At 33.8% G+C, this 72,089-nt stretch overlaps 3 protein-coding genes and 1 non-coding gene across 10 annotated transcripts; 2 read left to right on the plus strand and 2 right to left on the minus strand.

Annotated features, from left to right (window-relative positions):
* Positions 1-20,840: 20,840 nt before the first annotated feature.
* Positions 20,841-22,983, minus strand: LOC127944947 (N-acetyltransferase family 8 member 7). Its single transcript, XM_052541394.1, has 2 exons — positions 22,867-22,983; positions 20,841-21,591 (listed from the first exon to the last, which is right to left on the minus strand). Exons 1-2 carry the CDS (start codon positions 22,883-22,885, stop codon positions 20,900-20,902), a joined length of 711 nt encoding a protein of 236 aa, XP_052397354.1. The 5' UTR covers positions 22,886-22,983; the 3' UTR covers positions 20,841-20,899.
* Positions 22,984-44,590: 21,607 nt separating this feature from the next.
* On the plus strand, positions 44,591-44,663 carry trnat-ugu (transfer RNA threonine (anticodon UGU)). The gene has a single exon. It is a non-coding gene; the product is annotated as a tRNA-Thr (tRNA).
* Positions 44,664-45,344: 681 nt separating this feature from the next.
* pfdn4 (prefoldin subunit 4) lies at positions 45,345-48,092 on the minus strand. The gene is made up of 4 exons (XM_052541398.1): positions 47,946-48,092; positions 47,345-47,452; positions 47,110-47,250; positions 45,345-45,711 (listed from the first exon to the last, which is right to left on the minus strand). The coding sequence occupies exons 1-4, from the start codon at positions 47,970-47,972 to the stop codon at positions 45,580-45,582; spliced, it is 408 nt and encodes a 135-aa protein (XP_052397358.1). The 5' UTR covers positions 47,973-48,092; the 3' UTR covers positions 45,345-45,579.
* A 3,029-nt stretch (positions 48,093-51,121) lies between these two features.
* On the plus strand, positions 51,122-67,863 carry bcas1 (brain enriched myelin associated protein 1). 7 transcript variants are annotated; one of them, XM_052541373.1, is made up of 12 exons: positions 51,122-51,375; positions 51,647-51,704; positions 52,227-52,302; positions 52,919-53,247; positions 54,625-55,545; positions 57,222-57,368; positions 58,085-58,144; positions 59,405-59,440; positions 59,643-59,834; positions 63,016-63,054; positions 64,035-64,157; positions 65,624-67,863. In XM_052541373.1, exons 2-12 carry the CDS (start codon positions 51,666-51,668, stop codon positions 65,822-65,824), a joined length of 2,163 nt encoding a protein of 720 aa, XP_052397333.1. In that variant the 5' UTR covers positions 51,122-51,375; positions 51,647-51,665; the 3' UTR covers positions 65,825-67,863. The 7 variants fall into 7 exon arrangements, with proteins under 7 accessions (XP_052397333.1, XP_052397334.1, XP_052397336.1 ...); XM_052541374.1 differs by having other exon boundaries at positions 59,649-59,834; XM_052541376.1 differs by lacking the exon at positions 63,016-63,054.
* The last annotated feature ends 4,226 nt before the right edge of the window (positions 67,864-72,089 follow it).

Here is a 72,089-nt window from a genome sequence, read left to right on the forward strand (position 1 = left end):
TGTCACCATAAAATGCAAAAATAAAATAAATAAATATATATACAGTATTGTTCAAAATAATAGCAGTACAATGTGACTAACCAGAATAATCAAGGTTTTTCGTATATTTTTTTATTGCTACGTGGCAAACAAGTTACCAGTAGGTTCAGTAGATTCTCAGAAAACAAATGAGACCCAGCATTCATGATATGCACGCTCTTAAGGCTGTGCAATTGGGCAATTAGTTGAATTAGTTGAAAGGGATGTGTTCAAAAAAATAGCAGTGTGGCATTCAATCACTGAGGTCATCAATTTTGTGAAGAAACAGGTGTGAATCAGGTGGCCCCTATTTAAGGATGAAGCCAACACTTGTTGAACATGCATTTGAAAGCTGAGGAAATGGGTCGTTCAAGACATTGTTCAGAAGAACAGCGTACTTTGATTAAAAAGTTGATTAGAGAGGGGAAAACCTATAAAGAGGTGCAAAAAATGATAGGCTGTTCAGCTAAAATGATCTCCAATGCCTTAAAATGGAGAGCAAAACCAGAGAGACGTGGAAGAAAACGGAAGACAACCATCAAAATGGATAGAAGAATAACCAGAATGGCAAAGGCTCAGCCAATGATCACCTCCAGGATGATCAAAGACAGTCTGGAGTTACCTGTAAGTACTGTGACAGTTAGAAGACGTCTGTGTGAAGCTAATCTATTTTCAAGAATCCCCCGCAAAGTCCCTCTGTTAAAAAAAAGGCATGTGCAGAAGAGGTTACAATTTGCCAAAGAACACATCAACTGGCCTAAAGAGAAATGGAGGAACATTTTGTGGACTGATGAGAGTAAAATTGTTCTTTTTGGGTCCAAGGGCCACAGGCAGTTTGTGAGACGACCCCCAAACTCTGAATTCAAGCCACAGTACACAGTGAAGACAGTGAAGCATGGAGGTGCAAGCATCATGATATGGGCATGTTTCTCCTACTATGGTGTTGGGCCTATTTATCGCATACCAGGGATCATGGATCATTTTGCATATGTTAAAATACTTGAAGAGGTCATGTTGCCCTATGCTGAAGAGGACATGCCCTTGAAATGGTTGTTTCAACAAGACAATGACCCAAAACACACTAGTAAACGGGCAAAGTCTTGGTTCCAAACCAACAAAATTAATGTTATGGAGTGGCCAGCCCAATCTCCAGACCTTAATCCAATTGAGAACTTGTGGGGTGATATCAAAAATGCTGTTTCTGAAGCAAAACCAAGAAATGTGAATGAATTGTGGAATGTTGTTAAAGAATCATGGAGTGGAATAACAGCTGAGAGGTGCCACAAGTTGGTTGACTCCATGCCACACAGATGTCAAGCAGTTTTAAAAAACTGTGGTCATACAACTAAATATTAGTTTAGTGATTCACAGGATTGCTAAATCCCAGGAAAAAAAAAATGTTTGTACAAAATAGTTTTGAGTTTGTACAGTCAAAGGTAGACACTGCTATTTTTTTGAACACACCCCTTTCAACTAATTGCCCAATTGCACAGCCTTAAGAGCGTGCATATCATGAATGCTGGGTCTTGTTTGTTTTCTGACAATCTACTGAACCTACTGGTAACTTGTTTGCCACGTAGCAATAAAAAATATACTAAAAACCTTGATTATTCTGGTTAGTCACATTGTACTGCTATTATTTTGAACAATACTGTATATATATATATATATATATATATATATATATATATATATATATATATATATATATATATATATATATATACACACACACACACACACACACACACATTACAATTATAATAATTAAAGGGATACTCCACACCAAAATGAAAATTGTGTCAGTAATCACTTACCCTCATGTTGTTCCAAACCCGTAAAAGCTTAGTTCGTCTTCAAAACACAATTTAAGACATTTTGGATGAAAACCCGGAGGCTTGTGACTGTCCCATAGACTGCCAAGTAAATTACACTGTCAAGGTCCAGAAAAGTATGAAAGACATCGTCAGAATAATCCATCTGCCATTAGTGGTTTAACCATAACGTTATGAAGCGACGAGAATACTTTTTGTACACAAATTAAATTAATATAACGATTTTATTCAACAATTTGTCTCCTCTGTGTCTCTCCCCATCAGCATAGCACCATTTTGGAGAATGATAAACAATGCTTTTCATACCTTTCTGGATCTTGATAGTGTAAGGTTTTTTATTTTTTATTTTATTAGGTTTTATTGTTAGTTTTTTTTTACCTTTAACCTTTAACTCATGCTGTTACTGTGAAAATATATAGTATTATTTTAATTGTAAAATTATTTAAAAATTGGTAGTATTTGTTGTAATGCTTGATTTTTTTTTTTTTTTATCACTGTAAGTGAGAATACGATGAGAATCACAGTCGAGAATAATAGGAATTACAAAAAATAAAGACATTTTCAAAAATCTGGGAACATATATTATTTGGAAATATGGTTAAATAATTTTAATAGTGCAAGAAAATCTAAAAGACACTGAAAAGTGACCTGGGCACATTTTGTTTTAAGATCATCCCTCTAATGAAATGAATTTTATCGAAATAAAGATGCAGCATTGATATGCCTTGAGAATCCAAGCTCCATATCAGTCTGTGTTTACTTTTCACTTTCATGTAGTTACATTTTTAGAGCTGGACCAGGTTAATACAGCTGGGTGCTTGGGAATGACCCCTGCACAGCAGCTAGCAGTTCGAGACTGTTTGTCCCATGCTAGGCTAGGTTTTGCCCTCCAAAAGCCCTCAATTCAATCAGCTCCTCTTCCAGCAGCGGGTCCCTGCAGAGACCCGGAGCTGCGTAGGTGAGGAAGGTTAAGAGCGAGAGAGAGGAACCTCTAATAATATACTGAGGCTTAGATCACCTACGCCGAGGCACTTTTTCCAGCCTGGGCAAATTAGCTTTTCATTTCCCTTTCAGAAATCAGAGCTCGTCACGGCGCAGGGACGCCACCGCCGCCGGTGAACACGCTGCATGCTAAACTGTCTCTCAATCCCTCGCTCTGTCACAGACTGTCACATTCAGAAAAACAGGTCTATAACACATGAAGATGAGAGGATGTTTTAAAACAGAAACGTTCAAGCCAACAAGAAATCCACAATTTCACTTGGATCCACGATTATCTGACGGGCAGGCCACAGTTTCAAGATTTTTTTTATCTGTCACTTTCATGGTTTATGGAGAGCATATGACCAGCAGTGAAATGTTAGTTTGTGAGATTACAGGGTTATTTGTCTGAACATCTGAGAAGTACAACATCAGGGCCCCCCAGGGCAGGGGCGTGTCTAGGGGGAGGCTGGGGGAGGCAGTGCCTCCCCTAGGATAAGCCCTGCCTCCCCGAGAAACGGACTGTCCCTCTGATGATAAATAAACATTTAAAAGTTGATTGTTTTGTGCATATTTTTCCATCAGTAGCAGATGAGTCTGACCCAAAAATCCAGTTTGGCGCTGTTTGACAGTGCGCGCGCGCTTCAGGCTTACAGGCTCAGAAAAAGTGCATCATGTGAGAATAGAACGCCAATGAAATGTTTACCTGGCAGAGCCTTAGAGCAGTGGCGTGTCCACAAGGGTGGCACAAATGAGCTTTGCCACTCCAGTTGCCACCCCAAAACAGCGTATGGGATCGAAGTGCATTGAGAGCGGAACATCGTGATTTTGACTGAAACAGGGTTTTTTGAAAGTCAGAGAAAATTCTGCGACTTGCGACTAAGACTTTGAGGTCCAACGCTAAAGTGCCCTCGCGGTCCGGTCTGCCCCCTGTCCTCAATTTCTGCCGAGGGTAGTATATTAATATTTTTGGTTGTGGACGATAAAAATGTCTCCACGATCTGCTTTTGAAGAAATATTGTTGCATTGTGCCGCAGCGCACATTCTATCAGCTGCAGTTCTGGCGCCACGGAATTAATATAATACATTAACATAAGTGTTATCTCAGCGGTAGAGTTACTCAAACAGGATACTGCACTTATTCACGGTTTTTTTTTTTTTTTTTTTTTTTTGCATATGTTTTAAATGCTTACTGCTTATTTAAAAGTTTCATTCGTGTGCTTTTCTCACGTTCGGTTCTTCTAAGCACAAAGTGAGGCACGAAAACGAAAAAGCCCTTCAAACTGTGCCTGTTCTGTGCTAATACTGTCGAAACACACAAGGTTTATGTATAGACTAAGTTGGATATGTCTAAAATGAAAGTAAACAACTGAAAGAGGATGCATGTCTGTATGCATGCAGGTCTTAAAGGGACAGTAGGATACATGCTGCCGTGTGAATTAAAGGGATAGTTCACCCTAAAATTTAATTTCTGTCATTGTTTGTACACTCACATGTTGTCCAAAACCTATTAACTTCTTTCTTGTGCTGAACACAAAAGAAGATATTTTGTAGAATCTGTGTAACCAAACGGTTTCTGGTTCACATTGCCTTTGATAGTAGTAAACCATACTCTGGAAGTCACTGTGAACCAGCAACTGTTTGGTTTTCTTCAAAATAATGCTTATTTTTAGCAGGAGAAAGAAACTCATTCAGGTTTTTTTCTTCACTATAAAAATTTTTGGGTGAATTATTCCTTTAATGTTAATAAAACACCAAACCCACAGAGAAAAATCACTCATTACTCTTGACTGAAAAAAAAAAAAAAATTAATACAGTTGCTTTAATAGGAATCAGTGTATATAGTGTTTTATTTTTATATTTGTTCATAATTTTTTTTAATGCTCCTGCTAAATACATCTCTTGTACCTGAAAATAAAACACTTTATTTGTATTATATCTGTATTTTTAATGTGTATCTTTGTTCTCATTTTTTAATAACAAAGATAAAATAATTACAAAGATTTTTATCTTCACCCATGCACTTTGGCCTAAATATCCGCCATACTTTTTCATATTTTGTTACCTTAAAATGCTTTATAATAGGGAAATTAGTTTGGCTGTGATGCTCAAACAACTTGCAAAATAGAAAAACCAACATGACAAAGAATCAGGATAAAATCATGATTTCTAAAAAAAAAAAAAAAAAAAAAAACTTATTAGATTTTTATTATATCACCCACCCCCTGAGGGAGAACAAACCAATACAGACTCCACACCCCTGTAAAATAATGATAACATTTGCCTATGTCAAGCACCACTAATAATAAATAAAATTAAATAAGCAAATAAAATAAAAATAAAACCATATTTAAAAACAGTTATGTTGCCTCTGCTAATGAGATCATAAATTAAATTCTTATAGTTTCACAAAAATATATTTTATTTCAACTCTCTAAGTCTCCTTACCCCCTGTTGCCTAATATGTTCCCTTTTATCTAGGCCTACATGTTTACATTTATTCATTTAGCAGACACTTTTATCCAAAGCCACTTACAACCAGAGAATACCATTCAAATACTGTTCTCATACTGTTCAAATGAGCATATGCATTTTTTTTTTTTACCTGGGGCCGCATTCACAAAGAAGAGGCTAACTGGCGAATTTATGGTAGCACCTACGTCTGGAACACCTTAGAAGAAACAAATTAATTTACCTCTTGTCTATACAAACCTGACTTCAGATTCATTTTAAAAAAGCCTACTCGTGTAGCAAGTCTTCTCACAAGCAAACACCTGTCACTCATCATCAGGCAATCACTGTGATCTAAAAAAAAAAAAAAGTGAAGTGACATTCAGCCAAGTATGGTGATCCATACTCAGAATTTGTGCTCTGCATTTAACCCATCCGAAATGCACACACACAGAGCAGTGAACACACACACACACACTGTGAGCACACACCCGGAGCAGTGGGCAGCCATTTATGCTGCGGCGCCCGGGGAGCAGTTGGGGGTTCAATGCCTTGCTCAAGGGCACCTAAGTCGTGGTATTGAAGGTGGAGAGAGAACTGTACATGCACTCCCCCCACCCACAATTCCGTCCGGCCCGAGTCTAGAACTCACAACCCTTCGATTGGGAGTCCTACCCTCTAACCATTAGGCCACGACTTCCCTAATGATCTGTTCTATATATTAATCTGTGAATAATAATAATAATATCATCATCATATTATTAATGTTGACCGGGTTTAACTAACTTTTATGTGACAGCCCTATAGTCTAATAGGGGCCCTGTACCTATCTCTGGGTTCCTGGCGTAGAAAAAGTTATGCACTAAAACAGATTGTGTGTAGTAGACTATAGATTATTTTGCGCCGATTTTTTCAGTTGTTTATGTTGCCCCCCCAAAAAAGCCAAATGCCCCCCCAAACATGACATCCTGGTAACCCCTCTGCCCCAGGGAACTCTTCTATCTCCTTATCTGAATTTGAAGCTCATTATTTAATATTTAAGAAGTTGCATTGAACTTGAAGCTCATTAAACTTATAAATTTTATACTTGTAAAAAAAAAAAAATAATAATAAAAAAATGGACAGAAGTAATTCAGGTAATGGAAGAGAGTAAGAAATCAAATATAATAAGATACAAAATATAGTTTTGGGTATGTGACCTGCTACTTAGTAAAGATGAGTTATTTATTAAGAATACTGAGATATTCATTTAGAATACTGAGATATTCATTTAGAATACTGAGATATTCATTTAGAATACTGAGATATTCATTTAGAATACTGATATATTTATTTATTTAGAATACTGATATATTTATTAAGAATACTGAGATATTCATTTAGAATACTGAGATATTCATTTAGAATACTGAGATATTTATTTATTTAGAATACTGAGATATTTATTAAGAATACTGAGATATTCATTTAGAATACTGAGATATTTATTAAGAATACTGAGATATTCATTTAGAATACTGAGATATTCATTTAGAATACTGAGATATTCATTTAGAATACTGAGATATTAATTTAGAATACTGAGATATTCATTTAGAATACTGAGATATTCATTTAGAATACTGAGATATTTATTTATTTAGAATACTGAGATATTTATTTAGAATACTGAGATATTCATTTAGAATACTGAGATATTTATTTATTTAGAATACTGAGATATTTATTTAGAATACTGAGATATTTATTTATTTAGAATACAGAGATATTTATTTAGAATACTGAGATATTTATTTATTAAGAATACTGAGATATTTATTAAGAATACTGAGATATTTATTTATTTATTTAGAATACTGATATATTTATTAAGAATACTGATATATTTATTTAGAATACTGAGATATTTATTTAGAATACTGAGATATTTATTTAGAATACTGAGATATTTATTTAGAATACTGAGATATTTATTTATTTAGAATACTGAGATATTTATTTATTTAGAATACTGAGATATTTATTAAGAATACTGAGATATTTATTAAGAATACTGAGATATTCATTTAGAATACTGCGATATTTATTAAGAATACTGAGATATTCATTTAGAATACTGAGATATTCATTTAGAATACTGAGATATTCATTTAGAATACTGAGATATTCATTTAGAATACTGAGATATTTATTTATTTAGAATACTGATATATTTATTTATTTAGAATACTGAGATATTCATTTAGAATACTGAGATATTTATTTATTTAGAATACTGAGATATTTATTTATTTAGAATACTGAGATATTTATTAAGAATACGGAGATATTTATTAAGAATACTGAGATATTCATTTAGAATACTGCGATATTTATTAAGAATACTGAGATATTCATTTAGAATACTGAGATATTCATTAAGAATACTGAGATATTCATTTAGAATACTGAGATATTTATTAAGAATACTGAGATATTCATTTAGAATACTGAGATATTCATTTAGAATACTGAGATATTCATTTAGAATACTGAGATATTCATTTAGAATACTGAGATATTCATTTAGAATACTGAGATATTCATTTAGAATACTGAGATATTTATTTATTTAGAATACTGAGATATTTATTTAGAATACTGAGATATTCATTTAGAATACTGAGATATTCATTTAGAATACTGAGATATTCATTTAGAATACTGAGATATTTATTTATTTAGAATACTGAGATATTCATTAAGAATACTGAGATATTCATTAAGAATACTGAGATATTCATTTAGAATACTGAGATATTTATTTATTTAGAATACTGAGATATTTATTTATTTAGAATACTGAGATATTCATTTAGAATACTGAGATATTCATTTAGAATACTGAGATATTTATTTATTTAGAATACTGAGATATTTATTTATTTAGAATACTGATATATATATTTATTTAGAATACTGAGATATTTATTTAGAATACTGAGATATTTATTTAGAATACTGAGATATTTATTTAGAATACTGAGATATTTATTTAGAATACTGAGATATTTATTTATTTAGAATACTGAGATATTTATTTATTTAGAATACTGAGATATTTATTAAGAATACTGAGATATTCATTTAGAATACTGCGATATTTATTAAGAATACTGAGATATTCATTAAGAATACTGAGATATTCATTAAGAATACTGCGATATTTATTAAGAATACTGAGATATTCATTTAGAATACTGAGATATTCATTAAGAATACTGAGATATTCATTAAGAATACTGAGATATTCATTTAGAATACTGAGATATTCATTTAGAATACTGAGATATTCATTTAGAATACTGAGATATTCATTTAGAATACTGAGATATTCATTAAGAATACTGAGATATTCATTTAGAATACTGAGATATTCATTTAGAATACTGAGATATTCATTTAGAATACTGAGATATTTATTTATTTAGAATACTGAGATATTTATTTAGAATACTGAGATATTTATTTATTTAGAATACTGAGATATTTATTTATTTAGAATACTGAGATATTTATTTATTTAGAATACTGAGATATTTATTTATTTAGAATACTGAGATATTTATTTAGAATACTGAGATATTTATTTATTTAGAATACTGAGATATTTATTTATTTAGAATACTGAGATATTTATTTATTTAGAATACTGAGATATTTATTAAGAATACTGAGATATTCATTTAGAATACTGAGATATTCATTTAGAATACTGAGATATTTATTAAGAATACTGAGATATTTATTAAGAATACTGAGATATTTATTTAGAATACGGAGATATTTATTTAGAATACGGAGATATTTATTTAGAATACGGAGATATTTATTTAGAATACTGAGATATTTATTTAGAATACTGAGATATTTATTTAGAATACTGAGATATTTATTCATTTAGAATACTGAGATATTTATTTAGAACACTGAGATATTTATTAAGAATACTGAGATATTTTTTAGAATACTGAGATATTTTTTAGAATACAGAGATATTTATTTATTTAGAATACTGATATATTTATTAAGAATAATGACATATTTATTAAGAATACTGAGATATTTATTAAGAATACTGAGATATTTTTTAGAGAGATATTTATTTCGAATACTGTGATATTTATTAAGAATACAGAGATATTTATTTAGAATACAGAGAATTATTTAGAATACAGAGATATTTATTTAGAATACTGAGATATTTATTTAGAATACAGAGATATTTATTTAGAATACAGAGATATTTATTAAGAATACTGAGATATTTATTAAGAATATTTTATTTTTTTAAAACAATAACACAATTTTGGAGAAGGCAAGAATCCCCAGTTTTACATGATTGGTTAGATTTAGTTTCCAAAGTCCACTCTATGGAGAGGATATCATATGAAATGAAGAGTAAAAGTATACATTTATCAAAGTAGGGCTATATACTATAAAATAAAGGAATACATATCATATTAATGACCTTTTTATATAATTCTGCCTCTCTGTTAATTTATTAATTTATTATTTTATTAATTTAGTATTATAATTGATTGATGTTAAAGATTATTCGAGGAGTTATGTGTCAAGATAAGAGTTTGATATGAATATGTCTTTGCATTTTTCTTTTCATATAATGTTACAAAAGATTTTAAATTAATTCTGTAATTTTGAACGTCCTGTTAATAATCAGAAATATTTCTTGAGCAATCAGCACATTATTATGATTTCTGAAGGAACATGAGATCTGTACTCCCTCGGACAACATGCAAAACCAAATCTTGCTATAAGTTTGATTGCAATATACTGTATAATCATTGGTATTGGTGCTCACCATCTGTTTGATTACATGTCATTAACTAACTGCTTGACTTTTACCATATATTTCTGCCATGTAGACATCAACTTGACCACTGATAAGCTCTTAGTAAATATAATGTAGAAACTTAAATTTTCTGTAAAGCTGCTTTGCATTGATTTGCATCGTGACAAGCACTATACAAATAAACTTGAACTGAACACTAAAGACTGGAGTAATGATGCTGAAAATTCAGCTTTGATCACAGGAATAAATTACATTTTAAAATATATTCAAATAGAAAACCGCTTGTTTAAATTATAATAATATTTCACAATATTACAATCCACCCACCTCTAAACACGGTGAAGTTGTTGTGGGTTGGAAAGGGTTGAAATGCAAAGGGATTAGTGATGCAAACTGGGAAGGAAGGATGGCAAGGTGTTTTGATGAAAGATTATAAAGATGCATGCAGCGATGAATCATTCCCAATGAGACCAGGAACATGCATCACGAAAGAACATAGAGTCAGTTCTAATTTCATGCTGACATTGAGCCTTCATTAATGAGTTGAATAGACTGATTCAATGGCATTGCATGGCTTCTTTGAGATGCATGTAGAACAAGGCAATTCAAGCAGACAGCAACAGTAGAGATCATGAGTTCATGGGCTGCAGCCGGCAAAATGTTTCTGGCACCAAAAGAACGCACAAAGCTATGTAACCAAGGTGACCGTTATCAGATATTATACTAATTTCATCATAAATACCACTGTATTTAGCATATTCAGCCATGCACAGACAGATTTGCTCATCAAAGAAATATTGCAATATTGCAAACCTTAAAGAGACAATTATACTTGAGGTAAATCTCAGCCTTTGCAGAAAAAAAGCTTAATTTTTGTTGCTATAGCTGTTATGCATTATACAGGACAGAACATATAACTGTGAACAAATACAAATAGAAAATGTGATCATTTTCATTTTGACTTATATCTTGTAAACCTGCAATTCTGAAAGAGAGATCTCACAGTCTTAAATCAAGATGCATTTACTTAAAGCATAAAATAGCGAGTATTATTTCCTGTAAAATAAATTAAAAGTGACTTTATGCTTATAACAAGAAAAAATAACTGCCAGTGGGGAATGTTAAATGTTAATCATGTAATACTTTCAAATTTAATTAATTTTTCTGACCCCACTGGCAGGTTTTGTTTTCTTGCCATAAGCACAAAGTCACTTAATTTTGATCTTTTTTTTTCTTTTTCCAGTTTTTTTTTCTTTTTTCAGTAAAATAAGGCTTAAAATATCAAATAACTTTGCTTCACATGTAAATGTCTGTTGATTTCAGAATGTTTAGAAATTTGTAATGGAAAACAAGATAATAATACAGAGGAAGAATCATTTTTGCAGCATCTAAGTGGGTGGTTCTTAGAGGGCCATCCTCAAAAAATACTCCTCTTATATATCTCTAAGCACCTCTGTAGCATAATAATTTGTGCTTCAAAACCCGTATCACCCCGGGTGGCATATCAGCAGTCAACAAGATCCCAGACAAAGATGAAGCCCTGAGCCTCTGCTCAGTAAATAAGCTCAAGTGATTCCATCATGCTAGTGTTATTTGTGCGGGTCTCCACACATGCAAACGCAGAAGAAGAAGAAGCCTGTCTGTGGAAGCACTTCAGTGGCGGCTGCCCGGGTTGAAACCATGGCAACAGCTGTCGGCCGCGGCTCTGAAGGTGCCACACATCCGTGCCGAAACAAGAGCCCTCCTGCCCTGTGAAGTGTTCAGCTCTCTGGGCAGATCGCGCGCTACGTGACTCTAGTTTCAAGTGGATTTTCAAAGAGAATAAAAAGAGGTTGTTTGCTCTTTATGGGCGTAATGACTCACGCTGTGTTCAGAAATGAAAGTTCAGTGTCTGAGTGTTGATCATGTCGCTCAACAGACCGGCTGCTAGAACTGGAGAAGACCGCTGCATCTTTTACTAATTACAAATCATATTGAAAAAGGTAGTTAGTAACTGATTTTCCCCCATTATATATTAAGTAATACATTCAGACTACTTTTCAGTTACTTTTAGATTACTTTTGACTTGGTTATCACAGATAAATAGGATTATTTTATACCATAATCATATTAGAAAACTCTCTCTTTCTCTAATTAATATATATATATATATATATATATATATATATATATATATATATATATATATATATATATTAGAGACAATATTTAATATGAACGTTTTAAAATATTAAATCTAGCATACTGGGAAGGAACTACAGAAAAAAAAACTATACTCTTTAAAAATAAAAATCTATAAAATATAACACATAATCATAAAAAAGTCACTGCAGGGGGTTCATGAGTTGATGAAAAGCTAATAACATTTAATTAACTTTTTTTATATAAACAATCAATATTAAATTACCTGAACACTAAAAAAAGGTGAAATATCGTATTTATTTACATGCATGTCATTAACAGACATCAGATAGTCAATTATTATAAAATGTGTAAAATCATACAAAATTCAGAATAATTTAATCAATAGAAGGCTTACTGTTTGATTATGAGTATTGTAATATTTAATACTTTTTAGGGTCTGTTGCTGCATATAATCATATTTTAAGAAATGTATTCTGACTACTTTTTGATAACTTTTAACTTATCAGATTTGAATAGGGTGTGGGTGTGTGTGTGTGTGTGTGTGTGTGTGTACATGTGTGTGTTTGTGAGCTGATGGAAAGCTAATAATATATAATGAAAATGTAAATTAAATAAATAAATACACAATTTTAAAATAATCAAAATGAAACACATGAACAGTAAGAAAGAGACATTTCATTCGTTTGCCTGCGTGTCATCAGAGAATTATAATTAAAATGAACAAATCAATAAAAAACATGACACATTTATTTCCATTTTGTGAATAATATAATACAAGTGAATCAATAAAAAAGTAAGTGTATTCAAAATATAAGTTATTTAAAATGTAATATAATCTATTTACAAGTACTTAATTTTTGGAATCTAATTACCTAATTAATATTGCATATGAGATAATGCCCAACACTGGTGGGTAAAGGCTTATTTTCAACACCCCACAGAGTTACATCCTACTTAAACGTGACTCTCGCTTTTTAATACCTCTGGAGGCTCAAGCTAAGCTAGGAAAAGAGAGCATTCACACACTGTTCAGCACTACGCCGGTTAAGCCTGTATTCAACACGTTCATCGGATTAATCTCAAGGGCATGTCAAAAATAGTAACTGGGTTATTGTTAATTATGTGGCATTCATTCAATAAAAGGAGGATGGTTTAAGTCTTTAGCACTCGTTGTGTCTACTGTCAAGGGAAGAAGTGTCAAAGTAAAATAAAAAAAGCATTAGCAAATGTCACACAATTACAGGTGACAATTAGACCTCTCTCTTTCACTCCTTCCCAGAAGCATTGATTTGGTAAAATGAGCAATCTACATTTCAACACTGACTTGAAAGTGACGTGACATATTCAAACTCATATAGTTTTGGAACAACTTCAGAGTTGTTAAGTAATGAAGGGATATTTTCTAAAATTTGGATTTAGATATCCTGTTTAATACTGTGAAACTGCTTCAGAACAATCTCTGTTATATAAAGTGGTAGTGTTTTTCTACTTTTTGTCCAGGCACTTGTCATTTCTAGGCTGGACTATTGCAATGCTCTTCTGGCTGGACTTCCATCAAGCTCAATTAAACCTCTACAAATGATTCAGAATGGAGCAGCACAACTGGTCTTCAACGAGCCCAAAAGAGCCTATGTCACACCTCTCATAAGGGCCTTTCACACCGCTTTAGTTCCAGAAATAAATGTACAGTACTAAAGGACTGTTACCCGGTTTACCGGTTACCTGGTATCATTTAAAGGATTGCATATGCACCATCAGTGTGTACTAGGACGTGATGTAAGCCAGTCGACAGCGATGTCATTTGTGCGTGACGTTCAACAATGAAAACAAAGAAGAACAACGTTTATAACAGGTGGATGGAGGATGCTGTGATCGCAGCTGTATTTTTTGGTGTGTCTTGTGGATTACACAATAATGGACATGGAATGTCGGTGTATACATAAAGAGATCGAAAGAACGCAAAGGGGGACTACGAATCTCAAACGACAACTGGCAGTGCTACATCTGCTACAAGTGCCTGTACTTCGGTGTTCGTCCATCTATCGCTGTTCATACTTGCGAAATAAGTTGACACAATGTTTACAGTATGTTTACATGGCATTTTAAATCAATGTGTCTGGCCAATCAATGAATACTTGTGTCACAGGTAATTCCAGTTGGTTACACCCTGCTCTGGAGTATGAGCTAATTTAGTTCTCGAAAAAGGCAGTCCGGTACTAAAATCGCACTCCATTCCAGCAGGTGAAAACGGCAAAATTAGTTCTGGTACTATAAAACGTTTCTCGAGGTGCGAAAGGCCCTTTTATCTCCTTGCACTGTCTACAGGTTGCGGCTCGCATCAAGTTCAAGACATTGATACTTGCATATAGAACAGCCACAGACTCCGCACCCCTCTACTTCCACTCACTATTACAGATCTACATCCCCTCCAGAAGTCTGAAATCCGCTAGTGAGCGACGCCTCATGGTACCATCACAGAAAGGCTCAAGATCACTTTCCAGAACATTCTCATTCACCATTCCTGTCTGGTGGAATGATCTTCCCACCCCTCTCCGGAATGCTGAATCCCTGACAATTTTCAAGCGACAATTGAAAACTCATCTCTTTCGAAGCTACTTGACTTCATAAGATAATCTCTCAAAAATCTCTTAAAAGCTCTTTCTAGCTTGCACTTTTTGAACGATGCCTAAAACTTGGTATTACAAGCACTTTCTTTGTCTGTTTGCCTCTTTAAGAAGAATCACTTCATGTATCCCCCAATTGTAAGTTGCTTTGCATAAAAGCATCTGCAAAATTACTAGATGTAAATGTGAATACTGAGTGGCAAAAAGATCTTGCAGGCTCTTGAGTAAGATTGTATTGGATTCGAGATAATTTGTTGATGGGGCCTGTCAAAACTTCATCAAAGAGGCCTCACTTAGCATAAACTGAACACATAATTGTCTGAATGCAATCAAGCTGCCTACAAATCTGATAAACGGCAAAAAAACAAAAAACAAAAAAAAAAACTAAGATGGATTCTGAATTCATAATCCAACCAACATTAGAGACTCCCTGGCCATTTTGTACATGGTAGAGACATCTGTCATGGGTAAAATGGGAATATGTTTTCTTGATGTAAACCTTGTAATCTTTATCTATAAATTTTAATTATTCATTTTAAGATTTAGAAACTATTTTAATTGATGTTTACTAAACTAAAGTCTGCTTAATTTCTGTATGTGTGAATGTATTTATGTATTTGTTTATTTACTTATTTATGTGTGCATTGTGTCTTGCAGGAAATATACATATCTGTATTGTGGCCAAAGATTTATATAGAACAGTCAATATTAAAACTATAATAGTTTCTGAATGAAACTAAGATAACTCTGATCCTGACATTTTCTTAATTAACTCTATCATTTATTGGCCACATTAAACTTATTTGTTGCTAAAACAAACTAACTAAAACAAAAACAATCTAAAACAAAACAAGAAAACAAATTAAATTGCGGGAACAAATTTTTAATTCATGGCCATAATATAATTTTTTTCTCCCTCATGTCATATTTACTGGCAAACAAGAAAAACAAACTTTTTGTAGTGTAAAACATTTGTTGGCTACTGTATTTAGCAATGATCTTGTGATCAGATCACTAAATCTATACTAAAGTCACATCATTCTCACCTGTTTTCATACTGTTTTTCTTCATGCATGAATCAATTTCAGAGCTTTTCCTGCTGCTAAACAAATGTACAACATAGCAAGAAACAAAAAGTCCCTAGTCACACAAGTTCAGAAATGAAAACAGAATATTTCTTTGCAGTATTTTCTCCTCAACCATGACCGCTAAAGTGGTGTCTAATTCATTTTGAACACTGATCACAGCATCCAGCTTGGGTTTGTCTGGGTCCTATTCTAGAAGTCACATCTGTCTGATACCAATATTTTCAGATCTGACAAGCTTTTGAGGAGAACACGTTCAAAGAAAGTTACAGTCCTGATCTTTCCTTCAAAGAGGGACCTTAAAGTGGCCCTCGTGTGTCTTTGAAGCTGTTTGCTGACTGAGGACATCTTCTATTGTCAAATCACATAATCTAGCGATCCATGTCCTGCTGTCAACCAGTATGCTGGTGAATATTTGTTATCACATAACTGATACAGAAAATCTTCTGTAAATCACTTTTTTCAAGGGAAATGAAGCCGAATAGCATGAGTGCAATAAATAATTGTATGTATTTATTTGTACAATTAATAATAATAATTATTATTATAGTTTTTGTATTTTTACATTACACTAACATTTACATTTAGCAGATGACTTTATCCAAAATTATGAAAATGACTTACAAATGAGGACAACAGAAGCAATCAAAACCATCATAAGGGCAAAATGTAAAACAATTAAAAATGCAAACAATTGTAACTTTTTTTAAACCATAAAATAATAAAAAATAATAATAAAACTGGAACTTAAAAAAAAAAAAATCATTGCTCAAAATAAAATAAATGTTAACTTAAATAAGTATTAAAATAAATGACTACAACTAATTTAGTTGTAATTTTTAATAACCTGAAAAAACCTCTTAAAACAAAACTAAAATATTGTTTATGTATTTCTTCTCTTATAATTAATAATAATAATAATAATAATAATAATAATAATATGTAGAAAATTAACCAGTTCAGCTGAATAGCTCTCCTTAAATTCACATTAAACATGAAAAGGAATTTTAGAATGAATTGCCATTCAACACTAGCCTCTCACAGAACAGTGTGTGTGTGAGTGCACGTGTGTAAGGATTTCTGTGTTCCCTCTTAAACCCAGGGGTGAGTTCATTAAAGGGAATTGTGCTTTTTACATCTCTCATCCCTCCTTTATTTCACCTCTTTAATGTCTGCTAAAAGTAACCGTATGAAATGGGCTTTTTTGTTTAGAGGTGATGTGTATGTGATTTTTTTTTTTTTGATGACTGAATACTTTCTGCAGCTTCATATGCAGAGACAACTATAAATAAGCCATTGCTAATGGATTCCCTGGCAAGTGTAAGATCTGTAACTCGGTGTAAACATTACTTGGCTTGTTTGAGCATCACTATTGACCCAACTCAGTGATACGGACTAAACCTTTTGACTTTGGCCAGCAAGTAACCATACAGTATATCAATTATTTTAGTGCCATGTTAGCATGGAGTATAGAGGAACCTAATCAACTGACTGAATAATATCAAGCATGTCCAAGCTGTAAATGCCTCCAAAATGCAGAGTCACACAGCTGGACGCTTGGCAATTATTCAGCATTGACACTACGGCATTATCCGACCTGACATTACGTGTGTCCCTTATTTATATGTGCATATGCATGCATTAGAGTCATGATGTGCAATTTAGACAATTATTTAAAAAACCTATCCCTATGCACGGTGTGAATAATAATGATGGGAGTCATAATACAGGCTTACTCCCCTCCCGAGCGGCTGAAAGTGGCTCAGCAGTGCTCAGATCATCACAGCGTTTTAATACCGTCTGACAAGACCTGAGTGGGTGATTGATGTCTGCGCTCTGTCTAGTAATGTGACCACAGCATTCATCTGAGAAAGAATACTTTGATGTATATTATGAGGATTTTTTTCTGAATACATACATGTAAACGTCTATAAATGTATTTTTTATATCCAATTGCAAAAATGCAAATACTACACCTAGTGTGCATCCATATATTGTTTTTGAAACTACTATAAATATTATTACAATTTAAGATAAATCTTTTCTATCTTAATATAAATTCAAATGTATTCCTGTTTTGGTTTAATGCACCTGTATTTACTCCAGATAACCTCCAAGTGGAAAATAAACCCCAAAATGTCATAAAAAAAATTAAATAAAATAAAAAAGCAGAATCACAGAGTTGGAAAAAGAATCAACCCCTTGTGCCAGTATTTTGTTGAAGCACCTTTTACTTTAATTACACCCTTTAGTCTGTTGGGATTTGTCTCTACTAACTTTACACATCTAGACATGGCAATATTTGCCTGCTCTTTTTTGCAGAACCGCTCAAGTTCAGTTTAATTTGATGGTGAGTGTTTGTGGACTGCAGTCTTCAAGACTTTCCACAGATTTTCAGTGGGGTTTAAGTCTGGGCTCTGACTATAGGCCATGCAAAGACATTCACCTTTTTCTCCTTTAACCACTATGTGTTCAGTTTTGCTGTGTGCTTTGGGTCATTGTCATGATTGAAGGTAAATCTTCTTCCCATTGCTAACTTCCTGGCTGAGGACAGGTATTTTGCCCCACCCATTTTTCCTTCCAGTCGCTGCTGCAGAGAAACACCCCCAGAACAGGAGATCACCCGCTCCATGCTTTACAGCAGGAATGCTGTTATTTGGTTGGTGAGCTGGATTGGATTTCCACCAGTCATATCGTTTGGTGTTGAGGAGTCATTTGCCTCAAGAGTCTTCAATGTGTGTTTTGGCAAAGCTCAGTCGTGACTGCTGTCCTTTCTTGTGGAGTGGCTTTTTTTCTTGCAACCCTCCCATACAAGCCACATTCGTGGAGAATTTGTGATTTTGTTTTCACATGCACACTATGACCACTCTTTGTTGTGAATTCCTGCAGTTGCTTCAGAGTTGCTTTCGGCCTCTCTGTCGCCTCGCTGAACAGTTTTCTCCTGCTCTTTCCTCCAGTTTGGAGTGACGTCCTGATCCAGGGTGGGTCTGTGCTGTACCAGGTACCTTGCATTTCTTAATAGACTTCACTGTGATTCTAGGCATTGATAAAGCCTTTAGCATGTTTTTGTGCCTGTCCACAACTCTTGACAGTGCCTTGCCTCCTGTAGTTGATTGTTTGCTTCAGTTGCACTACCGAGGACTGAAATGCTCCAGGAAAGACCTTTTCAAGCTGAGCTAGTAAAAATGAGCACAGCTGATCTCAGTTGAGAGTCAAATGATCTGTTGTGCCATTGAGAAGGTGATCAACACCTGATTGAGTTTACAAGTCATTTTTAGGAGGGGGGTGATCGTATTTCCAACTTTTTTTTTTATGTTGGTGTTTGTATATTTACTTGGATGCTATCTGTTGCACTAAAAAATTGTATTCAGTAAATACATTTGGATAAAACCAAAACTGTCCATCTTCATTTCAGGCTGCAAAGCAGCAAAATGTGATTATATGTAACTGTGCATATGCATATACTGGTGCTATATATGTGCACAAACACACACACACATAAGCTAATTTCATATAAATCAATACATACATGTAGGTTCATATGTATCGAAAAAAAAAAATGATGGATAGACCGTTTCAGTGTTTGCAGTGAGCAGGTCCTCTGAAGTTCCTCTGAAAGTCAGCATCTGAAGATAAGTGAACGGCCTTTCATTATTTTTCATCACAAACTGTCTGCACCCTTATGAAACAAAAATATATTGGAAAATATCATGTAATATATTGGGCATATATTCTTATATATATTTATATTTTTGCAATATATTGCAATATATTAAAAGCGGCAATCATTTGTATATTTTGCAATATATTATATAATATATGTATCATCAATATATTATTAAATGTATTCAAATATATTAAATATTAGAAAATAAAAAGGGAAAATAATATATTACCATATATCACAATATATTTTAAGAAATATATTGGCAAATATATTTTCCTTTCGTAAGGGCATACTCTGCATTTGACAGTTCCCAAATAAACCATACACAAGGTTTAAACCTTGTTCAATATTTAACAAATTGTTTGTAAATGCATTTTACACATGCTAGTGTATAGCACGAGAGATGTTATGAAGTATAGATCTGACTCAATATGGATTTTACTCCAAATAAAATGTGTAAACACTAGACCTTTTATTCTAATCTACACAAGGAGCTCACAATGTCATTGTGCCTGCAAGAATGTTAAACCTCCAGCCGCTTTCTCTGGTTTTGCAATTCAGTGGTATTTCCAGATTTTAGTATGGTCTTATGTGTCAGCTGGCACAAATGGCTCTGGAGCAATGAGATCCAGCCTTTTCCTGAAAGCTGCAAGTAGTTTATAGACATTTTTACACCTCCGCTTCTATTTGTAATACATTTCAAATGGATGAAAAGCTAACTATAAAATATGTATTGTTTGTTGCTTGTGAAGTTTGAAGTAACCAGACAAAAATAAGTAAATAAAATAAAAAAAGTACAAAATTTGCATTGCTTTTTGATTATATTCAGAGCATGAAAATCATCTTGATTGCTGAGGGATGGTCACATGTGTGAATATGAGATACAAACATAGACATTTCTGCAAGCCTTTAACTCTTATTATATATTATTAGTAATGCAAAAAAAAAAAAATTGTGGATGTTAAAATCATGAAGTAGATGATGATTAATAAACTGAAGTTTGATCACAATACCAACACTGACCATAAGTACTAGTAACAGTGATATATATAGTTCAGGCATAAAACTATAGTTGTATTGTTTATTGGTTAGATTCCATATAACAATATAAGAAACCAGGCCAAAAAAGCAAACAAATAATATTTCATTTAAACTGTCATTGCGAGTGAGAGTATTGTGTGAAAATGGGAGAAAAAAAAAATCTAAAAAATCTTTATAAGGCTTCAACATACAGTAGCATTTTACAGATGCTTTTCCATTCGTATAACATTGATCCGGGCCAGTTTTGACACCAAATGGTAAGCGTGTGTTTTGCTGTTCCCAGACGTCACAATAAAGCCAAGTTTGCGGAAAAGCGAAAGAGCTGCCGTTTGCGGGGAGCTGATTTCTATGATAACTCGAGAAAGTCCCTGCTCCTTGCAAAACTCCACGGCCGTTTCGACCAGCTGGGTTCCCACACCTTTACATCTCTGGTTGAAGGACACGACCAACTGAAACACCTCTAGAGACGGTCCGTCGCCCGCATCTGCGTCCCATCCGTCTCTCTTCACCGCAGCCAGCAGCCCGACCACCTTTGACTTCCCGTTCACCTCCATCTCCACCACCCAGAATCCATTCGCCTGGCTGTCCATGAAGTTGGCCTGAATGTCAGCCATTTCTGCCTCTAGCTTCCTCCTGAGGAAGGCATCGTAAATCTCGTGGCAGCAATAGTAGACCAAACAAGCCCAGGCTCCTGCGAAGAGCACGGCCAGGAAGTACGAGGATCCTCCGAGCACATATCCAGCCACGGAGACGCTGAGGGTCATGCCGATGTGGTCCGGATGACTCATGGCTTTGAAGAAAGCTGGGTAGACGTGCTCCAGGATCCCAAAGCGGAAGAGAGAGACAATAGCTGACTTATCTGTGGGCTTGTAGGGCCTGATTATACTCTTCACTGCAAGAGAGGTACAAAAAAACAGGGATTCAATGACAACTTCAGTCATGCAGAGTGACAGGCAGGAGGAAGCAAGTACAGAAAGAATGCTTATCATTAAAACCAGGGTTATTATCATTAACTTGGACCATGACAGCAGTTTCATAATTTGACAAAATTTGAAGGAGTTTAAGGTTTGTTTCTGCTATTTGTTATGGCAACATTATACATTTTCATGTAGTTTAAGTAGATGTAGTAAAAAGTTACAGCAATGCAAACTATGTAGATATTTAAAAATGAATAAAAATATATAAATACAAATGACAAAGCACATAAAAAGTGAAAGTGCAAATAAAAAATGTTAAATATTAACAACATCTATCATATATAAATTAACAAAAACTTTAGTAAATGAGATTAAAATATCTTAAAACTAAAACTTAATGGAAACTTTATACATTATATTTAATAAAATAATAATAAAAAAACATAATGACAATCCCACAACACAATAAACAAAAATTTAAATGCAAACAGAAAACATAAAAATATTAATGAAGCTAAAATAACTAAAAACTAAAACTTAATAAAATATGTAAAAAAATAAAATAAAAAAATACAACAAAATCACAAATGTTAAAAAAAATAAAAACGCAAACGGAAAACAAAGTAAATGCTAATTGAAAATATTAACACAAATGATACTAAAATAACATTTAAAAATTAAAACATGAATTATCGGCATCAAAATAATGTTTGGTCATGTGTTTCACAGCTGAGAAGAGCAAATGAAGCTTTAATTTACAAATGTGAAGCATTTCAAAACTAATCTAAATAAATAACTGGTGGTTTGTAAAAAAATGTTAGTATGCGAACTGTGTAAAATTGTATGAGATTTAATTGGAAAAAAATCACATATGAATAAAATCATAATATACTTAATTTAATAAATTAAAAAATAAAATAATTTATTTAAATAAGATTATTTTCAATATATTGATTATTTATTATTTTTTTTCTTTTTTTGAATGTCTGTATGTTTTATACGATCAACAAACTTCAGACATTATAATAAAAGAATGTTTCACAATTAGGAAACATGACATTCAGTGTGAACCCCCTCAACAGCCTTGAATTCACAATCTGAATCTGAAAAATGATGAATTGTGCCGCAGCAAACTGCAGATTTTAATAATACGCCATAGCATAAGCTATTCCAGTCCTAGCATGATAATTGCATTAGCACCTTTGAGACACCTTTCTCAACACATTCAGACAGAGAAAAAGTTGACTTACAGCTGCTTTTCTGTTCCATCGCTGCTGTTCAACGCCGCCTTACCTCCTCGCTCAATCTGTGAACTTTAGCACAGTATGAGACAAATACCCATTTACAGAGCAGCTTAGGGAAAGAAATGGAGCATGTTCAACACACACACACACACACACACACACACACACATAGGACCACTCATACCTGTCCCAAACACTTATTCATTTATTAGATTTCAAACTATCCATCATTTTGATGTTTTGTTTTCTCAAGATCAAAATCCACCTATTATTCATAATTACCAGAAATTGAAACATGATTATGATTTAAAAAAAAAATCACAAATATTTGTAATTGTGAGATTTAAACTCAAAAACATTACCAATAATTTATTGCATTAGAGATTTAAAGCCACAAATATGCCAAATAACTTGCAGTTGTGAGCTATACATTCATATTGTGGAATGTTAAATAATAAAAATGAGAAATAACTTTGCCATGGCGAGATACTGTAAGAGCATATTGTGAGATTTAAACCCCAAAATATACCAGTTAACTTTGCAGTTGTGAGATATAAAGCTTATTGCGAGTAATAAAGCCAAAAATATAACAAACAACGTTGAAATTTAGATATAAAGTCATATTATGAGATACAGTATATCAAATCATAAATACAAGACCAAATGTTCCAAATTGTCAGTTAAAGTGAAATTTGAAAAATCTAACAAATAACTTTGTAATTGAGATATAAAATCATAAATATGAGAAGTAACTTGCAACTGAGATGTGAAATGACGAATATGAAAAATAACTTTGCGATTGTAAGATATAAACTCATATTCTGAAATATAAAGGTAGAATTTAAAGGAAGAGTTACAATTGTGAGATATACTGTAACAAACCTTTTTAAGAGATTACAAAACCATTTTAAGCGGGGATTGTTGACTGCATGGTCCTCACACTGTAGCTGATTGTTACATATGGATCGCCAGCCACACACATACACTCATATTCAGCGTCTCGCTAGTATTTCATCAAATCAGCTCTATAATCTCGGCCCGACTGTGTAATGAGCTCCTCACATGCCTCGCTGGATCAGACATGGAGCTGCATATCTCCGTGACTTTGTAGGGCTGCGAAATGTGACCTGGGTTTTAATCACAAGAGTTCAGATTATCTAACTAGTGACATTTAATAAGAGCTGTTAAAGATGCATCACACCCAATACACTAGACTCAATATATGGCTTCTCGACCGAATTTATGATTTTTTTTTGCTTTTTTTGTGTGTCCTATAGTAAGAATAACAATAAACAGGTTTTCAACAACATGAAGAATATTCATGTTTTTTTGGGTGAACTGTCGCTTTAAGAATAAATGATGAAATTCTGTCATTGAAAACAGTTCAGTCTAAACCCAGATAGATGATTTTTGTGAATGATGTGGCTTCAAGGGCAATGACAATGACTCAGAAAGGACTCTGAGGCTTCTAGGACCTTCGGCACCTTACACGAGATTTAAATTAGAAATCCTTTAGTTCGTTCTGAGGTGCCATGGACCCATAAATTACACCTGATTGCTTGTCGCTCAATCACGCTGCATGCTGCAGAGCAAAGACAGCTTTCCAACCCATGCACTTCATTTAGTAACCGGCTTAGTGTGCATGTTTTACATTACAGGGGAGACCGGGGCTAGTTGTCACATAGGGAAGTTGCACCAGTGGCTGTATCTCAGGATAACTATAGGAGTCAAGTGATTTATGTATTTGGAATGTGCATAACAATTCCATGTATAACAAACTAATAAACGTTATGTGGTGCATGTTTTTCAATGCATAAGATTTCTGTAATAGTACTTATAAACGTAAAGTGTTTTAGATGCACAATAGCCAGGTTTATCATCAGTAAATCCAAATGGTTAAACTGTATATTGCTTATTCCACATGCAGTAACTTTTTTTTAATCACAATTAACAGATTCATGCAGATTATAGGCAATATGAATAAATGCGTTTTAACAAATGCATAGAAAATCAAATAGTTAAGACTATAATAAAACTGATTTTTGAGTGCAGAAATTTATTTCTAACCTGATACATATGAAATTGAAATGTGAAATTTAAAGACATATTATGACACATTGAATCAATGTAACAAAACTTTTTATTTGTGATTTAGTCACAGCTATTACAAATAACTTTGCATTTGTAACATATAAAGTCATATTGTAAAATATAAAGACAAAAATGACGAACAAATGCAAATGTGAAGAAGTCTTATTGTGAACCTGACAAATATGCTTTACATGAGATTTATTAATTTTTGTTAAGCCTTTGTAAACCAAATGGATGTAAGTATATAATGTACAATTCAAATACATAAACCCATGTAGGCCTTTTTGTGTGACAACATGCCCCAATGCACTGTTAGAAATCCCTCATTTTTACTAAACAGTTAATTTTCACTTTTTCTCGTTACATCTCTTCTGTTAATATTAGCTTAGTTTCAATTGTTCGTCAGTCGGGCCTGAGCCTGGCCAGCCCAGTGTTAAAAGATTTAACATTACCTTTCACCTCCATTTATAAGCGCATAAAATGCACTCCGATCTCAAAATCTCACTGGAATAAATACACGCAATTGCTGTTAAGCTATGATGGCATTTCACAAACCCATGTGCTTTCTGAATATGTCCCGATATATTTATGTTCAGAAATCCAGTGACCTATTTAAGAACAACCAATTTCAACAAGAGCATTGCAAATGTATCTCTTTGTGTGTGTGTGTGTGTGTGTGTGTGTGTGTGTGTGTGTGTGTGTGTGTGTGTGTGTGTGTGTGCGTGTGTGTGTGAGTGAGTCAGTGTGGTTACTTACAGAGCGTCTTAAAGCTCACTGCTGTTCTAACAATATTTTAACCTCTGATTATATGGTAATGATTTATATGAAGCGACTACACAAGGATCATCCTTTATTCCTGATCTTAACATTGTCAAGGTTTTTTTATGACATTAAAGTGGTTCATTCAATGCATTGATCACCCCACGTTCATTCTGTTTGTGACACTTGAATGAATTTCTTTCTTCTGGGGAACACAAAAGGAGAATCTTTTTCCATGCATTTACAGTGGAAGGGGACCAGTGATTTAATGCTTCAAAAAAGCAAAAGCTCCAACATAAGAACGAACCAAATGACTCATGCTCTAAAGTTTTCTGTTGATGTATAACAGCTTAACAGACCTAAAGAGTCTCATTCACTGAAAGTCTTGACATTTGCATTTGCTCTACTTGATGCATAAGTTCATAATTTGTTGCTGAGACAAGTAGCAATTATTATTTTGAGTCCAAGACAATCTTTTCAATGAATCATTGAATTGGACCAGTCTCAATGATTCATTCAGATTTAATGTTCCAGTCAAGGAAAGGTAACTTTAATTTAGGTGTGTCCATCACATAAGGTTTTTTGTAATTCTTACATGCAGTATGTAGCTCAGAAGTATGGGAGTTTCCGCCACAAAATAAAAAAGGTAATTATGACCATATATATATTGTGTCAGAAGCCTGCTTCCATACAGAAGTCATATAGGCCACTTTTGATACTTTTATGGTCATTTTGCATCCTTTTGTAAGCTTGAAAGCTCCAGGCCCCATTAATTGTAATAGCATGGAAAAGAAAACATGAACAATTTCTGTGCAGTAAAGTCAGTCATACCGGTTTGGAACAATAGGAAAAGATGACAAAATGTTATCTTTGCATGTGACTTTCTGCATCTCTTTCTAACTTTTGCTCATGATCTCTGCTGTACTGATACACTCTCAGCTGTTCACTCAGTCCATAAATATTCCCTTTTCCTCTCTCTTCTGTTTTTGACACTTAAGTTCTTAAAATACAGAGTCTCACAATAGAAAAACTAACAAAACATTGAAAGCTTAACTTTTATCCCTCTGGGGCTTCTTTTCTTTTCTTTTTTTTGCCTGTAATGCTAATTATTTTTGGGGTAGTTAATGAGTTTTGCACAGAAATCTTGGGAGATAATTAAAAGCAACTTGCTGTTTACCAAACAATGATGAAACTCAGCTCCTGTAATATAAACACATTATTTTCCACAATATCTGCCCCTAAAATAAAGAATTTAGAACTTTTTGTCAAAAAAAGAATCTTTAGTTAAAGTAAATAATGTTACAAATAACTAAATTACCTCATTTTTAAAGAAAATGTTATGTTAATTCATGCTGTAGAGCAATGTTAACAACAGACATTATTTTACACATAGCTATTATAAAAGCCAGAGGAATTTCCCATGGGATCCCATGATTTGAAAATGCCAATTCTCTTCTTGATTTTAGGATTACAAACTGAATGGCTCTACAGCCAAACAAGCACTTTGTTTTCCGTGTACATTTCTCATAGACATCTTTTCACAGAAAATGTTTAAACTGAAATATTAAATGCAATTTGATATTTTACTATCTAATAGCATTCAGACATGTTCAAGTGTCCAAATACTTTCTGGGGCTGTTACAGCTACCGGGATGTACAGTGATGGAGTAATATTTGTTGGCGGATGACACAATGAGACTGTGAGATGGTGAATTATGTAATTTGTTTTGATATGTGAGCAGCACAGGTTGTTGTGACAGCGTCTTGAGCAATAAACCCACCGATGTCAGGTAAGATTGAATCTCCGCCGCGGTGAGACGGCTTTTCTTACACCTGCTTAAATCAATAACGGCCCTCATGAATCGCGGAGGAAGCTGAGGGTCAAGGGACTCTTGATGTTTTGAGAATAATTTAAAGCATGTCGATGAATTTGGAATTCCTCTCCAGTGACACCCTTTTTCCGTACCTTTAATCAGATCTTGAGCAAATCGTGTTAGATTTGGTGAGAGTTGTGTTATTTTTCCCTTTGCGGGACAACTATAAAACCAGACTAAAAGTATTTTTAAAACCAGTGATTAAAAGTAGTTCTAGACTAAATTGTACTGGCAAAGATGGTTAAAATGTGAGAAGCTCTTCAATGCAATTCCATGCAATATCAATGCCATTTAAAAGAAACATTTGGGGTATTGAGGTCTAATCTGTCCTGTTGGTTGAAGCACTGCCGTTTTCTGTCTTTTTATTGTAAACAATGTAATACAAAAACTGTAATAATTTTCATTTTAAAAACTGACCTGCATTCAAACCCTTTTTGATTCTCAAGCTAGAGAATAATCCGTTTCTAGGTTCTTTGATCAAGAAAATGCATTTATATTAATCTTTAAACCCTCTTTGCCCATGCAACCTTGTCATTGAACAAAGAAGCAAATTATAATAAATAATTCAGCAACCACCTTTAATAGCTGCAATATACATTTGCCATTAAACTTTATCATGTCATGATCTCATTTATTCAGAAATAAATAAATAAAGGGTTAAAAGACTTTAAATAGTGTAACAGAATTTTTTTTGCGCTATTCTATTTCTTTCACTTTCCTTATAAATGTCATTTAGAGATGTAGAGGAGTTTGTTTCTTCACCAGAACAGATTCTGACAAAATTAGCATTATGTAACTTGCTCACCAATGGATGCTCTTCAGTGAATGGGTGCCGTCAGAATGAGGGTCCGAACAGCTGATAAAAACACAATCCACACCACTCCAGTCCATCAGGTAACATCTTGTGAAGTCAAAAGCTGCATGTTTGTAAAAGAAAAGAAAAATCCATTATTATGGTATATTTATCTTAAAATGGTTGTTTCAGCTAAAATATGAATCATCTATAATTTTGCTTTCTTGCATTAGAAAAAGTCACCTGAATAAGGAGAGAAGTCTGCACAGATCAAACACAGTTTACAAGGAAAAAAAACAGTCCGAAACAGTTCTTAACAAATATGTGGATTTTGATGTGAGAGACAACAGGAGATGGACTTTTTTACAGGAGGAAGTGTTATTATGGATCATGGAGCCAGTAGTGATGATTTACATTTAAATATATTTACATGATATTGAATAAATTTATTGATAGACTGGAGTGGTGTGGATAACTTGTGGATTATTGTGATGTTTTTATCAGATGTTTGGACTCTCGTTCTGACGGCACCCATTCACTGCAGAGGATCCATTGGTGAGCAAGGGATGCAATGCAAAATCTTTACTACAAAAACAAAATCAAAAACAATATTCTTTGCATTGAAACACCAAACATTCATCTTAATAGTGACTTAACACAGAGCAGGGACAACAGCTCTGAGAAACAGCTCTCTCTCTCTCTCTCTATCTCACTCACACACACACACAGACACACACACACACGTGCATGCAAACACACACAAACTTAAAAGACCAAGGAAAATAATAATCATAAAACATACCTTTTGTCATAACCTGGCAGCTACGAAATAAATGTAAAAAATAAATACATGCATACATACACAACGACAATAAATAACGATGGAAAAATTTACTTATGCTCTTGATTTGAATTGGAAATTTAATTAAATTATTTAAGTGATATAGACAGACAAAGTCTGTGAAAAACAATAGTATAATTTAATCCAAAAGGAAACATTCAGCACTTATAAATGAGTAGCTGGAGGCAAAATAAGTCACAATTTGAACAGATTATAATATGCTTTAAATGTCAAACTATGGTAAAAGGTAGTGTTTTTTGTTGTTTTTTTTGACCCATGTAATGATTGTACACACACACACAGGTTGTGTCTGGGGTGAGAGGGGCCTTTGCTGATGTTACCTGCCCGTTTCTTCACTCTGGAGTTGTACAACTCCTGAAGACTGGACAGGTGCACACCAATGATCCTTTCTGCGGTCCTAACAATCAACTGCAGACTTCTTATATCTGATTTGCTGTCTGACAGTTATAGAAGAACCCAGAACCGACTGAGTTTTACAGAAGAGTAAAACTGTGTCATCTGTGCCTGGGACAGGTTGAACTTTTTCAGCAGATGAAGGAAGTACAACCTCTGAGAGATAGTTACTGACTCCTGAATGAGTCTATGATGGTGAGTAGAGGGAGAGCAGGGGGGTTTTGAGCATGTTCAGCTCCACTGTTTTGAGCATGTTCAGCTACAGGTTGTTGTGACCGCACCAGACAGCCAGCCAGCTCTTTAACCTCCTGTCTGTAAGCAAACTCGTCACTGTCTCGGACGAGGCCGACGACTGTAGTGTCGTCTGCAAACTTCAGCAGCTTGACAGAGGGGTCTTTAGAGGTGCAGTCATTTGTGTAGAGGGAGAAGAGCAGTGGGGAGAGAACAGAGCCCTGAGGAGCTCCGGTGCTGATGGTGCAAGTGTGGATGTGAGTTTTCCCAGCCTCAGACTACCCTGACCTACCATGTCTATTAGCCACACAGGCACACCATTTGGGAAACAATTGCATGGAAAATATGTGTATTAAATTATCCAGAGGCTACATGTGTATGGTGAAATTCCAGATACAGCACCATCATGCATATTTTTCATTTTCCAAATGGTGAAAATGGTGTAATATACGTGACTCCATGAGTTGAGGGTTAAGACACCAGCTCACCAGCGGGTAAATTAGTGATGTGTTACATACATTTCAGCCTAATTCAGTCCTACAGAACCTTGTGAGACTAGCCTCTATGCAGCCTCGCAAGTGGAGGAAGATAGAGCTTTACTGGGAATAATTTTGAGCAAGAAAACACGTCTAATTTAGTTGAGTAATGCGAAGTAAAGCTAGCGTTGAACAATGAAGCACTGCACTTCATCTTCAATAATCACGCGTCTCACAGGCACTATGTAGGAAGCCAATAAAAGCCTGAAACAATTGAGTCGCTGTAGATTGAGGGGAAACAAAAGCCGGCTGGAAGCATTATACTGCTATTCGATGGCGGTCTCTTCCCCTCCGGGAGAATAAGGACACAATGTGGACAGTCAAGCAGCTCCGAACTCCATCTATCATACTTAAGAAAAAAGCCAAAGGCCTATGTCTGTTCAACAACATGCAGGGATATTTGGAGGTTTACGGAAACACTCTGAAACGACACAAAGGACCAGAGCTGTCACTGTTACAGCGATCTTTCTAAAGGAGAACTGCATGTGTGTGTGTGGCACCTTGGTTTTGTTTAAGTGGAATTGTCGGCCGGGTACACTGTCGACTTTCCGTGAACGGAGACCTCAGGTGATGCTGTATTAATAATTGATGGAGGAAAGTGAAAGTACACTCTGAGGATCAGAGTTCACAGGTGCTCACAGAAGTTTGTGAGTGGATCTTCTAAAAGCTACAAACCTCTGCGGCTTGAGCTGAAGTGGACACTCAGCAGGACTGCACTTACACCCACCCTAAAATGCATTCAGAATCAGTTTAGTCCGTAAGGTAATTAACTTGCATGAATAGATGCAAGGGGCAGCGCTCTAGCAAGTACTGAAAAATTATGCATAATTATAGGTTATGTGTCAAAATTTGACTTAATTAAAAGTCCTAACCAAAACCATTTGGCCTACTTGAGTGAAAAGTAAAAGAGGCTCCATTTAACTGTACTTAAAAGTAAACAGTAGGACTAAAAGACCGTTTTAATGCACAAACTTTGAAAAGCATTTTTTCCTAGTGTCTTAATTATAAATACAGAAATCTGTCACCTGAAACTGCAATCATACTCAAATTAAATGTTAAATTTAGTGCTGCAGGTATGATATGTTTTTGTAGGCCAAAAGTGCATTCGAGCACTTCCAGTTCCAAAATTAATGCGTTTTTGGTTTAATGCCCATAATAAGATCTGTGGTTAGCAAGGGTGTAGAGTTTAGTAGAAATGCTAGGGACATGTCCCAACCAATATTCAGCAACTACTATTGTCTGTGATGAGTGGGCCGGTGGAGTAAATGATAATGAGCGAGGAGCTCCAGAAGATTAAAAGGAGGAGTGAGAGAGGACGAGAGAGGACCAGGCCTGGGACATTTTAGTTGTGTTTTTGTTTGTTTGTGTGGCAGTCATCCGTCAGGGCCTGCTGCTTAAGGCTTGAATACACTACACAATTTTTGCCCTGATTTTCCGCCAATTTAATAATCCGGAGAAGTTGACGCTAGTTGCCAAAATTCAGAGCTAGTAGGATATAGTAGGATGCTATAACATGTCCCTACATGGTTGCATGGTTTTAAAATCGGTTAAGATTCGTGTGCAGCCAGCTTAAACTATTTAGCAGTGACTGTAATGAAGTGTTAGCATGTTGACACTTGCAGCGAATGCTAATTTACAAACTCCTGATCTGTGCAGGCCCTGAAATTGTTTCCGAATAAATTCCTAGTTTCATAATTTTCCTTCAGTTCCCTAATGACCCAGAACAGGTATTATGCACTAAAAATGAATACTCACCACACACTTCTACGATCTCATCTCTGAAATGAATTATGAACATGTTTCTCTAGAGGGAATTAGGCTTGGAATATTTAGTTCAAGCTGCATTTAAAGGAAGGCATTCACTGGTAAATGAGAAATGATGCTTGGCTCTAACTATCTTCTCACTTTTAAACACACTCAATGGGAGGCCCGTGTGAGATCCAGGCAGCCTTTTTATAAAACGCTTTGCCAATGTTGACAACAGCTCTCAGAAACTCACATTACCACCCACAACTATTGTCAGCCAGGTCTATAAGAGGTGCGACGCACGGAGACTAATAATCAGAGGCCGGGTCAAACTGGAGTGCCTATTCAAACGTTTGTTTTACTCTCGCTGGATCCATTTCTAAATGGCACAGCATGCTTTTAAAGCAACCTGGGCTTTGCATTCCTTGAACAACAGCCACAAATCAAATACTGTTTTTTAGTTAGTCAATATGCACACTTTGGTAATTACTGTGGCTGTTGCATGCATACACGTATGTCATGTCTTCCTCAAACTGACATAGTCTACACAGAATTTGGTTTCTGAAGACACATTTAATCCTTAATAATCAGGTATTACACAAAGACCGAACAGTCTCTTTGAAATGCACTTTTCAGTTGCAGGTAGAAACGACTTCTCGTTTCATTCCTTTATCAACTTAATCAACAGAAACGAAAGAACATCCAAGGTTTTACCTCTAATCAAGTTGGAAATGTATTACCGGTGGAGACTTTAGGGAGATGCGGACTTTTCTCTCTATGCAAGTCATTTGTATTTCCATTAAAGTCTGTCGGCCATGCAGAAGAGAGCAGAAGTACAGGGAGACAAGTTTCAGATAGATTCACTAAATTATACAGGACAATTTCATGGAAATGAATCAATAAACTTGGCATTACAGGAATAGTTTGTCTAAGAATTTAACTTTTGACTTTACTTGTTAGCTCTCGTGTCATTCCAAACTTGACAAAAAGTGAATTCTATAAAAATATCTTGGCTGCTCTTTAAAATGAATGTGAAGTAGGATGAAAAAGTGGTCCATCAGAGTGTAGAGATGATGTATTTTTGCTGGCAAAAACCCAGAAACAAGTGCATTTTAGCACTTCTGGTTCCATTGTCACAAAGGTCAGTGGGTTTTTTGATTAAATGCCTGAAATAGGCGCTCTTGCTAAACATTGTAAAAATCTCTTGTTTTCTAAAGCTTAGAGACAGTGATGTTGAAATCATGAGATTATATTTAATTTATAGCTTATATTTAGTTTTTTACTTCTAGTGATACAATAATACAGTGGGGATCGAAAGTTTGGGCACCCCTTGCAGAATCTGTGAAAATATGAGTAATTTTCAAAAAATAAGAGAGATCATACTAAATGCATGTTATTTTTTATTTAGTACTGTCCTGAGTAAGATATTGTATATAAAATATGTTAACATTTAGTCCACAAGACAAAAGAATTGCTGAAATTATAAAAATAACCCCACTCAAAAGTTTGGGAACCCTTGGTTCTTAATACTGTGTTCTGTTACCTGATGATCCTCGACTGTCTTTCTGTTTTGTGATGGTTGTGCATGAGTCCCTTGTTTGTTCTGAACAGTTAAACTGAAAACTGTTCTTCAGAAAAATCTTTAAGGTCCTGCAGATTCTTCAGTTTTCCAGCATCTTTGCATATTTGAACCCTTTCCAGCAGTGACTGTATGATTTTGAGATACATCTTATCACACTGAGGACATTTGAGGGACTCAAACACAACTATTTAAAAAGATTCAAACATTCACTGATGCTCCAGAAGGAAACAAGATGCATTAAGAGCTGGGGGGGTGAAAACTTTTGAACACGATGAAGATGGCCAAATTTTTCTTATTTTGTTGAAATATAATTTTTTTCTATTTAGTTCTGCCCTTCGTAAGCAACAGAAGATACTTGTATGTTTCCCGGTACACAAATTAAGTACAATTTACCTTGATCTTCAAATTCCAAAAGTTTTCACCCCCCAGCTCTTAATGCATATATTAATACAATATGCTTTTAATACAATATCTTACTCAGGACAGTACTAAATAAAAAATAGCATGCATTTAGTATGATCTCTCTTATTTTTTGAAAATTACTCATATTTTCACAGATTCTGCAAGGGGTGCCCAAACTTTCGATCCCCACTGTACATTGTTTTGATTTATTTGTGATTGAATAATTCGTTTTCAGTCAAATCTTTTAACGAATCAATTGATCCAGTTCACAAAGCCAGTCTGAATGATTAATTCATAAATCAAACTGACCTGATTCTCAAAATCAATTCTTACTCATGATTATTAATTAATTTTAGTGTTGTTGGTCTGTTTTGCACAAAAGGCTACTTCAAAATAAATTGAATAATGCATTATATTTTATTATTTGTCTCCTAAATTCTCTGGTCTACATTTTTGTTGTCATTGGAAAAAATAGAAATATTGAAAAACGTTTTTCAAAATTTGTCCCATCTGTGAATGAATAAAACTTTAGAGAATGTTTTTTTTTTTTTTTTTTTTTTTTTTTTTTTAGCAAATCAGTATCCGTTTTTAAAAGTAAATCAGTTTATATTGCAAAGCTTAAGAACTCTGATCTACATTTATTGTTTTGGGGGGAAAACACAAATATTTAATAAAATTTATCCAATTTGTGATTGAATCATTCTTTTGAGTTAAATCTTTTCAGTGAATCAATTGATCCAGTTCACAAAGCCGGTCTGAATGTTTAGTTCACAAATCCGACTGATATGATTCTCAAAATCAACTCTTATTCATTTAGTTTTAGTGAATTTTAGTGGTTTCAGTCTGTTTCTCACACAAAGCTACAAATGTAGTTCAAAATTCGGAAGATCTCTGTCAATATCCTTTTTGGAGTTAACAAAAAAGTAAATGATGACTGAATTTCCTTTTGTTGGGTGAACTGTCCCTTTCAATTTCTCCGGGTATGAAGTTAAATATAACTATGAATATTAGTTCAACTCTTTGTCGGTAAGCGTCCCTGAGGAATGACCTCTGTGAGATGTGACCGTAAATATTTCCGAAAACAACTCTTGAAAAAGTATGTTGCAATTGGAGTCAATTAGAGCGCTCTCTCCCAGTTCCAGGCGCGATGGGAATTGAATTAGAATGGCAAATGAGACAGCAGATGTTACAGCCGACCATCAGATGCTCAGGGATATTGGGGTGACAAACAAGTCAACCTTCTCAAAGCGGTCATCTACTACAACTGACTCTGGGATTGTGTGTTTATTAGAAGGAGTAATGCTGCTTTCCACTAGACAGAAGAAAGAAACAAATGAAAACAGAGGCCACCTTTTACACATGACATGAACATGCCTTTGCAGGGATGCAATTTACAGTTAGAAGTCACTTGGCTATACATTAAATGGCTATAAGTATAAAAGCATTGTGATCAGATCACTGAAATGCATCGAAATAATTGTTTAAACAAGCTGACACTTACTGGTACATGAAAATAGAATCAAATTAGACTTAAATACAACAGAAAGGAGACTTAAATTAAATATAAAATGTTAATAGATATGAAAAAATCTAATAAAATATAAAAAGACTTGAATAAATAAAATATAATAATAAAATAATATATACAAATAAAATATCAAGTTAATAAAAAAATAATTTAAGAATAAAATAAATTTGCAAATTGATGCAAAATGTGAAGTAAACATTAATGCCAAGTGTAAAGGGGCACTTAATGACATCCATTTATCATGATATCTCCATTTCTAAGTAGCCTACTGTATGTCTATTGTTCCCCTGTCTTTCACATGAATACTGGATATACAGAAATGTCTGGGATAAATTTGGGAGTATCCTGGGCATCAGAAGTAATTTTTTGATGCAAATTTGGTTGCGTGTGAAGGATGCCTGAGTAAATTAACTGTTAACTGTGCAGAAAACAGCATTTGTTGCATATTGTTGATTACCACAATAAATAAATAAATATCAGCTTTGCAACTGAAGTGAACAGAGCCGTTTTTGAAGAGTTACACACAGAAATGTGAAGCTTAGAATTTTATGCTCTTTAAAAAAAAAAAAAAAAAAAAAAAAAAACCTATGTATTACTTGAGCAGATTTAGGGTTTTATTGTTTATTATGTTAAACTGTCATAGTGACAAAGTAGTAAACATGGACATCAATAATACATACGAAGTGATATTTCAATTAAAAGGACAGTTTGCCGCCCCCCAAAAATAAAAATTTACCCTCATGTATATCTAAACCGGTATGTGCATTTTTTTTTTTTTTTTGTTGTTGTTGTTGTTGTTGTTATTCTTCTGCTAAAAACACATAATAATATATTTTAAAGAATGTGAGTAGCTAAACATTTTCAGGTCCAACTGACTTCCATAATATGCACCAAAAATATAATGGAAGTCAATAGGACCCAAAAATGTTTGGTTAACAAAATTCTTCAAAATATCTTATTCTACAGAATAAATGAATAACTGCATGTTTGGAATGACATGAGGTGAGGAGCAAATGATGACAGAATATTCATTTTTGGGTGAACTATCCCGTTAAGAGTATTCTAAATATATAAGTGTATTTTTAATGGATTGATTGAGTCTTTTATTTATATAGTAAGTGTAACTGTAACTCCATTCATTCATTCATTTATAAGACAGAGGGACAACTGAAGTTTTATTTCATTTCATATTTCTTTGGTTTAAGGCTGTGTCTTACTGCTCTCATTGCTGACTAAGGAAACCTGCTCTAAATCTATACTGAGCAGGATCTAATATTTACTTTTCCATTAAGGGGCAATATTTGCCCCTGGAACTGATTTCCAAAACTGGCCAGAAGAAAAACGCAGTTTTCAACATTGACTAATTTAAACACCTCTGACTGGCCAGTTTTCAGGACTGACTAATCAAAAATGCCTCTGATTGGCCATCACGTTCTTATCCTCAAAAAAAAAGTGTGTGATTGGTTATTATACTTAACACATAAAAACAATGCATAAAGAAGTGATCTGATGCAATATGCACAGATCTAAATACTAAAAACTTTTGATTTTAACATTTAATTTTTATCACGACAGCCGTTATAGATGTAATATAAGTGTGCATTGGCAATATTCGCCTCTTCACATTGAATTTGTGGAGCATTTTTGCCACAAGGCCCCATTACCTTCTGACTCTGATACTGAGTAACTAAACACACTCATACATCTGTAATACATTAATATGTGAAGATGAAATTCTGGGCCCATTGTGCCCTGCAGTACAAGCCGAAAACATATTTGGAGGAAGCAGTCGCCCAGGCAGCCGCCGGCCAGCTCACGGGAAGAAAGCAGTTACCACACTTACTAAAAGAAGATTAATGTTTTATCCCTCACCCAATAGTGCTCTGTCTCAGAGCGCTGCAGATGGGAGAGAACGTTCTCCGTGCTTCCCCTCTAATCAGTTTAGCCCATTTCTAATAGCAATGGATGACTGATACAAAGAGGAACTTTGATTGATTACATGCCGCAGATGTTCTCGAAATGCATTTGCTTCCTCGCTCACAGCATCATGAGGCGCCCATGAGTCATCAAAGGAGGATGAGCCGGTAAAACGGCACAGGCGAGAGGAAAACCCTCGACTCAAATTCAAGTGTGATATCAGACCTAGTCAGGCACAACTAAGTTTGGCAGGTTAACATGTAGAGGTTCTCATTCATAGAGTGTTATTACTGTTAATTAACTAAAGCTATTATTATTTCCTGATATAAACATAACATAGAAATATTAGATGAAAACTTGCTTTGGACTCAAGATTTCAAATCTAGAACTTTGTTGATTGATTATCAAGTTGCTGAACAATGCTCAGTGGCTCTGGATTCAGCGATCCTCATTATTTAGAAGAGGGCACACAGAAAACTGTGTTTGTTTAGAAGTGAACACAGATGACAAAGTTTCCTGTTGTAGAACTCATGATGTGACTGGACTGAGTGGAAGCCGGTGTCTGTAATGTTATGCTGAGAATGAATCAAATGCGGGCGGCAGCAAATTATCAGTGACTCTGTAATCAGAGAATCTTTGGAGAGTTGCCCTTGAGAGACGGAGGGAATTCTGGTGGGGCTCACACATGGATGTGGTCCAATCTGAAAACAATGGTCATTGATGAAAGAAGACAGAGCCAAAAATATATTATTTAAAGCAACAGTTTACAAAAAAAAAAAAACAAAAAAAAAACAGAACATACAAAAAGTAAAGAAAGAAAATTCTGTAATTTGATACCCGTCAAATAACATTTCTTTTTTTTTCCTAGGTTTTTTTTTTTTTTTTTTTTTTTTTTTTTGAGTTGAAAATGTTTCAGAGAAAATAAAGCAATTTTCAGGAGATCTGAAGATTATTAAAAATTTGATTGGAGGAAAAAAAGGGTCTAAGATTATCTGACCAGAATATGGAGAAGATACATAATAATGCAATACATAAAGTAACCCTAACCCTTACCCTAACCCGGTTCAAACAGTTTGTTCCCTGCAAAGTTCAAACACACATTAATATGACTTCATTCAGCAAGCCCTCAGCATCCTAGCAGAGCGTCCCGAGCCACAGTGATTGAAATATAATTATTGGCAAATGAATTCATCTCCAAGTCCCTGCCAGTGATTGGTTCCTCACTGCAAGTCCATCTGGGCCAACATAGCGTCTCTTTCACGCCGAATCCTCAATGAGTTCTCTTACACGGCCCACGCTGCACATCGTATCACGTGTCCCTGAGCTCTTTTCCATGCCACATCCAGCAGTGGGCAAAGGTTTATAATCTGCCACAAATCCCCTGGTGCTCCAGTACATGTCAGGCTGTCATAATCTCTTCTACATGGGCTGTCAAGTGAAGGCGCTTGTTTTCCATCAAGTGCACGGAGGATGTTGGATTTGCCATTTTGTGAGCGCATTCTGCACTGTCAGTCTGAATGTCCTAGATGCAGAGAAGTCATCTTAAGAGAGCCGAACCATGCTACACACCTGTCTGAAAATATCAAGTGGCTGTGTCAACTCACTGATGATACTACATATTTAAATGTGTATATACTTCACCGGTGATGGGAACAGTACTGAGGAGGTTTGTGCTAACAGATAGCTGGCCTTTGAACTTTGAGCTGTGATGTCAAATGCAATATAGTCCAAAAAAAGTCACTTATATAACTCTCGTTACTGTTCAGATGTTTGGGGTCAGTAGGCTACAATTATTTATTTTATTTCAAATGTGATGTATTCCTGTGTATTTTCAGCATCATTCCTCCAGTCTTCAGTGTCACAAGATTCTTCAGAAGTCTTTCTAATATGCTGATTTGCTGCTCAAAAGAATGTCTGATTATTAACAATGTTGTACTTGTTGCTCGTACTTGATATCCTACTAGAAATAAAAACTTGGCAAATGTTTTGATGATTGTTTATAAAGACGTCTCTTAGCAACTAAACTGCAGAAGATAAACAACGCTAACAACATTAGCATTTGTTAGACAGACGTACAATTAACAGCATTGAAGATGGTGTACTGTTTTACACACCTGTCTCTGCAAACATTTGCTGAACAGGTATTATCATGTGTTTGTAGAAACTTTGACTCATTGAAGCATTTTATTTGTTTAGAAGTCAGTTAGCTGTGTACATCATACATCTAGGTTTCCACATGCATTTTAAGTCAGAAAAACATTTTATTTATTTTTTTACTTTTTTTTTTTTTTTTTACTTTTTTTTTTTTTTTGTGGAAAGCCGGGAATTCCAGCACAAACTCTGCAGGGAGACGCATCTCCAGGACTTCAAACCCCTGCTGAATGCATTAGATATTTAAAAGATGAAGTTCATTTTGCAGCCTATCAGATTTGGGCTTTGAGATGGATTGCTGCAGTATATCTTCCACAAAATATTTCTTATACCTAAGTGTCTGGATTTAAAAAGAATTGAAAAAGTCTGTTTTATATTTCAGAGTGAGTAATATAATACATCCAGATACCAGACAGCACACAAGGATAGAAGGCAACACTAGGAAAGTGCAGCTGTTTCAGACCAGGGATTCTCATACTCCTAAATAATCCACAAGTAGCAGCATGCACCATAAAAGAGCATTAAAAATTAGTGATGTTTGTTCCTGGGCAGTTGTGATTACCTCTGACACAAGAAAGAGCGAGTGTGATAGGTCTCTGTGGAGATTTATGTTTTATAGGGCTTGAGGGAGATATTGAGCGATGACTATGAGCTCCCCAGAGGAAAGGAGAGAGTACTGGGAGACAGATTTGTGCTTGTTCTCCCATGGGCGGCACAGCGCACCGTGTGTTTGCAATCTGTTTCGTAGCTAATTACACTGCATGGTGATCAAAACGTATAAACAAGACACGTTTCAGAATGAGGGATTCAATCAGAAATCTTGATTTGCTGGTGGTGACCTTTCCATGCAAACCCCCATAGACGATCTGGTGTGAAAATTGGGCGGAAGTGTCTAAATACTGCGCCAAGCATGGAATTACTTGAGAAACAGAGACCCCTAGTGGAAGGATTGTGGAAGTGCATGTCAAGTCATGGATCATAACTATGGATCATACCTTACAGTGGACATTTGTAATTACTAATTCTGACATTACAACTGGCATCAATATGAACTTAAATATGTGGATCCCATAAAGCAATTAAGTCTCTTTAAAGCAATAGTTAGCCCAAAATTAACATTTTCTGAAAAAGTACTCCCTATAAGACCATCTAAGATGTTGATGAGTTTGTTTCTAATAAAAGAGACATGCAAAATGTTTCATAGCCAATAACACTGTGTGGTGATCAAAATGTATAAAAACGGCACGTTTCAGTGGCTTGTTAGAATGAGAGATTGAATTGAGAACCACTGTCTTAATGTACAGAAGTTTTGACCACTCAGTGAAAGTCTATGGGACTTTCCATAGATTTAGTAAAAAAAAAAAAAAAAAAAAAAAAAAGATATGCATAGCCAGAGTCAGACCAGTCTGAAGATCTCACCTGAGTTTGGTGGTTGTGGCTTGAAAGCTGTGTGAAGAGACACATTTTAAAATTTAGTCTCAGAAGAAGAAGCTCAAATTGTAGATCAGTCAGTGGGCTTTCTCCAGACAATAAATGAACAGAATGAAGGATGAAAAGAAATGTAGAGATGGGGAAAAAAGGAAGGAAATAAAAGTTGAACGAGAAAATGAAGGAAAGAAAGGAAAGAAAATGAAGAAAGGAATTTAATATAATGAAGAATGTAACAACTGAAATGTAGGAAGGATGGAAAAAAGGAAGGAAAAAAGACTGAAAGCAGAAAAAAGGAAAATGAAGGAAGAGAGGAAACAAGGGATTTTTTTTAAGAGTGGAAAGGATGAAGGAAGGAACAGTGGAAATTAAGAAAAAGAAATGAAATAAAGTAAGAAAAAGGAAAATTAAGGATGTGGAAGAAAATAAAGAAAGGAAAGCGTGGAAGAAGCAAGGTTGGAAATGAAGAAAAAGTCAGAAGGGACTTTATAAAATGGAAGCAGAAAACACAGGAAGTAAAGAAATGAATAAAGCATGAAATTATTGTTGTGTGTGAAGAAAGATCTCTGATGTCCTCAGATTCAGGCTTTAGGCTGATGATGCTGGATGAGAGTGGGCGGAGCTTCTCTTTAGGATCTTCTTAATTGAGATCTGGATCCTCAAGAGGTCGGCTGCCGGATCCTTTAACTCCATTTATGTATGTGCTGTTTTATTAGGAGGAGCACGCTCACTTTAATAAGGCCAGTGCAATCACAGCTGCTCCAGCAGGACCAGACCAGCATTAGATCAAGCAGATGAAGAAAACACAACAGCTGGAATTCAGCACTCACTTCTTCTAGACCAATTAGCACGGTTCTGACACCATGTAGGGATGTGTTTACTCTGTAATGATGCAATTACAAAATAATAATTATATTTCTTGCTCACTAGAATAAACTATGAAAGAGATTACATATGATGATATCTTGTGAAAATAATGCATGAGGGTCACAGCTTTTTAATGCTCAATCTGGCTGTTTGTATTTACTCTAAAATATAAAATACTGTCTTCCCTACCAGAGTCAAGCCAATGCGTTTTTCAAAGCTTCCTGATGAAAATCAGTACAACATATGTAGGGGCGGATCTAGAAAAATATTGATGGGGTGGCGAGAAGGGGGCAGGAATTTTTGAGGGGTGGCAACATATGGCAGACGTATATATACTGAATTTAAGTCACAGTTATCACAGTTTGATGATAAATATATGTGCACACTACAAAAAGACACAGTCTATCATTTACAAACTTAATCTCAAGTAATCAATGTCTTGCATTTGAAACAGTTTATATAAGGAATAAGTGATCATACCCCATAAGCACCACACACTCACTAATGCATACAGTATGCATCGACATGTAATTAAGAGCATTATAAAAGATTCAGTGTTATCAATATGTCAATTTATTATAAGAAACACAAGATTTTAACAGCCAATGACATTTCCAGCTTGAGAGACTCAACTGATTTTCTACTGTTTAGTGTTAATCATCATCTAACTCAACCAGTCAAGAGCTACATTTAACCTTAGATGTTATATGAATATGGTCTCTGAAGCATAGGTTTTATTAGCTGACAATAATAATAAATAAATAGCATTATAGGCACAAATACAAATGTACTTTTAGAAATTGTTCTTGAAAAATATGGTGTTATTTTTTTGGCAAGTTTAAATTAAAACATATATGAAAACTTGTGTGATATTACTTTAAAATAACGTTTTAGTATATCTTTTTTTAAAGTATAGGCTATATTTTACCAAGCAATTTCTTACATAATTTCTTTGAGTTAGACCAAACTTTTATTTTGGTGAGTTGTAGACAGAGTTTCTGTGTTTTTTAATAAACTATTATTATTAGCTAATAGGCCTACTTGATGTATAGCATACTCTACTGTGCAATAGTACTATATTTCTGTTTAAATTTCTTCAAGTTACACCAAAATTTTATTTTGACAGGTTGTCATAAAGACATTGCCATTACTGTCAGTCTGTGTATACGATAGGAATGAATGATGATAGTTTTATCAAATGAAATGGTGAAATCCTCTCATAGCGCACTGACGTGCACATGTGTAGCATACATCATGTCAATATAGTGAAGAGCTGAAAACACCACACGTGCTTCAGTGTGTGTGTGTGTGTGTGTGTGTGTGTGTGACATTCCCAGAGACGTGTATAACAACACCTTAAGGGTTCCCATTAGTAGGATTTATTATTGTACCCCCTTCCTCAAATATGATGATGGAAAAAAAATAAACTACTATGGGGGTCAAAAAATTACTTTAATCAAATAAAAAACTAAATGAATAAATTGTATTATTTACAAATCACAATTGTAGCTCTCGACATTTACCTATGGCTATAACTTTATTATGATTCTAATTTATTTTATAGTCTCAAGCATTCAGAAATCATGCAAAAGGAAACTAAGCAGCTTTACTATGATAAAACCATGGTTTATTTTTGTAAGGGTTGTGATATGCAGTTTTTCGCGAATCATTTGAGTCAGTTATGGGGATTGCGAATCATTTGAGTCAGTTTGGGAGTTCAAAGCGGGTTCGCGAATCATTTGAGTCAGGATCGCAAACCATTTGAATCAGTTCGGGAGTTCGGAGTGGGTTCGCGAATCATTTGAGTCAGTTCGGGAGTTCAAAGCGGGTTCGCGAATCATTTGAGTCAGTTTGGGGATCGCGAATCATTTGAATCAGTTCGGGAGTTTGAAGCGGGTTCGCGAATCATTTGAGTCAGTTATGGGGATCGCGAATCATTTGAGTCAGTTTGGGAGTTCGGAGCGGGATCGCGAATCATTTGAGTCAGTTTGGGAGATCGGAGTGGGTTCGCGAATCATTTGAATCAGTTCGAGAGTTCGGAGCGGCTTCGCGGATCAATTTTAATTAATTCGAGGGTTCGGAGCACTGATCTATACTGATCTATACTGATCTATATTATAGATCAGTATAGATCTATATTATAGAACAGTGGTTCGGAGCGGGTTCGCGAATCATTTGAGTCAGTTCGGGAGTTAGGAGCGGGATCGCGAATCATTTGAGTCAGTTCGGGAGTTCAAAGCGGGTTCGCGAATCATTTGAGTCAGTTCGGGAGTTCGGAGCGGGATCACGAATCACGAAACGTAACTTGTTATTCATCTCTGATTTTGAGATGAAATGCAGGCTTTTTGGAAACCTTCTGGATTCTGAATGCTTCTCACCATTTGTGTCCCATGTTAACAGCCCATAGTTTATGTTATATAAAGGTAATAATTTGTTAAGAGTTAGTAAAAAAAAAAAAAATATATATATATATATATATATAATTGCTGGTGATTTGAATAGACTGTCTAGGAGGCATTACTAGGAGACTGTCATTGAAAATGTAAACATAAGAAAAGAACACATGGACTGGCTCCATAGCTCAGTGGTTAGAGCACTGGTCTTGTAAACCAGGGGTCGCGAGTTCAATCCTCGCTGGGGCCTCTGGGTAAAAGCTAGCATTTAGCTTCACAACTCTAAAAAGAAAAAAAAACCTTGTTGTATCATAACACTATTCTAGTACCCCTGTCCTCCTTTGGAGAATAATCTGTAGACTCCATTTCATGTATCCAAATATTTCAGATGTAAAAATTATTCACATTTAAAAAAGCCATTTTGACTATATTTAAAAACGTAATTTATTCCTGCTATATTTTCAGCATCATTCCTCCAGTCTTCAGAGTCACATGATCTTCAGAAATCATTCTAATATGCTGATTTGCTGCTCAAGAAATATTTCTTATTATTATCAATGTTGAAACAGTTGATGCTTCATGTTGTGGAAATCATGATGCATTTTTCAAGGATTCTATGATTAATACAAAGTTCAAAAGAACAGAATTTATTTCAAATAGATAAATCTTTTTTTAACATTATAAATGTCCTTAGTGTCACTTTTGGTCAATTTAATTTACCCTTGCTGAATATAAGTATTAATTTCTTTACAAAAGGACCTTCAACTTTTAAATGATAGTGTAACTTTAAATAAATATTAAATAACTTGCATTACACAAATCCTTTAGCTGACACTTTTATCCAAAGCGACTCACTTAATACACTATTATGCTAAGCATACACCATTGCACCAATCACACAACAAAAGTGAATAAGAAAATTGAAACAAAGGAATATTTAGCTTTTTATTTTTTTAACATCAGTGCCTCTCATTCTCTCTTGTTGGATGCTTCATGCAGCTGGCCCCAAAACCACCTGTATGCAACAGCTCAATTCATTCACTAAACATAACGACATGTGAAATGCAACAAACAACACTAGTTTAAACAGGGCGAGAACTTGCTGTCAGAGTAGAAATGCCATTTCCTGTTGGAGACTGATAGTCTATGAGGTCATGCTCCAGGTCTCAGCTCTCATCTGCCTCTAGATTGATGTTGTTTCCAAACTTGGCATATAACTGAACCTTCAAATCTCCGAGGAGCTCCTGTATGGACGACACACGACCCTCCAGAGCTTTGATCTCATCCTGCAGAGCTTCCTGTGGATAGCAGAATACAAGAATGGAAATGTTGAGCAGTACAACAAGGGCTCAAAACAAACACTCGGCAAGCAAGAAACACTGGCTAGATGCCAGTTGGCCGGTAACTTTTCTTTTCTTAGAGATTGAAAAAATTAGATACAAAAAGTCCAACAAAGAAAACCTTTTTTTTTTACATCTAACAATTCTGAGAAAAATCCAACAACGTTAAGATGCTGTGCGGTTTTACGTTAGGTTGCTTTGTACATGATGTGCAGCAACTCAATTTGTGCTGATACTAGTAAAATCTATATATTGAATAATGTGTGTTAGATATTACAACCATCTGCAATAAACACCTTAACGCAAAACAGTCGCAAAATCTAAGATCTCTTAAAATGATTATTAAGATGTTTGTAATACACTTTTAAGATTTTTTAAAATTTCTGCAGGGAATATATTTGCATTTGCTCCTAAATACATTTTTAAATGTATTATACATTTACATTATTTTTTATACAAAGTTAGCGTGTGTTAGACATGCAAAATGCACAACACCGATGTATGCTGCTTAAAAGAGCATGTTGCTCTGATGTAAACAATCACGCATGAGAAGCACATGGAGGAACACGTGAGAGACGTGCTGAATGAAAGCACATTCACTCTCTGACAGGAGATGGCGCTAAACTGCAGAAAATGCTGCCCAGAAACCCCATAAATAAAGCACTACTTTCTAAAACATTAAAATAATTTTAAATAGCCATTCAGGTTTGTGTATTCACTATGATGTTCATCACAGCACCAACTACTTAAATATTTAGACTTAATAGGCTATTTCGTTTCTTCTGTGGCAAATGTAGCTGTTGCTCATTGTGGATGTTAATGGTTAATTAATGAGGTCTTATCGTAAAGTGAAAGGGTCTTTATAGTACTTTTGCACTTTAATCTGTCTAAAGCTTTATAAATATTTTCTGTATTGCTTTATTGTATTTAAATGTTCAGTTATTTTTGTTATAAGAAAAAAGTTAACCTGTTATACTGTATTATGACCATGTATTTTTTTTTTTTTTTTTTTACAAAATTTCAATACACAATAGTGTTAATACCGTGTACCGTGATAAGATGAGCAATTAATTGCAACAAGAAAATTTGATACCGGGATATCCCTAGTGCAAGTATGCTCATGCACACACACACACACAAACACTCACACAAAAACTGCTATTCGAGCAAAAAAATATATATATATTTTTTAAAAGTTGTGTGCAAAGACCACAATGATTACACAACTCTTGTGAGATTTGAGCCTACAAACTTTCCAGCCTACATGTTCAACCTTTAGGCTACAAGGTGTTCCAGATTCATACACAACACACATAAACACACAGGGTTTGGTTTGGTTTGTGTGGCTCACGTCACCTTGGCTGCCTCCAGCATTTCCTGCGTCTCTTCCTGCGAGTGACTGATGAACACGTCTCCGATCTGATACGGGATCAGCATTGCATCGTCCTCACACATCATGAGGTCATCACTGGCATCCTCGAGATTCTGTAAGGATTTCTACAAAAAAAAAAAAAAGAGAAAAAGAGTTAGATCAGCGTCTGCCTGAACAAAATACAACCCAAAATGTAGACTAATCAAAACAATTATTTACCTTTTTGGCCTCGATTTCGTCTTTAAGTTCAGACATCCGATTTGTGTTCCTGGCAAACTTGTTGATCTTTTGCTGGTCCTCAAATGTTACATTGACATCTTCAGCTGCCTGTTATGATTTGAGCAAGATTTATAATTAAACAATGCATTTATAACAATATAAACAACTAATTTTGCTCTCTATTTTTTTTAAATGCTGCTTGATATAAAAATGCTCAGCAATTAATATTTAATGTCATATAATAAGGTTACTTTCTGTGGTGCACTTTGAGAATATATAGCTGTATTCTTATGAAATAACCACACAGTGACAAAAACAGGTATTTACTTGTACATGATCTGAAGGCAAATGGCCTACTGTAGAACGATAAACGTAAAATGTAAATAAGAATTAAATGTCAATGGCAGAAAAATCCCGATTCATGTGACGTTAGCTATTTAGCTGCTCTCGGAAACAATGAAAACAAATACTCTCCGGAGTCACTCATCGCTATTTCTCTCGTGCACTGTTTCACATCTTTCAGCCTCACTTACAGGTTACTGCAAAAACAGCAAAAACACGACGTTAATCTGGACAGAAAGACGTTTATGTAAACACATACCACTCCTTTCTTCATGGTGGCTGCCATCTTGAACAGGAAACGGACCTCGTGCACGCGCGTGAACTTCGGCGGAATGGAGCACGTGGGTATTCATGAGTTTGTTGTTTCCATTTCGGAAATGTGCTGCCTTTGTAAGAGGGAGAATGACACGGTTTAGACTTGAACACTTAAGTTGTGCATTTATTATTATTATTATTATCCGCAGTGTTCGTTGTGGTCAGGATTTTCACAGTACTTAGCCTACTGACATCTTCTGGACAATAGTAGATTTGTTTCCACATAGACACATATACATTTCATGATGATGATTTAAACCAGTATATCTATACTTTTATGTCCCCAGAGACTGATTTCCAAATTCCTTTCCAAAGAACTTTATACTTGTAGATATAGCTTTGTCAAAGAACCAGAAATAAAAAATAATAATAATAAACATCTTGAAAATATGAAAAATGTTTACCTTCTAAAACTCCACAGGGCTGATATGAAGAAAAACCCATGCACTTGAATTCAGCTTGGCCAACTGACTTGTTGGATTATTTTAAGATCTATTGTAGATATTTTGGTTGTTCCTATGCCTATATTGCATAGCTATTTATGCAATTTGTGATTTATAATGTGCTTTTATCTGATGCATTTTCTGTTGCAATATAGTCTTTGTATTGCTAAGTGAAAAAATGACCTTCAAGACATTTCAAACTAAATTATTTAAGGTTTTTAATAAATGCATGATAGAAAATGAAGACCAAATCTAAATTTTTGGGTGAACCAGGTCTTTCAGCTTCATGATAGCCATGTGAGCGAGACACAAGCTGTTGAATATTTAGTTAACATAATGACAGCGGACACAACCTGACTGAACAAACTCACTCTGGTTGCTAGTACTAGTTTCTTAAACATCCTCTTTGTAAACAGCGTTACACCCAAAGACAAATATTCGGATGATATGCAATTTCCCCCCCTTTTCCCAACATTACCATTCAAATGATTATTTTTAAAAGCTATCTTTAATTTCCATGTGTGCATATTTGAGCATCAGTGACAAATATTAATTTGATATATGTAAAAACTATAATTGCAACTTGTTTGCATTCCGTGCGTCTTAAATCTTATTGAAAATATGCTTCAATTGGATGATTTAGTGGAATGCCTTCAAGGTTTTTCACCGTTAGCATGTTGCAAGAATTCCTCATGGTGGCAGATTGAGTTCACAGTGACCACGGAGGAATTTGATTGTTCGCCCCCAGTGTGTGCATTTACAATGTGTCTCTGTATACGGAGCTTACATGGCAAAATCTGCTCCTTTGTTCGTTGTCATGCTTTCTGACGAACAGGAAAACACAGCGCACTTTAAATATTACAGTGTTCTGTTTGACATTCATTTAATGAGATATTAAAGACGAGTTTACAGTACGTTTTGGCAAAGCGAGAGGATTCCTCCGCTCAAACATCCATTGAATAGTTGCATTTAGTGGGAATGGACAATGACTGAAACGGCTGAGCTGGGCCTGTGGGAGACAATCGACATGTGTTTAGCCTGTATTTATGCATGTCGTGCAGTAAGAAGAATTATATTATGTCGAGAAAATATCGTAAAGGTCAAGTAGATTGATAATTCATGCTAAAACGGTCAAGAAAAGGGAGGGCCAGATCACAATGAGATGCATTTTACATCAATTATGCTGTGATTACATCACAAGATTAATGCAGGAGAACAGTCAGCTTTATGTTAGCCTACATTTGCTGTCAATGATAGTATTGTGTCATATTAAAGCATTTTTTTTCTATATTAATGTTCCATTATTTAGCTAATAGTCTAATAATGACAGAAGAATCATTGTTAAAGTCAAAAGGAGATCTGTTGATCGATTTAATTTTTCAGTCAAATTATTATTTAAATAATATACTGACTAATTAATCAAATTAATTGCAAAGCATCTCATGTGTCAATATTTGATTCAAAGAATTCAAAATCTAGTTTCTGTATTATTGAGCGTACTGTAAGCCTGCCACAGCAGTGTATTGTACTAATACTTTGAATTTAGATGTAGTTTGCTGTAGGATTTATTTTACAATCTGGAGCTGATGATCAAAACACGGGTCCATCAGGATTCCCAAACACATCTACACAAATGTTTGATGATGAGCTTAAACTGATCAGTTTAACAAGCTGGAAAGATGAAACGGTCTGGACAATGAGTGTGCTGTGAAGTCCAGAGCAGGGGTTTATAGTTAATACAAATGAAACCGTTTAAAGAAAGATATTTTATAGAATATAAATCAGAGTTTATTTTTTTTATTGTGACTAATACGAAATAAAATAAGTAAAAGCTTGAACTAAAATGACAACGGAAAGTACGAAAAATGAATAAAATCTGACTCAAAATATAAATAAAAAGCATGATATTATCTCACATTGAAAATGTAGGTTTTTAAATCTATTTTAGACTTTAAAGTGAACAATTTTTTGGATGTTTCTTACTTCAGTTGAAGCGCTAGATGCTCTTTGAAACATCTCTGGAAAATATTCTTAAAAATATACATTTTTAAGGCAACTTGCAGTACCTTTTAAAAGTTTATTTATTTATTATAAATAAATATAACATATAATAATATAATATAATATTAAATAATTTTTCTTTATTTAAATCAATTGTAAAATGTAATTTATTCCTGTGATACAAAGCTACATTTCAGCATCATTCCTCCAGTCTTCAGTGCCACATGATTTATCAGAAATCATTCTAATATGCTGATTTGCTGCTCGAGAAACATTTCTGATATGATCAATGTGGAAAACTGTTGTCCTGCTTCATATTTTTGTTCTTTCAGCATTCTTTGATGCATAGAAAGTTCAAAACCATTCCTAATTGTTTTGCATGTACCTTTCCATGTATTCTGCAATTAAATCATTAAATAAATAAAGACTTAGGTTGGAAAGCTTGATGTCATGTACTCTGTACTCAAGCCCTGGATGAGAGTCATGCTGCGCAAATAAACTTGTGCTATATATCCTCTACACACATCCTGTTTGGGCTCAACCACACCTACAAAACGAGAGCTGTTCTCAGATCAGCCTGACACTTTCTCTGCTTCGGCGCTGTGACTGAAGCAATGGATGATACTGTCTGATGCTTATCTGTGATGTGGGTGATAATCGTATCTTCTGTATTTAGGTGGAAAAGCTCATCAGTGAGAAACAATAGCACACGATCATGAGTGCATCAGTGCTAACAGGTTTACAGGCCATGTCTCATCCACAGTTTATCTCTCAAGTATCTTCAGGTAATACGTTTTGTGCCCCACCCTCTCTTAGGACAGGTATATGTGTACACACGCGGGCTCACACACAGCAGACTTGCTTTCATCGAGCTTTGGAAACTGTACACAGACGAAAAATTGTCAGTTTGGGGCAGAAGACAGTGGAAAGGTAAATACAAATATTTTGAATTCATTTTGTTTTTATTAATTCCAGTATTTTTTATCAAATCTGTTTATGCAATTTTCTGTAAGTTTTATAGTAGTCAGAAATATTAATGGAAAATGTAATTTTCATCTGTGCATGGGACTGAAGCGATCTGTTTTTTTCTTATTAGGACTTTTAGTGATATGATTAAATGTAACTCTTGTAACGGACTTTTTTTTGCATATTTTCATCATATTTATGTTTAATAATTATCAATGTCAATGCCGATATTTAGTTGCTGACTTGAAGTGAACATGGGAAACGAGCAATCAACTCCGAAAAAACGGCAGAAGGTGAATTTTTTTCCTCTTTTATATATAAATATATATATATATATATATATGTGTGTGTATATATATATATATATATATATATATATATATATATATATATCGACCTAGCTTTATTTAGCAACATCTATATTATAAGTTAATTATACAAGAAAATCTATAGTAAATTTTCAAACATTTTAGCAATATCATTATTATATTGTTAAAAGTACAAATATTCTGTGTAATTCTAAAAAAATACTATTTTGTTCAAATTAGTCGTAGATTATAGCAAATGTTATCAATGTAGCAAGTCATTTTATGGCAGCTATGTGTTTGTTTTGGAAGATATTTGTCTATTATCTTGATTCAGAAAAGGCATATTATAAATTATTATACATTATGCATTATACATTATATATATACATTAGTTAAAATTGTTAAATAAATACATGGAAAATACAAAAATATTAGCAAATTTTATATAATCATATTTTTTATGTAAAATAACAACAGATTATAAAACTAATCAGTATAATTCACCAGGCAAATGCTGAGAAAAAAGTCCAAAATGGAGAGCTGAATGGACATGCAGCAGCAGCTCCAGAAGAAACTGAACCTGGTATGTACATGATATACTCCACGTTTATTCTGTACATGTAATTTAATTTCTCTCATTTTATAATTTCAAAGTAAGCATATAAAGGAGTAAAGCTAAACTGGCTGGCATGTAGATTGTTTGGATTAACTCAGCAAGTCAGCCAACAATCGAGAACATGACTCAAAGCTCTGTATAAACTTTGGGTGTTGTAGTCAGGTGCATGGTGGATAAAGCTATGTTTAATTTGCATTTGGTGTGCAATGCTAGTTTGTACTTTCACAAAGCCTTTATTAAAACAAAATGTACTCATAAGTACATTTTCCTTGAATGCTGATGCATGCATTTATTCATGCACATATTAAGAGAGAATGAAAGTTGTACAATGCACATAAAAATAAGGCCAGAAACACACTTTATGCTAGTATGCAAACGCATTCTTGTTGAATATAATTGTACTCTTGTGTCATTTTGGCTGTAACCTCAACTGTTCTTTAAAATGTCGAGTGTGTAGAAGAAGTGGGTGTGTATTATGATTTATAACTGGTCAATTCTATTATCATATTGATAAGGCAATAGATATTATTTGTCCCTGTACATTGCATTCATAAAAGAAAAATATATATATATATATTTCCAGAGACAAGCAAAGAAGCAGCAGTGGAGCAAAAGAGTGAAACCCCACCAGCCCCTGTCACAAATCAACCAAAACCACCAGAAAAAGAGGAGGTAGACAGCAGCAAAGCCAATGGACCCGCACATCTGGAAACGACCCCTGAGCAAAAAACAACTAAATCATCAGATGCTGAAACACACAAAAAAGCTGCAAAGCCCAGTGGAGATGAGATGTCTAGCTTCATTGGTAAAATGTTCAAAAAGAAAAGCGAACCTGTGAAACCTGCAGCAGAAAACAACGATTCAGTGGACGCACCGGTCAAAGCAGTGGATCTGAAAATCGACATGAAGCCTGTAAGTAGAAGTTGCACAAATTTAAACTTACACTTCCTCAGGCCATACAAGATGTAGAGGAGTGTGTTTCTTCATCAGAAGAACAGATTTTGAGAAATTTAGCAATCCATCTTTTGCTCAGCAATGGCTGCTCTGCAGTGAATGGGTGCCGTCAGAATGTGAGTCCAAACAGCTGATAAAAGCATCACAATAATCCTCAAGTAATCCACACCACTCCAGTCCATCAGTTAATGTCTTGTGAAGAAGTGAAGTCTTGTAAAAAACAAATCCATCATTAAGATGTTTTATCTTAAAACATTATTAAAAGATTTTTTCTTTTTTAAATTGTTGTTGCCAGCTAAAATACGATAATATGTGCTTTCTCCAGAGTAAAAGTTTTCTCATCTGAATCAGGAGAGAAATATGCACAGATCAAGCACCGTTGACAAGCCAGAACACTCCAAAAAGTCTAAAAATGTGGGTTGATTTTGATGTGAGAGGAAGAAATGGGATGGATTTTTTTAACTGAAGATTATGAATAGAAGACTTTTATTTTAGCCACAAGCAATGATTTAAAGTTAAAAACATCTTGATGGATTTGTTTCTTACAATCATGCAGCTTTTTTTGCTTCACAAGGCATTGATTTATAGACTGGATTGGTGTGGATTACTTTTGAATAATTGTGATGTTTTTATCAGCTGTTTGGACTCTCATTCTGACGGCACCCATTCACTGCAGAGCATCCATTGCTGAGAAACTGATGCATTGCCACATTTCTGATAAACAAACAAAGAAACATATATACATTTTATAGCAAATTTTCATTTTTTGTTGAACTATTTTCCTGGCCACTTGATTTCCCTGGCCTCGTCTACAGTGAAACATGGCTGTATTTTAAACATCAAATATTGCTAATTAGCTATGATTTGTTTTTTGTTTTTTTCGCTGTTAGTTTGGACTGAAACATTATTTGACTAAAAATTATTGGTCACACTTTATTTTAGGGTCCAATTCTCATTATTAACTAACCATTAATTATGACTTTTGCCTCACTTAACTCCTTATCTGCTGCTTATTAATAGTTTATAAGGTAGTTGTTAAGTTTAGGGTATTGGGTAGGATTATGGATGTCATGCATTATAAGTACTTTATAAGCACTAATAAACAACCAATATGTTAATAATAGACATGCTAATAAGCAAGTATTTATTAGTGTGAATTGGACCCTATACTAAAGTGTTACCAAAATTTGGAATGCAAAAAAATCTTAAAGTACCAAGAATGCTTGAGTACGTTTAGCTGATTTTAACCTGAATGTTTTCTACAGAGCATCTACCAGGTAAAAAACAAATCCAAATAAATGCACTTTGACTCTGACCAATTTCTCATTACAAAAGGATAAAGTATTAATTAACGCAGACCAAAAGGAGATTCTTGATGAAGTCGCGGAGAAGATCAAATTGCAATTGGTTGACTCCATTCCTGTACAACCCATAAGTTCAGGTTTTCTGACAAAGCACGTCCCGTTGGAGTCCTCAAACACAGATGAGATCCTTCCAGACCGGCCTGCTACACAAGAACCAGTAGCTGAAGAGCCAGTTAAAAGAAAAGCCAGGGAGTTACATACAGGACATCTAAAGTCTGAAGAGGAACTATTGGTTGATGCCCAGGCTGTAGAAGATGAAGAACCTAAGACTGAGGATGCTGAAAAGGCCTTGAAAGAAGACACAAAACTCATACAACTTGTTGAAAGCATAACGTCAGAAGAAAAGAAACAATCATGTGAGAACAACGTCGATGTTGAGGAACCAGTCGTTGGAGCTGAAGAGCCATTGCTGGTTGCTGAAGAAATTGCAGACGATGTCGAGGAAATCTTCCACATCACTCAGGAGCAAGAAAGCCTGGATGCAGAAGAGTCAGAGGAACATCAAGGGAACATGTGCAAGGAAACTTTGGTGGTTACAGAAGATCCATCTGTGGAAGCAGCGCTGATTGCCGGACAAGAAATCGTTCCTGCCACTTCTGAGTTCATCTTAGCTGTTAATAGATCGATGACTGTAGATGAGGACAGTTGGGTGATAATTCAAAAACCGGCTCGACCGCTGAACACCTCTGGACTTTTAGAAGAACCTGCACTCACTAGAACTAAATGGTATTCAGAAGATTCTTCTCAATTGCTTTCCCAACTGAGGTCCACATGCACTAAAGTTTTAGAAGATGCTTCATATAAGCCGCTCAGTGTCGATGTATGTGCTGATGAAAGCACTATTCACATCACAGTTGAGCTTCGCCCGGATGAGCTCACGTGTCTGAATAAGGTCAGTTAATACCGATATGATGTTTCGAGAAGAAAACCGCTGTATGGACAAACTCACCGCATGCGATTCACTCAGCGTGGAAACTCACCAGCTGCTTTACTCAAGATGCTTGTCATTTCACTTGATGCTTGTTGATTAACACAAAATTAACATCAATTACTTTGTTCCCGAAAGTGACGTCGACACTTCATATAATTAAAAAAAATCCCGTAAATGATTTTTGAGCATGTTGGTTTATTGTTTGGTCTCTGTATAATGTACACTTCCAGACAGATTTTGAAATCATTTGTTATACTTATTTTATTTTTTTAACCAAAATACAGTAAATGCAGTAATATTGTAAAACATTATTAGAATTTAAAATGACTTTGTGTTTGAATATATTTCATATTTGTGATCCTGGACAACAAAATCAGTCTTATATGTCAATTTTGAAGAAGTAAAAAAATCTGAAAAGCTGAATAAATAAGCTTTCCATTAATATATAGTTTGTTTGGATAGAACAATATTTGGAAAACTATTTGAATATCTGGAGTCTCAAAATTTCTAAATATTGAGAAAATTGCATTTAAAGTTGTAAGTTGTCCAAATGAAGTTCTTAGCAATGCATATTTCTAATCAAAAATTAAGTTTTTATATATTTACGGTAGCAAATTTGCAAAATATCTTCATGGGGCATGATCTTTACATAATATCCTAATGATTTTTGGCATAAAAGAAAAATCTATAGTTTTGACCCATAAAATCTATTTTTTGGCTATTGCTACAAATATACTTAAGACTGCTTTTGTGCTCCAGAATAACATTTAGTGCTTAATTATTGTCAATTATCATTAGTCCTTAATTATTAATAATAATGGACCTATTATAAATGTTGAAAGCTGCCTAATATGTAAACAAAAATACAATATTTCAAGTTTTTGTAGATGAGTAGAATCTTAAATGAACAGCATTTATTTCATATTTTCATTCTTACTAATAATAATATCTAAAACCTTATAATAATCGTATATGCTTCAATTTATCAATATTACATTGTAATAATATTTCACAAAATTCATGTTTTACTGTATTTTTGATCATAAGAGGCTTCTGTAAAAATATATTCTAATATTATTCAAACATTTGACCGGTAGTTTAACGCTCTCAGACATTTAAAGTGTTTGTTTTGTCTTTATAATTAATTCATTAAAAATAAATAAATGTTTATTTATTTATTAATTCATTAATTCATTCCAAACATTAGTACTTTAGCTGTCTTAGAGGTAAGTGTTTCTTTTGTCCTTTTCTTGTGCATTTAAACATTTGCATGAAATCTAACAACTAACGAAGAGCTACTGTAACTCCAGTCATCACCAACCAGATGTTGTTGAGTTACACCTTTCAAATGTTCAACTTTCCACAAAAATATAACAAGCAAATCACATACTGTACATTCTAAATATGACACACTTTACTGCCATATAAGACACATGCAGACTTTAAATCCAGCACATTGCTGAATATCAATGAGTGAGGGGGGGAAACAGGCGTTAATAAAAGGATGATTGTTGCTGCTGGTTGGAGTAGGCAGAGGCATGGATGGAATTGTGCCTCTATTTCAATGCATCTATTGCACATCAGCTGTAAGGCTTGTAACACATTCCCAAGGGCTTATTCTCTGGATTTGTCTATAGGATCCAGTGGACATAAAGAGCAGCACAGAGCCGGAGCCGGAGGCTGAAGCTCTCAAACCCAGTCCAGTGGAAGCTGCAGAAGAAAAGAACCCGTCAGAGGAGGCCAAAGCAGCAGAAAAGACAGTTATGAACTTTTTCAAAACATTTGTGAGTACATTTTCATTGCTTTGGGTGATTCGAATGCTGTTCGAATTCTCTTTCAAACAACATTTTTGTTTTAATTTCACTGAAATGCATGAACTCATTGGCGTTTAAAGCTAAGCAGCAATCAGAAGTTTCAATATTATTGAGAAACACAAGCATGCAGTGTTTATAGAAAATCATTTATAAGAATAACAAGTGTGTATTTGTCTATACTTGAAACTATCTAGACTTGTTTTTCCAGACTAAAATTATGCATTTTTACTCTATCTTTGAGGTATTTGTTACACTGCTCTATTTTTTTATCTGTTAAACTCTGTTTGGCACTCTGTTGAATCAATCTTCTGGACGTGTCAAACTGTGGCAGGCTTTTGTTTGCTGCATAATGTGAGCTCACAAGGGAGGCCTGTGCGTTTGGAGTTGTGATAAAGCACGGGAAGGCCTACGCCATCTCCAGAGGACAATGACTCACTCAACACCAGAAACATACTCAGATCGGCTCCTGCCAGCATGATCTTTGTGTGCCTGTGGCAAAGCAAGCCCGGCTAAACTGCGTCTGGATTTGACAGACAGGCTTTATCCTCACAAAAGATGCTTTTTTGATATCTGTCTTAGAGTAGGTCCAGTTTGGAGAGATGGAGTACCTGAAGGAGCAGTATATGATGGTGTTTCAAAGTCACTCTAATGTTTACGTGTCTCCGTTCTCTTTTCTGCATGTGAAGGTCACTCCGACCAAAACAAGCAAAGAAGCCAAAGCCACTCCTGATGCTTCTAAAGAGCAGGTAATAAAACCTTAAATTATATTATATTATATTATATTATATTATATTATATTATATTATATTATATTATATTATATTATATTATATTATATTATATTATATTATATTATATTATATATTTTCTTATTTTATAATATAATTTTTAGTAATAGCAATCTACAGTACCTATTTCATACTTTCTGCTTAAGATTTTTATTTCTGCATAGGATTGCTTTTAATGTTTATTATAGGGCTGAACATTTTTCTCCTATAGGGCTTCAGCTTCATTCATTCATTCATTTATTTGTTCATTTGTTCATTCATTCATTCATTCATTCATTCATTCATTCATTTTTTCATTCGTCCGTACATTCATTTGTTTGTTTCTTCATTCTTTAATTCAAGACAGTTTTATTGATACATTTATAAATAAATATAAAATAATGTAATATATATATATATATATATATATATATATATATATATATATATATATATATATATATATATATATATATATTTAATACATTAATATATTTTTATATTTATTTATTCATAAATGTATAAAGCATGCTTAAATAAATAATGCATGCTTAAACAAATAAATAAGTAAATACATATAAATTTTATTTGTTCATTCATGCATTTGTAAAAAAAAAAATATATATATATATATATATTATTTCTGCAGGCTTTATTTATACATTTATGAACAAGTAAATTTTTTTTTTTTTTTTTTACAAATGCATGAATGAACAAATAAAATTTATATGTATTTACTTATTTATTTGTTTAAGCATGCATTATTTATTTAAGCATGCTTTATACATTTATGAATAAATAAATATAAAAATATATTAATTTATTAAATTGTTTATCTATCTAAGCTTTATTTTTAAATGTGTATATATAAATGAATTAAATATAAAATGCATTTATTTATCAATTTATTTATCATCTAAGGATGGTTAGTTCATTACATTTATGAATAAATAATAAAAAATTAGGCAATACAATGTATTTATTTGTTTATTGATTGATTGAGTGATTTATGTATGTATTAACATAAGCATGCTTTATTTTTAATTATTTTTAAATAAACATAAAGAAATACAATTTAGGTTTAAATAAAAAAAAAAAAAACAAATATATATATATATATATATATATATAAAATTCAGACTTAGGTTTATTTGCAAAAAAAAAAAAAAAAACATGTCAGATTATTGTCCTAAACACAGATGATGCTTGGTATTTATTGTCTTAATGTTTGTTCTTTAGTCACAGAAAGAAACCCCACCAGCACCATCAACTAATGTGAGCCATTTAATTTGCATTACATATTTTATTGCTTTTATAATATTTCTACCTTTTGCATCATTTCATTTCATTCATAAGCAAAAAGTTGGTTTTGAGGTGTGATTAGTTGACAATAAAGCATTATAGAATAATAATTAAAAAAAATATACTCACCTGCTGTTTTGTGATTGAAATGAAACAAACTGCACTCTTTTCTGAGGTACAGGAAGCACCCAAGGCACCCCCTCCTCCTCCCCCAGCGCCACCTAAGATGGAAAGCAAAGCAGAGCCGGCGGTGAAGAAAGAGGACACGTCTGCAACGAAAGCAGCCGCGGCAGCTGCAACAAAAGCAGAGGGATCTGCCAAGAGCAAAACTAAAGACAGTGCATTAGGCAAACTCTTCCGTTCAAAGGTAAGCCCAAACCTGACAGCAGCAACAATAAAGCACATTAATACAACTATTCTGTTTGAGCACTGGACTCTTATTATACATCTTAAATCTACATGAAGCATACGTGGCACACCTTAACATAGTGATGAGATTTTGAGCTGTTGCTAGGCTAGATTTCAGTAGTGGGAAATGATGACAGAACTGATATTAACAGAAATGACCCATTACTGTTAACTCCAGACATGCAAATTAATCCAAAGAGCTGGAATCAAAGCCTAAAACTAACATTTCCCCACACCAGCCAATGGCAAAATGAACCAGTCATAAATGTTTTTTACCAGCCATAAAACTGTACGTGCATTATTCATTTAAATAAATAAACACATTAATTAATTAAAACATGCTGAACAAATTAAGGAAACACACCCAATTGTAATTATTAATATTATTTAATCAAATGATAAAAAATAAACTCTAAACTACATCTATAAAGAAGTCGCTATATTACTATTGAATTGTAAAGTATTTCATAATTATATTTATTCCTTGCATATAATAATAATACATTTATATTATTGTAATTGTTTATTATTATTATTAAATCAAATTATAAAAAAAAAAATTAAAACACTTTAGGTAACAACTAATGGTTCATTAGGTAATGTTAGTTAATTCATTAATTAACATGAACAAACAATGAACAATACACCTATTACTGTATTTATTCATCTTTGTTAATGTTAATTAATGAAAATACAGTTATTCATTGTTAGTTCATGTTATTCACAGTGCACTAATTCACTTGTTAACAAGCACAACCTTTGATCTGAATAATGCATTTGTAAATGTTGAAATTAACATAAACTAAGATTAATAAATGCTGTAGAAAAATTGTTCTTGCTTAGATCATTAACTAAAATAGTTAACTAACATTAACTAATGGAACCTTATTCTAAAGTGTTACCAAAAACTTTGTAAAGAAATATCACTATATTATTGAATTGTAAAGTGTTATTATTATTGCTGTTATTATCTTCATTATTATTATTATTATTATTTTTATTATTATTATTATTATTATTATTATTAATCAAATTTAAAATTAAACAAATCAGTAATATATATATATATATATATATATATATATATATATATATATATATATATATATATATATATATATATATATATAATTATAACACCATTGAATTGTAACATAGAATTTAATATTTTAACGTAAATAATAATAATAATTATTATAAAAAAAAGTATTGATTAAAATGTGCATTTTCAAGCTTTTTCAGCACTTTTATGGTTCAGAATGTATTACCTGTCTGAATTGCATATAACATTGCATAATCTAAATAGCCAACATAAAATATATAATTAAAAAAAGAAAGATTTTATCATAGGATAGCGCTGCAATATTATGAGATAATCATTATTTTTTGATCGCTCTTGATATTGTAATACAGGGTATCTGCAGGATTTTTTAAACCCAAATCGGTCACACTTTATTTTAGGGTCCAATTCTCACTATTAACTAACCATTAACTATAATTTCGCCTCAATTAACTCCTTATTTGCTGCTTATTAATAGTTTATAAGGTAGTTGTTAAGTTTAGGGTATTGGGTAGGATTATGGATGTCATGCATTATATGTACTTTATAAGCACTAATAAACAGCCAATATGTTAATAATAGACATGCTAATAAGCAACTAGTTATTAGTGTGAATTGGACCCTATACTAAAGTGTTACCCTCAAATGTAAGGCTTTTAAGATCATTTTAAAACAAATAAAATGAATATTGTATAAGGGGGGCAGGGCAATGTCTATGGTAGCATATTAAACTGTGAAATGACTGCAGTTCAGATACAGGTTTTCACCACAACAAAAAGAGTTATAAAATTATAATTTCCCCATTTCAGCCTATAAACCATTTTTTTTTCAATAGAAATAAAAAACATGTGACTGGTTATAATGCTCAGCGCTGAAAAAAAAAAAAAAAAAAAAACGTCAGCAGATCAAAATGTAATGCCACAGTCAACATCTTCATTCATGTTTACATTTAACTTAATAACGACAGCCTTCTTAGATTTAGTTTACTGAGCTGGGGCAACCCTGCACCCTTATCTTGAATTTGGAGGGCATTGGTGGCAACACTGACTGAAGCAGGAACCTCCCGATATGTTTTTATCTCTCTTCAAAAAAGACTGATAGATTACACTACAGCCACACTCGAGTTGTTCTCGTTTCATATAAACGGCGAAAGAAATTAGGCTTATTTCATCTAAAAAGTGAAGTTAATAAGTAAAATACACTACATTGAATTTCAAGCATTCAAAAGCATTATAAACCCTAAGCAGTACTACTATTTATGTTTTTTTTGGTCACACTTTATTTTAGGGTCCAATTCTCACTATTAACTAACCATTAACTATGACTTTTGCCTCAATTAACCCCTTATTTGCTGCTTATTAATAGTTTATAAGGTAGTTGTTAAGTTTAGGGTATTGGGTAGGATTATGGATGTCATGCATTATATGTACTTTATAAGCACTAATAAACAACCAATATGTTAATAATAGACATGCTAATAAGCAACTAGGTATTAGTGTGAATTGGACCCTATACTAAAGTGTTACCTTTTTTTTTGTTGTTGTTGTTTTTTTGTTTGCTTTCCAATGTTAAACCATAGGGCTTTTATTTTGGTGGAAAACAGCACAGAAATGTTTCTTTTGAAATGCATTTCTTTCGTTAACAACGTATTTATAAACCATTGTCATTACGAGTTTGGGAAGATTTTTTATGCGCGTTGCATTTAAACTCACAGTTTATGTGGAGCAGCATTTACTGCAGAATCAGATTACATATTTCTACCCAGTCTTTGCAGTGTTTTCACACAAAGGCATTATACCATGTAGCATTTATTTAATTAGTGGAAAACTCATTGGAAATAATGAATGAATCAGTGAAGGTCCATTATGGTGATATCATGACATCACAGCTGCCAGACAAACCATGTGACTCACCGATTCATAACTGACATCAGATTTATTCAGCGACTGGAGGCTCTTGTAAAGGCTTTGTGTAACCGGTGACTTAGTATTTGTCCCTGCTAGAATAAATGGCCAGCGTAAAGTGCCGTAGGAATTGTAGATTATTGCAAAATTTAATGCCAATATGTGCTTGCCTGCAGCCTGTTGTGGTGGAAGAGAAAAAGCCGGTTGAGGTGCAGGTAAATACATTCAGCTGATCGATTGTCTCTTTGTGGGCTTCACGGTGGTGGGACTGTCTTCCTGAATAAAACCATTCATCTACTATTTACACTTCTGTGCATGGCACTTTCTATGAACAGGTTATAAAACAGTGTTGCATTACTGAAGATATATCAGATGAACTATACTCTTACGTAGCATGATCATTTGTCTTTTAATTTTTTGTTAATATCTATCAAATATTTTAATTATGTGACAGTGTCCAAACCTTGGTGGAGTGTAAATTTTCACACAAATTATGGTTTTGATTGTTTTCATAAAGATGAACCATTCAAAGTGTATGGGTTTATTTTACTTGTAACATATATTCAATTATATTTTTAAATATTTTTAAAAATCTAAACGTAAATATATTTTTAACCAAGATATTGGCCGTTTTTTGCATGTTTTATATATTTTTTGCATGTTAAAAATGCATTCACATTTGAAGAAAAGCTGAATCTGTTAACACATGCAAACATGTAAAACATTTGAATAAAAATCAGCGAGCAAAATAATTTAAAATGCTCCAAAAAATGCAATATTGCAATATATATAAAATATTAAACATTATTAATAAATAATAAACATTTTCTTTTAAACTCTAGAAGGCCATCCACCTTTGTATTTAGCCTAAATGTAGGCTTCTGTGAGACTGGAAATGTATTTTCTTGCTCCAAAATAAATTTAGAAATATATTTTAGAAATATATAAATATATGAAATAAAAAACGAAATATATTTTCTATTTTAAAAATATATTTCATTGATCTTTGCAACATATATATATAGCAAATATTTATGCCATATGGGTTTACATGCAACTTAACAATTTATTTTGTTAACAGGGTTGCAAACTAGAGCAAAGGAGAGGGAAAGAGAGATAGAGAGTGTCTTCTTCAGTCCCCTCACTGTTCTGTGTATATCTCACAATCTTCTCTGATCTTTCTCTGACACATCAGGTCGACGCGTCTAAGAGCAGCACTCTCGAGGCCGCCGCCAAACCTCAAGATCCTCCAGCACCAAAACCAGAGGAGAAGAAACCAGAGAAGAAATCCACTTTTGGAAGCATGTTCAAACCCAAGGTAAAGCCCAGATGAGTGTGAGTGTATCAGATGTGTTTCTGCGTGCTTTGAGGTCCTGCTCGGTCAGGTGAGCAGCGTCCAGCATCTTTACCAGGCCCTTTATACACTCACCAGCTGTGTGTGTGTGTTTGTGTGTGTTTCTGTTCTCTCACACTACAAGTGCAATGGAGTCAAAACACACACAGTGTCAGTGGCACAGTTATTAATCACATCAATATTTCAGTAGTGGAATATAGACTGTTTTCTGAATAAATAAATTACACTAAAATCATTTACTTTCATATGACATTCTTTTTCTTTCTCTTTATTATTTCTTTCAAACTGTCAAACTTTCAAACTTCCTTTTTTCTTTCTTTCTTTGAAACTTTATTTCACACTTCCTTCCTTTTCTATCTTTATTTTAAACTCCCTTTTCTTTCCTCCTTCAAATTTCCTTCCTTTTCTTTCTTTCTTTCTTTCTTTCTTTCTTTCTTTCTTTCTTTCTTTCTTTCTTTCTCTTTTCTTTCTTTCTTTTTCTTTTCATTTGAAACTTTTTCAAAATTCCTTTTCTTTCTTTCTTTCTTTCTTTCTTTCTTTCTTTCTTTCTTTCTTTCTTTCTTTCTTTCTTTCTGTCTTTCGTTCTTTCTTTCTCTTTTCTTTCTTTCTTTTTCTTTTTATTTGAAACTTTTTCAAAATTCCTTTTCTTTCTTTCTTTCTTTCTTTCTTTCTTTCTTCCTTTCTTTTTCTTTGAAACTTTATTTCAAACGTCCTTCCTTTTCTTTCTTTCTTTCTTTCTTTTTCTTTTAAACTTTCTTTCTTTCTTTCATTCTTTCTTTTCTAATTTAGTGCCATTTTATTTGAGATTTGTGTTAATTTATTGTACTTTAATTTTTTGTGTGTGTGATTTCCTTAATATATTGATATATTAAGAGTTTATGTGTGTGTGTGTGTTGTTTTATAAATGTTATAAATTTTTATTAAAAATAATATAAGATAATACAGTATATAATATATACACTACCTTTCAAAAGTCAAAATTTGAAGTTTTTATAATATTTTTTAAAGTCTCTTATGCTCAACCTTACAGTAATATTGTGAAATTTATAACAACTGAAATCATTTAATATGCTGCTCAAACTAAATCTTTAAATATTAGAATTGTTTAATTATTAAAGGGTTAGTTTATATAATTTTAATCATAATTTTGATTATGGGGTGAACTAACCCTTTAAGTTGCAAACAGCTGTGCTGCTGTTATAGTTTGTGAGGATTCTCTGATCAATTTTTATATTACATTACATTATTAATTGTAATACCATCTATTTTGATAATTTTAAATGCTAAATAAAAGCATTAATTTCTATGTTTTTTTTTTAAACGTACTAACCTCAAATTTTTGAACAAAAGTGTACAAGATATAAAATATAATGTGCACAAGAATAAAATATTCATCTCATTAAGCCCCATTTTTTTTCTATCAACATAAGGCACCAGAGCCCAAGAAGGAGACTCCAGCTGCTCCTCCTGCGGCAGAAGCTGCTCCACCTGTGAAGGCCAAAGAAGAGGCACCGCAAGCGACCCCGGACAACAAATCAGCCGAAAGCACAGAGAACGCCTCCCCAAACATGCCCCACAAGCTGGAGAAGAGGAACTCCTTCCAGCTGTTCTTCAAAAACCTGGCTAAGTAGAAACGCAGAGATTCTCCAGGGCTAGGGATCCCACTCAAACCTGTGAGCATTTGCAATCTGTGTAGTTTAACTCTTCAGCTGTATGTAGTTTTCCGATTAAATGCTGTCGAGAAACATTTCGTAATTCTGTCCGATGTCTAACCATCCTGAGTATTTTGATATTGCTGGCTATTAATCTTAAAACAGTGATCTGTGAGGTGATGAAATGATTAATTGCATCCAAACAAGTGTTTTATTATGTAAACAAAAACTTTTATTTTGGATGCGATTAATCGGCAATAATTACAATACAAAAATCAACATTTACAGGGTGTGAACACCATATGGCATCAATTACCATCCTATCTAGATTATTAAATTAATTCCACATCAGTTTATTTGAATTTTAATAAATGCTGATTTTTAAAAAAAGTGATAATATTTAATTAAATTGGGCGCAAATATATTGCATGTACATTTTTTTTATTGCATGGAATCTAATAATATTGCATGAAATTTCATTATCTAAATATGTAATTCTAATCTTTGTTGCAATGTATAACTTCTCCATAAATAAACTATTCTTTTTGTCATGTAATATGAATATAATTGTCCCCCATTATGGTTATTTCAAGTGGGATCGTCCCTGTCAGTTTTCTCAGAAAAAAAAACATGACAACTAAATTATCGCAGATAATAAAGCACAGAAATTGTCCAAAGTTGCTCTGGATTCGCAGGATTCGCTTTAGCAAATAAAAGCCCAGTTGTCAGGGTTGCGAAGGGTTTAGCTTCAGACACCATTATGGACAAGTGGTAAAAAACACACACTTTCTTGCTAAGTTAGGATCTCTAATGTTGCGTTATGCGTTGGTGTGTCTCACAAGGCTAAAAACGCCATTCTGATGCCGGAGTGCAAACGGAGCCTGCGGCACCCGAGAAGCCCAAATAAAACCCCACCTTTGTTTTGATCGCTCATCTCTGCCAAAACCATTGCGCATAAGAACATATTTGCCATAGATGGGAGGTATTATGCTGATTTACGAGGCCCAAATTTGAAGTAACTATCAAATAATAATCCCCATGCATTTAGTGAGAGCAGAAGCAAGTGTAATGATATACACTGTTAAGCAAGTGCCACATGTGTTTTCGACTGGAGGGAGGAACTTGTTGTTTTCCTGCAGAGAACCGTGTCAGAGTTGTGTGTTGTGGCATGAGATGGAAAAGTGAAAGTGAAAATGCAATCCTGCATTTCAGATAAACTCCCTTTTCTGTGCATGATAAAATGTCAAATATGTTAACTGAACTAACACTATTGTCGTATTGCATTGCAATTCACATGCATTATGCATTAAAAGCATTGCATTTTCACCTGGACAAAGCAAACATCATGCATGTTTACATGTGAAAAGAAATAATTTATGTAATCATACACTATCTGATCTGAAAACAATGACCTGTTGTCTGCTTATTTCAATCACTGAAACCTACAAAGCCAACTGGAATTCCACTTAAAGTGCAAAACTTCTGAATCACCATAGAAATCAAAATAGTTTATTTAACATAATGTCAATCAAACTGAGCACCGTATATTATAACAACTTACTTGGTTATTTAAGTTTTCAACTAAAAAAAAAACCCTACACTTTGTTTTCATTTCCACTTAGAAGATTTATTTATTTATTAATCATGACTTACTAACTAAACCACATTGCAATTATTGTCTTGTTATTTGCTTGGCCGTCCGGTTCTGACCAGGGGAGACTAAAAAGAAATTAATCTAGTTAAATATTTTATTTTCTTTCTTATTTTTATGAACAGTACAGTTTGAGATAAATTTGTGGTATATAGTTAGGCCATATACAATGTACATTCAACTCTGCAGTCGCATGTACTTTATGATTTTCTTCCTAATTTTCTCTACATTTGTAAAGAGTAGAAGGGCCATATTCAGAATTCAGACTATATGCATGAATCTTATACTGTCTGTATCTTCTTTGTTGCATATTTCTCTATTTAACCAATGTATAAAAATAAAATAATAATTTCTCTCCTCTGTAAAATGACTCATTCTGTATTTAAAACTATGAAGAAATATATATATAAATTGATTTCTACATTTTCTGAAAAAAAAAGTGCACTATGCAAAGAAAAAACAAATCTACTAATATATTTATTTAACCTTTATTTTTATTTTATTTTAATATTAGCTATTAAGGCATATATTAGGCATATTTAAATAGGCTATATTTTACCCTCTATTATACTTTAGGTTAATAAAAGGCATTCACATATCACATTTAAAGAAAAACTTTATTCAGCCTAAATGTTGAATACTCTATTAGAAAGTTTTTTTTTTTTTTTTTTTAAATAAGTTTTAAAATAAGTTTCTGAAATAAGTTTTGAAATATTTTTGCTATCTGCTTTTTTATTATATTTCTGGTATATTGAGTACTGAGCTTCTCTGTTTGCAACACACACACACACACACACACACACACACACACACACTCACACACACACACACACATATAATAGTTTACTTTTACAGTAGCGGAAGCCACAATTACATAATTGACATTTGTTTGATACTACAGAAAAGCAGTAAAACGTTTTTTTCAGCTAGTGTTTTCAGCTTGGTAGTTTACATATAAAAATATGACATGCAGTTGCTTCAAACAACATTGTAAACATCATGCAAAATAAATTGTGATAATCATTATTAGTAATCGCAATTAAAATTTCAAGAGAATAATCAACAATTATGATTTGTTCATAATCGTGCAGCCCTACAAAAATGCATTATTGTGAATGCAGTGTGCTGCTGCGTGCTGGTGTTTTCCCACGCATACGCACTGTCCCAGCTGTGTGTGTGTGTGTGTGTGTGTGTGGGATCACGGGTTTGGGGCTGGAGAGGGGTTTGCTGGAGGACCCCTGTCAGCACTAATGTGTGTCACAGTCGACAGACAGAAAGATCAGAGTCTGGATCAGATTCAAGAGCCTCAGGGGGCTGAGACCTTCCCAGAATCTTAATTCTTCATTATTCTTCCACAGTTATCTGATTTCTCCAAAGCACACTTATATATTTATAAACCCAAGTATTTGGGGTTGGTATGTGTCTGAAAGAATACTCTTCTGCTCACCAAGGCTGCATTTATTTGATTAAAAATACAGTAAAAAACACACTTACAGTTTTTACAGATTGTAGTATATTTTAAAATGTAATTCATTCCTGTATTTTCAGCATCTTTCCTCCAGTCTTCAGAGTCACATGATCCTTCAGAAATCATTCTAATGTGAAACATTTAGACACATACACACTCTCAGACAGACATGTGCGTTCTTGGGAAGAAAATGTCGTTCTGTTATAGTGTTCCTGCGTTAGTGGTAGTGCTTGAGGACGATTTGTTAGTGTGCTATCTTGAACTATTTGTATATTAAAGAGAGCTGCTGACAGAGAGAGGTCCTGCAGACTCATGACCGCTCTCATAACGGTCACAGACGCTTCTCTGAGAGAGATGTCACACTAACCTTACACAAATGAGCATGAGGCCTGCTAAAGACCATTAAAGACACAGCTCACCACGAAATGAACCATGTGCCATCATTTACCCAACCTGGTCACTTTTGAGACTCAGATGAAAGATAGTCATAAGAGTGAGCAAGGGTGTAGAGTTTTGTAGCGATGTTAGGGACATGTCAAACAATGAAATATATGTGTAACCATAGTTGTAATAATTTTGCCCTCGTCTGAAATAAGTCATAATATTGATACTGCCTGAGAAGTTAAATGCAAGAAAACGGCATGCCTTCAAGGATGTGCATTTAATACATGTGCGGAGTAAGAACAGGGAAGCAGAAGTGTTTAAAACACACAAGCACAATGATGACGTTTACACTCTTGAACTGAATGTTGTTAAACTGAATGCACAAAGCAAACTGTTAGATTATATGTCCACAAAATATAAATAATAATAATGATAAGAGAGAAAGAATATAAAATCACTGAAATCAGAGTGTGTGGTTTATCTGTGAATCAGCTGTGGTTATGTTTGCCTAATAAAGACACCCAGTGCTCTGATGCTACTGAAATATATATGTGTGTGTGTGTGTGTGTGTGTGTGTGTGTGTGTGTGTGTGTGTGTGTGTGTGTGTGTGTGTGTGTGTGTGTGTGTAAACTGCTTATTATCGCTTATTTAACTTATGCATATTTTTTTTTTTTAGTTGATAATGATGCATTTAATTGATTAAACTCTTTATTAACTCTTTAGTTCTAACATATGCATATATTTTAAGTAAAGAAATATTCTTATTCATCCCTTTTTCATTATATTTTATTTTATTTGAGATAAAAAAGCATCTGGTAAAAAGCCTTGCTCTACCACAAGGTGTCTCTACAACAGTGACCCTCAGCTGGTGTTTCTCCAGGACTCCAGGATTTCACATTAGACCATGTTTTCCAACCTCTTTTTTCTTTCTTTTTTCTTGAATACTCTCACAGCTCCATGTGTAAGCCTCTGTTACTCCTTCTTCAACACCAAACCAGAAATATGTTCATTTTTACTCACATTCTGATGGATATTATTTAGCATTTATCTTTAAAATGAATCAAAAAGAAAAGACAGTGTGGCTTAAAACTCCCCGAGCAGCATATTTAATCACACACATCATACTGTATCGTTTGCTTTCCTTTAAAAGGAACTGAAACAAAGCTAAAACTTTCCAACAACCCTCTTTAACCTTTTTATTTTATTTCAATCTAGTTTTTGATATACATGATTAGTTATGATAATGGTGTTGATCGATAAGCAGCACATCCGGTTGAATTATTTCTTGTGCAGGCAGATCATTTCACTTTACAGACATATTTATCATTTCGCAAAGTCCACCACTGGGGAAACTCTATTCTGAACAGGAAGTTATTTTCAAAGGTGTTTTCCAGACTTCTGTCACTTTGCGTACGGGGAGTAGATTTCAGTAGAATCCACCCTCACAAAAACTCAATTCTTCAAAAGCGTCGTCGTCAGCAGGATGAGGTGTGAAGCGTACTCAGTGAGGCTGAAAGCTGTGTCACATCACGGACACAAGCCTTGTGTTTCCATCTCAAAAGATCCAAGATATTCACTCTCAGTGGGGCATTTGCAGGACAAAAGAGCACTAACCTGCCCAGAGTCTTCACTCCCATTTACTGGAAAACCCCACCACCGTCAAAATCTATTTGTTTACCATGGCAAAATAGAAACCAAAGATTGAATGCTTGCTTTACATAAGATGATTTTTAGAAAGATTAAACTTGATGGTAAATATGATCTGATGGTTTGCCAGTCTTTATTAAATTTTCTTCTTTTCAGCGAGCCCCATAACTAACCAAAAAATAAAAATAAAACAAATTAATTAAATGTATTAAAAAGTATCAATTATATTATAAATAGTCAATTATCAATTAGTTTATAATTGGTTATACATATATAATATAAATTGTTATTATTATTATTATTATTGTTGTTGTTATTATTATTATTGTAAATGTATGAATAAATACATGTAAATTTATTAATAAAACAAATAAATAAATCGTGGTTTATGTTAGGAGTAGAGGTGTTTTTTTTATTATTTTTTTTATTAAATGTATTTCCTTTTGCCAAGAAGAACAGCAGGAAGTAATTAATATCAAATGTATTTTGTTTATCATTTGAGCAACAGTTTTAAATTATTTGCTTATAATTTATTTTATTTTATTATTTTAGCATGTTTTTTTTTCAAACAATGGTTTAAACAAATAAAATCAATAATGATTAAGGATAATAACTTAGCATTAATATTAATAATATTTCTATAAAATTAAAAGAATAAGAGCTATAATGTCTTTAAAAAAAAATACTATTTGTTTGTAACTTAAACGATGGTTTATACCCTTAAAATCAATAATAATAACACCACACACACAAAATAAACAATGATAAAACACAATGATATAAAAATAATATTGCTCTAAAAATGAATCAAATTACAGATTATTTGCTATAAAAATAAAAGATTTACAGCTAGATTATTTTATTTTATTTTACTCCAAAATCTTCATGATATTCTTGCCCCCCCTCCAATGTATTCGCCGTTTACAAGTGAAAAGTCTTTAATTATTTTTTACATGTGCTTATATATATATACTTGTTTTTTTTCTTCACATCCCTCATGTTTAGTATGAAATATGAATCATAGCAAACATGGCAGACAATAATAATCTCCCATATCTATCTTTGCATTAATGGAAGAAACACATTTGTGCAGA

Source organism: Carassius gibelio, chromosome A23 (genome assembly GCF_023724105.1).
Source record: "Carassius gibelio isolate Cgi1373 ecotype wild population from Czech Republic chromosome A23, carGib1.2-hapl.c, whole genome shotgun sequence".
NCBI lineage: Eukaryota > Metazoa > Chordata > Actinopteri > Cypriniformes > Cyprinidae > Carassius > Carassius gibelio.

What these genes read in the sequence shown, in the direction of transcription:
- bcas1 (XM_052541373.1), top strand. Translation starts at nt 51,666, where the DNA reads ATGGGAAACGAGCAATCAACTCCGAAAAAACGGCAGAAG. An exon ending in CTCCGAAAAAACGGCAGAAG is followed by an intron (nt 51,705 to 52,226) that starts GTGAATTTTTTT and finishes ATAATTCACCAG; the next exon opens with GCAAATGCTGAGAAAAAAGT. An exon ending in TGAAAATCGACATGAAGCCT is followed by an intron (nt 53,248 to 54,624) that starts GTAAGTAGAAGT and finishes TCATTACAAAAG; the next exon opens with GATAAAGTATTAATTAACGC.
- pfdn4 (XM_052541398.1), bottom strand. Translation starts at nt 47,972, where the DNA reads ATGGCAGCCACCATGAAGAAAGGAGTG. An exon ending in CCACCATGAAGAAAGGAGTG is followed by an intron (nt 47,453 to 47,945) that starts GTATGTGTTTAC and finishes AAATCATAACAG; the next exon opens with GCAGCTGAAGATGTCAATGT. An exon ending in ACGAAATCGAGGCCAAAAAG is followed by an intron (nt 47,251 to 47,344) that starts GTAAATAATTGT and finishes TTTTTTTTGTAG; the next exon opens with AAATCCTTACAGAATCTCGA.